General features: G+C 43.5%; 1 protein-coding gene across 3 annotated transcripts; it reads left to right on the plus strand.

The window, feature by feature from the left end:
• Window positions 1-19,656: 19,656 nt before the first annotated feature.
• CDC42EP3 (CDC42 effector protein 3) lies at window positions 19,657-43,849 on the plus strand. Of its 3 annotated transcripts, XM_087436881.1 has the most exons (3): window positions 19,657-19,947; window positions 28,327-28,430; window positions 41,857-43,849. In XM_087436881.1, the coding sequence occupies exon 3, from the start codon at window positions 42,093-42,095 to the stop codon at window positions 42,855-42,857; it is 765 nt and encodes a 254-aa protein (XP_087293007.1). In that variant the 5' UTR covers window positions 19,657-19,947; window positions 28,327-28,430; window positions 41,857-42,092; the 3' UTR covers window positions 42,858-43,849. The 3 variants fall into 3 exon arrangements, with proteins under 3 accessions (XP_087293007.1, XP_004418190.1, XP_087293008.1); XM_004418133.3 differs by lacking the exon at window positions 28,327-28,430; XM_087436882.1 differs by lacking the exon at window positions 28,327-28,430 and having other exon boundaries at window positions 19,657-19,861.
• The last annotated feature ends 28,240 nt before the right edge of the window (window positions 43,850-72,089 follow it).

Raw genomic sequence — 72,089 nt, forward strand, 5'->3', positions numbered from 1 at the left:
CCTTTCAAAATCATTGTCAAAATCATCTTCCATCCCTCACATTATAAATCGCTAACCGTCTAAATCCACATTCTCTAAGTCCCTTTATTTGTTCCCATTTCCTTTGTCAGATTTTACTTCTCATCCTCAGATAACTGATTTCTTCTAATTCCTCTGCTCACATCTTTTTTTGTTCCTAGTTTTCTTCTTTTCCTGCCCTTTTTCTACTCCACATCTGCACATTTTTTTTCAAGCTGCCTGACCTCTCTCTAGAATACCTTCTCACTTCTCATCTGACAAACCAGCTCTCTCAGCTATTAAAATTTAGGGAATTTCCCAACCGCCCCTACACACTCTAGAGTCAACAGTGACAGAATCACTACTGCTCTCAGGAGACAGTTCTACAGGACCCAAAATAAACATTACTTAATTGATCAGGGCCTTGATGATTATGTTGCAATGGCATAATATACACATTACTTCAGCTACCTTATGAACTAGAAGTGTACTCCAGCTGCATTACTAATTAGTTAAACAGTCTTTATGGGACAACCCAAGAATCTAACCACCATTTATAACATTATCCGTTTGGGAAAATGAGGCCTCCATTCTAAATAACCACAAATGAACTTTGGGAACGTGACTGGTTCATACCTGGCATCTGTAGAAATGTCGTAATTTCCCACCCACCTGCAAGCTTCATCTGATGCAGGAAGCAATAGGTTTTCTGTTTCAAAGCCCTGGATAGATCCAGAAGAAACATTACTGCAAACAGGAGGAGGCTCACTTGCTGATGATGACAATAAAACATTTGTTTCTGTGTATTTTCACCTTTTTATCACATCTAATTTTCAAAACTACTTTTAAGATTTTCAGAGCAAATGGCATGGATTTGTGAAAAGAGCAAACTATTTAGAGACAGGTGTCCTCGGTTAAGGCCTGTCTCCACTGTGTATTAGATGGCTAGTCGGCCAAGTCACTTAATCCTTCTGAGCCTCAGTTTCCCTAACAGTAAAGCAATAGTAGTAACAACAACAATATGCTCCCTATCAAATTTCAAGATGCTTCAAGAAGGCATGGCAGTAGGACAAGTTGTGATTGGAAGTGGAACTGCTGGGAGAGGTAAGGACCAGAGTGACCACAGAAATTCAAACAAGCAGGTAGGGCATGACAGCCAAGGGAGTTAACAGATGTCCAGACATAATGCAGGCAAACATCAGGTTAGAAGGCAGAATTGGCAAGATGTCTTCACTGGAGACCCTGGTGAACAAAACTAAGTGGGTGGTATTCACCACGCCGGTATTTCATGAAGGTCTATACCAAAGCCAGGTTCCACCCCTTGGGGAGAGAACCCAGCAATAAAAATTACAGGGAGATAGATTAGATACCCAGAAAGGGAATCCAAGGGAAGCCCCGTTCTATGAAATGAGGGGGTCAGAGTGTTACCTAACCAGGTTCATTTTGCCTACTGCATGATATGCCAATCACCAACACTACGAGTTTGCAGCAGAGAAAGGGTTTATTCACAAGGCAGCAAAGCAAGGAGACAGGAGAACAAATCTCAAATCTGCCTCCCTGAAAATGGGGATTAGGTATATTTATAGGATAAAGGGGCGGGGTTGTCTGAATTGTGGGAATAGGTGATCAGAGGTAAGGAGAAGTGAGGTAATTGATGATCTGTGCAAGCATAGACAAGCCTCATGGTTCTTCATAGGACACATTCACAAAATGGTGGTATTAGCATGATCTGAGGGTGGAGTTTTTGGCTCTCTAATGTCAACAGGTCACTTATCACACACTTGTGCAGCCCCGCTTGGTGGGTTGGTGATCTCAAGAGGCCTGAACTGGACAATGAGTCGACTCTTAGTTGCTGAAAAACAACTCAGGCCTCATTACTGTGGAGACCCAAGTGTCAGAGATGTTATCTAGGAAGAACCTAGTGGGAGTTGGATAATATATTGCCTGTCTACTTGACTTATAAAAACAAGCAGCACAGCTAACATGGGTGGGCGAGCAACTAAAGGCTACACAATTAATAACTGCCTGGGAAATCTTTAGTTACTAGCTACCTAATCATTAATGGCTAACTGTTCATCAGTTTCAAGAGGACACTTGGAAACAGGTAGCAAACTATAGAGACGCTCTAGGGTGGCTTAACCATGATTTAAGACAAATTAAGGATCTTATCCATCTTACCAAATAAAACAAATAAGGATCCATCTTATCAGTCAGCTCAGTCGGCTGGGGCTCTGTGCACTTGGCCAGGCGCTCTCTCCCAGAGTGGGCGAGTCCATCTCACTGCCTTGTGGCTGCAGGCCTCTAGGCACCTGCCAGTTACTCTGTAAATGCTGGGTGCCGGGGCTCCATGGAGGTGAGGCGGATCGGCACACAGCAGGTGCTCAACAAGGGTCAGATGAGTTCATGGACAGAGGACTGAGTAATGAATGCAACAAGTTAAAGTCCACATAGGACAAGTGGGAATTCAGACGCAGTAGCTTTTTGTACAAAGAAGAGTCTGTACTTTTTCTCTCATGCAAAGGAACCTTAAGGATGTTGTCTCATCCTTCATAATTAAGCCTGCAGACATCCATAGTCCTCTGCTCTCTGCACTTTGGAAGACAGAATGCAGCCGTCCGAGTGCATTTTAAGAGCTGCATAGGAAAAGACAAAGGAGCTTAGAAGAATTCAATAAAAGATGAGAAGCCAATTGTCAACAAATTCAGAGCTCCTTTTTGAGGCCAGTCAAAACTAGGAAACAAAAAATGTGTTAGGCAGAGAATTAATCACTTAGTTAATACCCATTTGAAAATGACTAATTCATCAGGCCCAATATGTCCCCTTTGCAATGCATTTAAGGAGTGTAATATAGGATGGACTCCAAGGTGTCACAATCTCGGCTTCCTGGTGATTATGTGAGGAGTGTGAACTAGACTGGTGAGGTCTGCCCTTGAGGCCTGTGGGAGTCAAACCTGTGTGAGAGCCTCCATGGGTCCCCATCTCGGAGAGAGGCATGTGGACCTGTGCTTCCCCGGCACTCATCCCCAGCAGAGGGACCTTCACATTTCCTAATTAGGTTATATTCAATGTTCACAGGCTGGTGATGGATGAGATACTGAAGTGTAATTACAAGTGATATTATTCATGTCCCAGGAATGTGCAGCCAGGGCCGTTCTGCTCGCTCCAGCAGAAAACAATGGTGAAGTTGCCTTTTTATATTTCAGATTCTGGTCCGGATTTATTCCTTCTGTTTGGTCATGAGTGCAGAACAGGTATCTAGAGAGGACAAATAAACATGCTGTAAGTTCCATTTCCTGGTTGTTTGAGGCTCATTAAGTCATCTAAAGACTGGCATCAGCTGCATGTTAGAACGTACAGAAATAGGGCCACCTGGGACAGCCTCTGCATCTGATTCGTGATGTTCAGTTGCCTAGAGGCCCAAGTAACCACAGAAAGGGTAATTAACTTAATCAACAGGTGTTGTGCCAGGCACTGTGCTGAAATAAAAGATGAAGATAAGCTGACTATTCTGAAATAGTTAGCAATCAGGTGAAAAAGCCAGACAAAACATGCCAGCAACTAACGCAAGTCAGATGTAATTCAGTGCTATAATAAAGGGATCAAGTCTTAATGACTCACCAAGCAGGGAAAGATTAACTCTGACTAAAGGGAGGAGGGCTACCAAAGGGGAGTCTTGAAGGATGAGTAAGTGTATATGAAGGAGGAGGGGTATCTTCCAGGAGTTAAGAAATGGGACACAGCCATGGGCAAGGGGCTATAATAACACAGAGGAAGGACAGTTGCCCAGCAGACAGGAGCCCACTTCTTGAGCCTTGAAGGATATGGACGTGGTAGTCAGATGAAGGGCAGGGAGAAGGGCATTCTAGAATGAAAAGGCAGCACTGCACACACAGAGAGGTGTAAGAACACGGCAGTTTTGAATACCATGAGTAACTCAGTATGTTTGGAACCTGAAGATGGCTTAGAAGATGAGGCTAGAGAAGTAGACAAGGGCTAGAGAAGTTTTTTTAGCCAGCTAAGTACTTCATATTCTATCCTGATGGCTGTGAGAAGCCACATGAGGTGGTTCTCTTTGACTTGGTGACCAATTGGATCTGGGGAGAGGGTACAGATGAAGGATCCAGGTGAAACATGATGAGAGCCTAAACCAAAAGTATAATTGACATGTGATCCCATAGATTTTACTAGGTGGGACGGAAAAAGGGAATAATTCTCCTATCTGCTCAGTAATGCTATTTTCCAATGATCACTCTCTACCTTGTCTCATTATTTATGCAAATGATATATTCTCTATTAGATTATCAGTTCCTTGAGAGAAGATGAGAGATTCATGTCTAATTTAACTTTGTGTTACACTTTCTGGCACAGGCCTTGCACATACGAACCATTCTCTAAATATGTGTTGAATGAACAGAAAATACAGAATGTGTGTGTGGGGGGGGTATGTTGGGTTGGGTGAGGTGGTGGTCAGTATTCAGACCAGAGAAAGCCTTTCAACTACCTGCTGTGCAGAGAGGTTACTTTCTGTGTCATCCTGCACTTCCAAGAGACAGTTGTGCCCACCAGAGACCTTCAGAGAAGGCTTCAGAGTGTCCCTCGTGCCCATCATCTTAGAGATGGTGGGCACTAGAGTCTATATAATTTCTAGAAGATTACAAAGACTGCCAGACATACACTTGCCAGTGCAAGGCAAAAGTGATGAGTTTCTTGCCAAAATTTCAAGATCTCCACTCACCTATTTATTGATACCTAAGGGTTCAGGTTCACCAATATCCTCTCAAGTCATCCATTTCCAAACCATGTTCCAAACCCAGCAGTATTTTGTATGCTATATACACGTATATACAGGTATATAGCAATATAGACAATAACTGAATTTAAAGTTGACTTTTGTCATGGAACTTTCACATGTTCATTTTGGTAATGCAAATCAATGTGTAGTACGATGATCAGTCTCATCATCATTATGGAAAAAAAGATAGAGTCCTATACTTTTATATACATATAAACCCCTGTTTTCACTGGCTTAATTGTTTACTTCCAATTTTCTGAGAGGAAATTTTTCAGCTCTTTATTGATAATGAGTTAAAATTTATTCATTTTATTATTTAAAAAGTTAAATTTCCAAGCTCTAAATTATAGAATAATGAGTTAAAGACAGAAAATAGCTTTAAGCAAAATAATGAAGCCCAGATCCTCTTCTCAGCACCTTTTTAAAAGTAAATTTTTTTATTTTAAAATAGTTCTAGGGTTACAGAAAAATCGTGATGATAGTACAGAGAGCTCGCATATACTGTTTCCCTGTTACTAACGTCTTACATCAATGTGGTATATTTGTGACAATTAATGAACCAATATTGATGTATTATATTTAACTAAAGTCTGAATAAAACACTTGATTCAAATTTCTTTTTTGACCTAACATCCTTTTTCTGTTCCAGGATTTCATACAGCATAGCACATTACATTTAGTTGTCGTGTCTCCTTAGGCTCTTCTTCTCTGCAACAGTTTCTAAGACTTTCCTTGTTTTTGATGACCTTGACAGTTTTGAGGAGTACTGGTTAAGTATTTTGTAGAATGTCCCTCAATTAGGAATTGTCTGACGTTTTTCTCATGATTAGACCGTGACTATGAGTTTTGGGAAGGAAAACCACAGAGGTAAAGTGCATTCTCATCACATCACATCATATCAAGGCTGTGTACTAGCAAAAGGATCTATGACTGTTGATGTTGGCCTTGACCATCTGGCTGTGGTAGCATTTGTCAGGTTTCTCCACTGTAAAGTTACTTTTCCCCCACCTTTTAATGTATTTTTTGAAAGAAAGTCACCATAGGCAGCCCACGTTAAGGAGTGGGGAGTTAAATGCTAGCTCTTTGACAGCGAAATGTTTACATAAATTATTTGAAATTCTTCTGCTGGCAGATTTGTCTATTGTCTCTCACTTTATTTATTTATTCAATCATTTATTTATTCAGTATGGGTTCATGGATATTTATTTTATGCTTTGGGTTAAAATCTAATACTACTTTATTTTGTTGCTCAAATTTTTCCAGCTGTGGCCATCAAGAGCTCTTTCAGTTGGCTCCTGTGTTTCTTAAAACACTCCAGTCATTGTGGGGTTCTGTTGAGCACTTCCTTACCTTCTGGAACTACAAGATGCTCCCGGCTCATCTTGTATATTTCCTGCCCCAGTCCTAGAATCAGGCATTTTCCCAAGGAGCCCTGGTTCTTTTATTGGAGAATGGTATTAGAGACCTTGATCTGAGTGTGTTTGATGTTACTGGAGTGTCGTTACTTCTAGGCCCTCTCAGCTGACAGAGAAAGAATATATGTATGTGTTTATTAACCCATGTATATACACATATATCTATAAACATTTCTATATGTAACTATCTGTATCTATATTAAGCTAAATATGAGGTCATACGGACTTCTCCAATTCTAACCCAGTACCACAGGGATCATTCTAGCTTGTCCACTTGCTCGTCTGTATCCTCTCCCCTACAATGAGGAAACTAGCTCCCGCCATCAGCCATCCATTACTTAATTGCTCAGCTCTAGTGTACTGTAGAGTACTTTACATAATTGTTAACCTATAACCTCATAGAAAATAACTTTATAAACTAGAGTGCTTATGTACAATTCCTTTTGCCTTTAATTTTACAGACTCCATTCATTTCCAAATTTACTTAGGTCAGCACTTTTCCCCCACTCCCTTCAGTGAGGTTGTTCATACATTTATAATACAGTTAGATTCTTTTGTCATATTTTGCATGCCATTCTGTGATCCTATAACCTCCTAAATGATTTTTAAAATTTGCATAATTATGGTTCACCCTTTGTGCTACAAAGTTCTGTGGGTTTTGACAAGTACATAGTGTCATGCGTCTACGTTTTTTACAGCATCCTAAAGAACAGTTTCACTACCGTAAATAAATCCCCAGTGGTTTACCTATTCAACTCTTCTTTTCACCCTGGGTCCCTGGCAACCACTAATCTATTTACCATCTCAATAAGAGTTTTGCCTTTTCCAAGATGTCATATAAGTGGAATTATACAGTATGTAATCCTTTAAGACTGGCTTCTTTCACTTAGCAATATGCGTTTAAGATTCATCCATGGCTTTGTGTGATTTGGTGGCTCCTTCTGTTGTATGAATGAACCAAAGTTTGTTTAGCCATTCACCTATTGAAGGTTGCTCCTAGTTTTTGGCAATTATGAATAAAATTGCTATAAACATTCTCATGCTGGTTTTTGTGTGGACATAAGTTTTCAACTCAGTCGGGTAAATACTTAGCGTGATTGCTAAGTCCTATGGTAAGACTATGTTTAACTTTGTAAGAAACTGCCATGCCAAACTGTTTTCCAAAGTGGTTGTTACTGTTTTGAATCCACACCAGCAATAAATGAGAGTTCCTGTTGCTCCGCATCTTTACCAGCAAATGGTATCATCAGTTTTTTGGATTTTAGCCATTCTAATAGGTAAATGATAATATCTCATTGTTGCTTGACTACTTTTAAAAATATTAAAAGTTTTTCAGGAATGGGGAGTAAAACAAAAACTAAACAAGAAATGTGATTCGTTGGCATTGAGAATAGTTTTTAAATAGCTCAGGCTACAGGAGAAAAGGTGCACCTCTTTGGGGTCATATTAGACATGAGATATAGAAACCATCAACTTGTTGCCTACATTTGAGTTTAGCTCCTATGTTTTACATCCTCAAATAAGAGAGCAAAAAAGATGTGTGGGATAATGCTTTACATAAAATAAATAAGAGAGAGAGAGAGAGAAATGAAGAAAGTAACTTCTCAGAACGCAGAAGAATATCAATTCCAAACCAAAATTAAAAACATGCAAAATAAGAGAAGAGACAGCTGTCATCTGGGTAGAGGGAATCCTAGAAACCCTGATGGCTCCTTTGTGTAGGGGTACCTGGGATTTGTTTTAATCAGGTATGGTTAAGACACACACATACAGAAAAGACTGTCATGAAGTCAGAAGTTTTTATACTCATAGATCCTTAAAAACAGGAGGCATGGCACATCATGTAGGACCACATGGGGAAGCATCAGGGTCCGTTAGAAAGAAGCAGCAGCAAGGGGAAAACTTGGGCAAAAGACTATATTGTGGTTTCCATGGAGAAGGCAAGGTAAGCAGGCTTAGGGTTGGCTAGTTTGAATAATTCCAGCAGCCTCTGGATTTTGGGGTGATGGGGCAGCTAGTGTTGTCTGGTATCTGGCCTTCAGCTGCTTAGGGCAGGGAGATAGTGGGTTCCCAAGTGAAAGCCCAGTGAAGGAGGTGGTTGGGGTATGGGCTTTGGATTGGTTGGTTTGCATATAAAAGATATGCTCCCAGGCAAGTTGCTTGCTATCTCTGGGAATTAGGTAACCCTGGGTGTGGCAGTCTCTTCCAGCATCAGCAAGGTCTCAAGATGTCAAAACATCGGAATAAAAAGACATGCTTAATACACTCTACCTTGCGGAGTCTTTATTATTGAGTCTATTTTCACTGGCATTGCCTGAGACTGTCCTCATTGTCTTCCCCCTTGACCTCCCTAGTTCCTGAGGTCTGAGCAGTGTAAGCCTCTCTGGATGCTTGGGGCAACCTTTCCTTCTTCAAATCCTAGTAATATGAGGCTGCTGCTGGTATTGATGTTCCCTGCACACCTGTTTTGTACTTCATGCTTTTCAAAGCATGTCAAGTGCACCTGTTGTGTGGTCCATGTGACCCCCTGGAGGTGGGGGATTCCTCTTTCCCTTTTATTGCCACTTAACATTTCTCAAATCTTTCCACTTGCCTGAGAATCTATTTACATATCTCCCTTATCCATATATTATCTTCTGTTTCTCTTTTTCTTTTCCCAGCTTTGTGTGCTATTGTTTCTCCTGGTTCACTCCTGATGCTTCGTTCATTCAACACACATTTGTTGCATATGGACTCTGTGACAGGAATTGTGCCAGGGCCCAAGGACACAGAGACAAATAAGACTATCCCCGTGGGGTAGGAAAAATAGATCTGAAAGTACTTTTTGAGGTTTGATAATATGCCAGTCACATTCATAAGAACTGTTTCACTTGATCTTCACACGTACTCTCAAGATGCATTCTATGATAACCTCCCCTCACCACCACCATTCTTATAAAGAACTAAGTCTTAGAAAGCTTGAGCAGTGGCCCAATGGCACATGGTTAGCTAGCCAATGGAGAGCTGGGGTTCCAACTCAGGTGTCTGACTCTAGAGCACACGATTTTCACCTTGATGCCATGGTCCTCCCACAGACATAATTCAGAGCACTTTTCCATCCTAATCCTTGCTGGGGTGAGTCTCCTTTGTCAAACAGAAGCAAAATTATTTAGCAAAAAGACCCCAACCTTCTAGACTGGGAGCCTCTGCCACTAGCTAACTGGACAATCTTGAGAAAATCACTAATTTGTCTAGGCTTCTGTTTCCTTTGCTGTAAAATGGGAGGGCAGGGCCAGACGACCTCTAAGGTCACATTAAGCTCTGATGTTCTTTTAATCCATCAGACACGACTGCAGCATTATTTTGGACAACCGTTGCTTTGAGGTTGAGACACAGGAGAAGAAACGCCAGGAAAGGCAAGATGCACACCTGGTGATGAGAAAAATCTCAAAATCTTCTTAGCTGGTGTTTCTCTGTCAAAATATGTCTTTCAGTGTTGCAGACTCAGTGTGTTGAAGTCATTGTGTGCTGGTACCAGGGGTAAAACGGAAGTAAGCCAATGTATTTTAAAAACCAACTTTCATTAACTTGAAAACATATGTAGAATACAAACACCTACTACAACCAACACACTGCCTCCAAGCTCTCTGAACTCACAAGGAAAGTCCTGGGGGTCCATTCCATCCTGGCACCCTCATGGACTGCCCTCTGCTGGCTCCCATGAGGCCACCCACAGCCTAGTGAAATGGCCCCCAACTACCAGCCAACGTGGCTCCATCTTTTTTAAACACAAACCATGTTTTCCAGCCTCTTCACATTCCTCATGCCATTCTCACAGTTGAATTACCCTCCTTCCAGTCCCCATGTTCATATTAGTTTGCTAGGACTTCCATGAGAAAATACCATAGACTGAATGGCTTAAACAACAGAAATTTATTTTCTCATGATTCTGAAGGCTGGAAATCCAAGATCAAGGTGCTGGCAGGGTCGGTTTCTCCCGAGGCCTTTCTTCTTGGCTTACAGATGTCCACCTTCTTGCTGTATCCTCACATGGTCTTTTCTCTGTGTGCACACCTCTCTGGTGTCTCTTCCTCTTCTTTAAGGACACAAGTTGTATTGGATTAGGGTCCACCCATATGACTTTATTTAGCCTTAATTATCTCTTTAAAGGCCCTGTCTCCTAATACAATCACATTCTGAGGCACTGGGGGTTAAGATTTCAACATACGAATTTTGAGGGGACACAATTCAGTCCATAACAACATTTGAATCTTACTCATCCTTCTAATACCTCCTCACATGTGTTTTCCCTTCCAGAAGCTTGGAACTTAACCAGTTGGAATCTCTCCTTCTTTGTAATGCCTTTGCTCCAGTCTACCACTCGACAAAAACTCTAATGGAATGTAAGCTCTTTGAACAACGGAACAATGTCTTGTTTTATAAACTATGCCTTAATTTATTGTATCCCTAATGGTATGTGGCTTAGTGCTTTATTCAAAATAAAAATTCAACAAATATTCAGTAGATAATTGGATAGATAAACCGTGATACATCTGGACAATGGAATATTATTCAGCACTAAAAATAAATGAGCTATCAAGCCATGAAAAGACATGGAGGAAACTTAAATACATATTAATAAGTGAAAGAAGCCAATGTGAAAACGTTACGTGCTGTATGATTCCAACAATACGACAATCTGGAAAAGGCAATACTGTGGAGGCCTTAAAAAGATCGGTGGTTACCAGGGGTAAGAGGGAGAGCGGGGATGAATAGGTGAAGCACAGAGGATTTTTAGGGCAGTGAAACTATTCTGTATGATACTATAATGGTGGATACATATCATTATACATTTGTCCACACCCACAGAATGTACAACACCAAGAGTGAATCCTAATGCAAACTATGGCCTTTGGGTGATAATGATGTGTCAATGTAGGTTCATCAGTTGAAACAAATTACCACTCTGGTGCAGGACGTTGATAGTAAAGGAGGCTATATGTGTGTGTGTGGGCGGGGGGTATATGGGAACTCTCTGTACTTTCTGCTCAATTTTGCTGTGAGTTTAGGATTACTCTAAAAAATAAAGGAAAAAAACCCTCAACAAATATATTTTTTAATTGAATTGAATTTTCTGCACAACGCTCACACATTTGTAAATCTGCGTATGACTTCCATCTTTGGGTTTTCCATAAACCTTGCTTTCCTTTATAGCTAATTAAGTCATTAGCCTGACAAGGGATGATAAACCAATTCAGGAAGAGAATGGTGTCTGAGACTTGACCATTCCTCCATCTTAATCCTAATATTTGGGGATTTCAAGACAGCATGAACCTCAGATTAGGCAGCCCACCTCCCATGCAATATTAACTATTCTCCAAGATGGTATAAAACTTTGATCAGCAAGAAAGCTATGCTAAAAGACTGGGGTTCTAGTTCATTGGTTCTATGGCTCCTGAGTGTATCCTCCTTCCAAGCCCGCCCTCCTTGGAAAAAAACACAGCACTCCCTGAGGATGACAGTGTTCACCCATTGTGACCTAGTGTGTGCTTCTCGAGTCCATTGCTAAAGAAATAAATGTTAGAATTCACTGTAAGTGCTGCTGTTGGCAAAGGACAAGTATCCAGAGGAGCTGGGGCTCTGGGCTAAGAAAGGGACAGCAGAAAGTCACTTGTGGTGGGATAGAGAGGACGAGGATGAGGAGCAGGGAAGAGAAGGTCAGAGGAGGCCGGAGATGAACCTCAGATCCTTCACCACTGTGAAATTCACTAATCAAGTGCTAGATCCTCACTGACACCCTCTATGGAGGCCGTTCACTGGGTTGAGAAGATCTGTACCATGTATAAGCGCACTGAGACCACATGACTCAGCCCTTTACAATGGGAAGTCCAATGGTCACCCTATACTAAGGCCTACTTTAAAAGCCACCTCCTCCATCAGGCCATCCTGACCACCCTAACCCAAAACAATCTCTCCGCTTACTGACCATCTCGCCATCATTTCAACTGTGTTTCCTGGAGCCCATGAGAGTCAGGAAGGAGTTTCAAGAAACTCCTTGGTGAAAGGGTGGAGACTAAGAAGGGAAGGGCACCCCACTACAACTCAGCTAGAACAGCTGCACTTTCACCTGAAATATACATTAGAGTCCTTCTTACAATTCCATTTAAAAAGGAGAAAACTTCAAAACCACTAACGTATAGTCAAGTACCAGTATTACTGGACCATCCATCCCAGATAATCCATATGGTCTCAATTTAGATACATGTTATCCTATTGTCAGGTGACATGTCAGAATATGTGTCCCTATTTGGCATTTGGAAGATATCACGGAGTTGATAACATTTATTGTATATTTCCTTGTAGTCTAGTTACTTATGTGCTTATTCTATCATCTCTACAATTTTAAACTGCTTAATTGTAGGAAGTGTATTCTTTTTTGCATCCTTTAGAGTATCTGTCACAGTGCCTTACACTCTGGTATTCAACAAATATAAGTTGAATGACAATAAGAATGTTAGGTCATATTCACTAGCAAGCAGATTTATGCAGCAGGTTCTAAGAGTTACAACATAATGGAATGAATGTGCAAAATTCTTATCTTGGCTTTCTAGACAGACCCACAATTAGAAACAACTTAAAGATAGTACTTTTTTTTTTTTTTTTTTTTTTTTTTGCTGAGAAAGACTAGCCCTGAGCTAACATCTGTGCCAATGTTCCTCTACTTTATATGTGGGTCTCTGTCACAGCATGGCTGACAAGTGGTATAGATCCCTGTCTGGGATCCAAACCTGCGAACCTGGGCCACTGAAGTGGAACATGCTGAACTTAACTACTACACCTTGGGGCCAGCCCCTTAAAGATAGGACTTGACAAACCAAAAATGAAGTCCTAGACTACTCTAGGAACAGAGATTTTAATATAAGGCACAAAGGAGACAACTAACTTGGAAGAAGCTCAGCTTTCAGCGTTCAGTGCATAAATCACAGCATTTCTGGGCTAAGGTGCAAAGTATAAGGTTACCAAGAGTTGAGTTTTGTGTGGGTGCCTAATTTGTGTCACATGTCCTTCTGCTCAGATCTGACCACTGTCAGAGGCACCTAGACGTCCCCTGGGGGGTAAGATGAAGGCTTTTGGAACACAGTTAACATGTTCAGTCAAGCAGGTTTGGAAAGATGAAAGAAATATAGGTCAGCCCTGGAGAGGTGCCAACATTATTGGCCCAATTCCTTGGCACAGAGTGGGCATCCAATAAATATGTGTTGAATGTGTGAAGTGGCTCCCCTCCCCTCCTGCTCCAACCTGTTCAGTCAGTAGTCAGGCAGCTTAAATCACTCTCAAGGCCACACGCCTACCTATCCATTATCCTTCTTCAGGAAAATACCAAAACCATTGTTTCTAGAACTCTGACGACAAAGGCTAACAAGTGGGCTTCAGAGCATCCACTATGCCAGGTGGGACAGGTGTGCTAGAGAGTCCAGTCCATCAGCAAGATGAGCTGCAGCAAAGGATCCTGGCCCTGAGCCTAAGTGACCTTGGGGCCCTAACAGTAGGAGACTATTGTCAGATGTGGTTTTCAAACATGTCTATGGAATGTTCTCTCTGAAGTAAACAGAAGGACAGTCCTGGGTGTCCCCCACTGCATGCTTCCTGGTTTTCATTGTGGGAGTCCAAATTAAGTGATCTGTAATAAACCCCTCAGAAGATGGTCTGTCCTTTGTGCACAGAGACTTCCGACACCGAGTAACACAAGAAAGGTGACACAAGAAAGGCAGAGACAGTGCAGACATCATGTACTTGGAAGGTTTAAGTATGTTTTGAGCATGTGTTAGGGGGAGCTACATGGGTACATGTCTATTCACACATGTATATGAATACGTGTAGGGGAGCAAGAGAAATGGAGGTATCATTGCAGACATCTCTCTCCCCTCTCTTTCCTCGTCTTATTTCTCGCTAATCCAGAACACTAACTGAAATAATTGTACTTCCTGCCCGTCTTATAATCACTGTTATAGCTCTATAACATTCATTTTGACAGGTACCAAATTGGATGACCAAAGAACCTTTGACAATACAACAGTCTGGATTTTCTACCAGATATACAAATGAAGAAGCTTCAGAGAAAAAATTAGTGGAGACTGAAATCTATATAAGCTGCGTTATCATTATCTGGGTGAACTTGAATGAATCACAGACCTTTCTCTAGTCCATTCATTAAAACATTGATTTATTCAACAAATATTTATCCTGAGCCAGATATCTGTACTAAACACTGAGGATTCATTCATTCATTCAACAACTATTTGTTAAGTCCCTACTATGTGCCAAGCACTGATCAAATTGTTGGGATGCAGCAGTGAATAAAATAGGCTGAGTTTCTGCTCTCAGGGAGAGGACCTTCTAGTGGTATGGGGTGAAGGAGATAACAAACAAATAAATATGCAATGTGTTGGGTGATAAGTGCTATGAAGAATAAAGGGGGTAAAGAGATAAAAAGAGCCCTCGGTGACATTTTAAATAGGATGTCTGGGAAGGCCTCTGGGCAGCTAACACTTAAGCAGAGGCCTGAAAAAAGCTAAGAAGGGAAACATACAGGTATCTGGAGAAAGAGCACATCACAAAGAGTATACAGTCATGTATGGCTTAACGATGGGATAGGTTCTGAGAGATGCACTGTTAGATGATTTCATCATTGTGTGAACATCATAGAGTGTAGATGGTATAGCCTACTACACGCCTAGGCTATATGGTACTAATCTTATGGGACCACCATCATATATGTGGTCATATATGTGACTGAAATCTCATTATGTCGTGCATGACTATAATAGGAATGACTCGTTATATACAGAAGCCTTTTAAGTTGCCTCAAATCCCTCTGGACAGAGGCAAAGTATAAATCAATCATAAGGGGTTTACCTACCCAACATGGACAAACAACCTAAGATGAAGAAGAAATGAGATGAATGTAAAACGGTTGTTTAAAGCATGGAAGGCTATGTAAATATAAGGTAATGCTATTTATTAGTCACTGGTTTCCAACCAACAACCAGGATCTAGTCTGCACCTATACTTGAAGGCCTCATTCACAAATAAAACTGGTGCTGTCTGAGATCAAAAGCTAATTCAAATGCCAGAAGAGTCCTAGGATTTGGTGGTTATTTGGAGCAACTATTGAACCTGCTCAGAACTACGTGCTAGGCCTGCTGTCCGCATGCTCATGTGGTCTCATGTGTACCATTTCCCACTGCATTTGATTAGGTGAAACTGAAGTCTTCTAACCAAGATGTGACCCGAAGTTCTTTATTTATAAGGGAATCACTGGTTAGAAAATTCCTTAGCTTTTGGCAATTGTTCAACCAAATTCATTAGCACAGGTTAACTTTATTTCCAGGACTAGTGAAATTCCAATTGGGTAGCAAAGAGGGGAATCCGCCAGCTACAAGAACATTCTCATTCAAAATGTTCTAACCTTCCAGCTACTCTTACATTTTTCCTTAAATCTAACTTAGGGAGATAATCGAGAACATACACACACGAATTCAGTCTGAATGTGGCATTTTGGAGGAAAACCCCAGCTGAGTACGCACGAGTGTGTTTCCGCTTTGCCAGAAGAGAAATAGTTATGCATTATACATAGACTATAAAGACATTTTTTGTAAGCCTTACTTTAAAATGTTTGAATGTTAGAACTTAAAATGTTCCATGTGTTTAGTATTTCTTGTTCAGCTAAAGAAAAGTGGTTGAAAATTCAGTCTCAGCGTACATGTGGTATGTTTCAGGAATGTTTAATATATTATTCTTTTTGGAGCGATGGAGCTTGTGAACACGGCTTTTACACTCAATATTGGTTGTAGCCAAGGGGTCATTGATTGAATAAATATTTATTGAGTACCTACTATGTGCCCGGCCTTGTTTTAGGTACAGATGATACAACAGCAAAGTGCACACATTAGAGGAAACAGGCCATAGATGAATCTATAAATAAATATAATGTAATGTCAGGTAATGAAGAAATTCTTCCTGCTTTAAGCAGGGAAAGGGAATGTGGGTGGGGCCGCTAGTTTAGAGGGAAGCCTCTCCCCTGAAGTCTTATTTGAATAAAGACCTTAATGGATCCTTTGGGTTATCTGGGGAAGAGATGGCCTAGGCAGATGGAGTGCCCCAGGCACCATTGGAGTTCCTGGGAAAGCCTGAAGGCCCTGTGGCCAGGGCAGAGTGAGAGGAGAGCCAGTAATCCAAAAAGAGATCGTACAGAAAACAATATGTCCTTGGGTTCCCGGTGCCCCTGAAGTGGAAGGACCACCGAGTCCACAGCTCAGTTTCATTTTTTGGAGGTTCAATGATAACGAATTGGAGAGCCTGCTTTCAAACTACAATCTCATTAAGTTTCACCTTACTGCACATAAAAATGGATATTTGTTGATTTATCTCCTGGGCCCATTTACCTACACATTTCTCCTGCCTGAAATGCCCTGCTTGACTCCTCCCCGTATTTAATTTCTCCCCTATTTCAAGGCTTAATTTAAGCTCTGCCTCCCCTAGGGAGCCTCCCCTAACTACTCTGGCTGACACTGAGTAGCTCTTCTGGCTCTGAGAGTGGAGGCTTTTACCTAGACTTCCTCCCCATCAATAGACTGGTGTTCAGGGGAATGCTGAAATTGAATGCAAAAGGATTGTGTGTAATTATCCCAGTGTTTTCCCAACAAGTGTGTTCATACGTCCCACGAGATTTTAAAACGAACCTGTAACATAAAAAGATTGAGAACCACTACTCCTGACCAGTGCTGCTCAGACATCAAATGTGCACACAAACCACCTCCATTTCATTAAAATGAAGATTCCAATTCAGTAGCCCTGGGGTGAGGCTTGGTGCTGCTGGTCCCAGGACAACACTTGGCGCCAAGAGGCTAGACTATTTCCAGCCAGCACTTGCTTGCATACCCTGGCGTGTTGCTCTCTGCCCCTGAAGTAGATTGCAGGTTTCTGGACAGCAAGAGTGCTGCTGACACTTCTTGGCTCTGTTCCCAGAGATGAGACTAATAGAAACATAGCCCACCAATGGGCCTGACAGGTGCTTGCTCTACAGATATTAGCGCATTAATTGAACCTGATTAAAATATCTGCTCTATGCCCACTTTCTTAGTCTCACTTAGGCTTCTAAGGCTACCACCAACTTTTCAAGGCTAAAACTTTCCATAATTCAGAGCAGAATCTCAGAACCCCTAAAATCTTTCTAAAACAAAGCTTTTCTCTCTCTTCCATATTGAAATCAAAATCCACCAAACCTCAAAAGCGATCATAGTTAGTATAGGAAATGCACTTGTTTGGAAAGATAATTCACTAAATAAGGGCATTCTCTCTCACCGGAGATGCTCAGTACCAAGGAGATGATCAGTACAAACAAATAACATGGGGCACCAAAGAAGCCAAGATAAATCAAATCAGCACCACTGGCCCCTACAAGGTGCAGGTTCTGGATAAATCATTCAGAGCCCAGAAGTGAAGTCTCATAAAGAAAGGGCAGAGAGGGAGAGAAAGTCTCTAGAAGGGGAGGAACAGTGTAGAAAAGTGAAAATGGGGTTTTGCAATAAAATTGCTACCTCACGCAACTTGCCACTCTATTTTTTCCACAAGCTGTTACTTACTTAGTTGTGTGGAAATAAAGTGTTTTTTAACAGTAGCTAACAACCCAGCAAATGAAAAAAATTTTACACACAAGACATATGTGTAAAGAATGTCTTGTGTGTGTGTAAAACGAATTTTTATGTGGTATTTAATAAATATATTTACATACTATTTGTACTTATAAAAATACCATATGCAATGAAAGCTATGCATAAATATTTATAAAAATACCTTTATCTAAGTAGGCCAGTAACATTTAATATTTTTCAATAAATTCATACATAAAATATATACATTAGTGCCAAATGGAACATATATTTTGAAATATGAACCCCAAGTAAAACTCGCAGGAATCTGGAGTAAAATCCAGGTATGTGCCAAAGGAAACTTCAGAGCAGTTGTCATTTGAAGAAAGGAAACAATGCCAGCTCTCTTATCTTCATGGATTGTTGTGCTTGTCAGATTTCTAACATCACTTCAGCAGAGTTTTGAGTTTGAATTCCAACCTCCTGGCCATTTGACCTGCCAACTATTATTTTCTTTGAGGCTTTTAACACTCCACCCAAGTACTTTGCTTTCCAGAGCAGTTGTGACCGTTTTCTTTTCACTTCACCTTAACCTCGGCCGTGGTTTACAACGTCGGCTTCTCATGCACCCGCTCTAGGGTTTCAGACAGATCCAAGGGCCTTGCGGTGATGACCTGAAGCTGATACCACGCTGGAAAGTCAAGGTCCCCTGGAGGTCCTCTGCTTTGTGCCAGGATTTCCATCCAACCTGAAAGTCCCAGGGCTGGGGCCAGGCCCCCAGCGCCCGACTCCCCTGGGTTCCAGCCCCCTCCCCAGGCTGACTGTGCCGGCTGGGACCTCACAGCCGGAAAACGCCGCCCTTTCCTGTCGCCTACTCGTTCCCCAGGCCGACGACTCGAGGAGGAAGAGACGCAGACGGATTAAGGAAATTAATTAACCGGGTCCTCGCTCAGCCTCTGGGCGGAGGGGCGGGGTGTGCTCGGTCTCCGGATTGACCGGCGGGCGCAGGTGCCGCCAAGGGCGGAATTTTACGCTCCCGGGCCGGCAGCTGCGCCACTTGTGCCTCATCGCGCGTGGGGGGCAACAGCCACCAGCTTGCCCCAGCTTTAGGCAAGTCTTTTTTAGGCACCCTGCGGGAGAGGAAACACCTCCCCTTGGACTGGCAAAACCTGCAGCGTCGGCTGTTCTTCGCATGCCCACTTGATCAGACGGGAGCCTCCGGCGTCGCCAACGCGCCAAATCCACTCTCCGGGATTTGGCGGCAGCTCCAAGGGGAGCGAGCTGGAAACTGACAGAACACGACCCTCCCCCCCAAGCCAGGGCAACGAGTGGCCCGGGAACCCGAGGCTGGGCAGAGGGGGCGCGGTTAGGTGGCCCCGCTTCCCCGAGAGTCGCCCGCCCGCTGCGCAGGGCTAGGTCGGCTTGTGGGGACCGGGAGAGGTGGGCGAACGAGGTTTAGTGCAGGTGTCCGGGGTGCGGGTGGAGTCCCTTTGTCCTCGGGCACCCAGGCGCCAGCGCACCGAGGTTCCTCTTTGAACAGAGCGTCCCGCGACCTTTCTTTGTGCCGAGGGAGCTGAACACATCTCCAAGGGAAGCCGCATCCCTGGGGGTGGCGCTGGGGAGGTAAGAGTGGGCGCCCATTGTCTTCCGAGGGCCCGCAGGCCCTGTGCCTGGTGACCCCCATACGCCCGCCCCCGGCCAGGGCGCAGGTACCGCGGCAGAGAAGGTCTGCTCGGCCGCCCCAGCCCTCCGCCCCGCCCCGGCCCCGCCCCGCGCGCCGCCAGCCCCGCCCCGCGCCACCCCGCCCTTCACAGGTTCAGTCTGTGCGTCCGGCCGCCGCGCGCTCAGTCTCGCTACCACCTTCCTTCCCGGCCGCCGCCTCATCCTGCGGGGCGCGTAGCGGCGGAACCCGAGCGGGTGGGCGAGCCTGGAGACCCGCGGCGTCGGGCGCCTTCACGCAGTCTCGGAGCGGATAATGCTGTGAGGAGGCGCCGCGCCGGCCGACCAGCTGGATCTGCTCGTAGCGGGTAGGGACTGCGTGCGCCCTCGGGAAGCGTCGGTGCGGGGCGCCCGGCCCGGGGGCTGCGAGCGGCTGGGATCCTCGGGGCTGCTGGTGAGTTGCTGCCTGCCCACGGCTCCTTCTTCTCTGCCTGTGACTCTGTCCCACCGGTGGCCGTGGCCGCTTCCGGCATGCGCGGGGTACTAGGCTTGGAAACGTACAGGGAGTGGGAATACCGAGGGCATCGCCTTCCCAGCTGTTGTCCAAAAGACCAAAGGGGACATAAAGCAAACCGGGAGGGGTTCGAGCGGCACGACAAGGACGCAGAGCTCCACCATTTGTGCCCACCACTTTTCAGGGTGCGGCTGCACGGCTACACTGCACCCTCCTTGACAGCCATTCTGGGCGCCTATTGCATTTTTCCCTCTGAGAACAAGCCGCACATGGCTACCGCTCCCCTCCCGTCGTGGATTGGCAGCAGGGCCGCACATGGGTGCACTGTGCAGATCTGAAGTGACAGTACCAGCTGGGTGCCCTCTCCTCACTTGACGGGGTGCATTGTGGCTGGGGCTCCAACCTGCAGATCTGGCGGTTGAAGTGTGTGTGTGTGTGTGCGCGCGCGCGCGCCGTTGGTTTCTGAACAGCTGAAGGGTTTTCAAGATTTTTTTTTTCTTGAGACAAAGTGTCTTGACACAGACAAGTAGACATGTAAGGACGGATGGCTCTGGCCAGTCACTTTTTCGTTATAAGTTATTACAGTCCATCCCCCCTCGAGTTTGGGAAGCATGTGTTTCATCTTATAAATAGAAAGTAGCATAATTTTTGGCAGGACCTCCTTTATACTGTACAGTCTAGGAGAGGTCAGTTTAAAAATAAATATGCACTTGAATGTTACCGTTACCGAGAGCCAGGCTGTGGCTGGGACAAGCTGCGTGGACAGCAGCATCAAAGCCGGGAGCACAGCTGTGTTGAAAGGAGTAAAAGCCCCAGAGTGCAGCCCAGGCTGACAGTCAAGTAATTACATTTTGTTAAAAAAAAAAAAAGTGAGTGAATTAAAATGAGGGCGGGAATAGCAATGTCAGGAGGGTATTGCAACATGAACCTTTCCAGCCCTTGTGTATTTGGGGGAATCGCTGCTCTGTGTGCTGAGGGTGCAGGGGGTTCTGGGGATGGAGGTGCTGGGTAGGGGGAAGGAACTGATGAATGTGTTAGGGAGACAAAGATTTCCTCCCCGCTCCCAGCTCTTAGACCTCACAATATCCTAGAGTTTCTTGGGGGGCGCTGCCTTTAAAAAAGAACAAAAATTAGGAGAGCAGCAGATGTCCATATTTGAATAGCAAAGCCAATCTTGGGGACTTCTCCTTAACATCACTGGGAGACAAAAGGCTTGCTTTGAAGCTCTGATGATGCCCCAGGGGTATCCCTAAGGCGATTTAAAAGACTCCTATAATGTTCTAACTTAGAAAAGATCTTTCATCGAACAACTAGGAAATGCAGCTTCTTTTCTTTTCCGGTCAGTTCCAGAGGTCTTCTCTTTGATACCACTTGAAATTGGTATGAGCTCTTATTGGCATTTAAGAATAAGCTACACAGGGGTGTGTGTGTGTGTGTGAGACACAAATCCTTTTCAGAATAGATTTAAACACTCAGAGATAAGTTGGCGGTTGTGAAATGTTTAGCATTGTCACATGTGAAATAAATGGTAAAGACTGTATGGTCAAGGAACAGTTGAGAGTTCATTAAGCCTCCCAAAGAATGTAGATTTCCCAATAGGCCTCACTCATTGAATAAAACAGTACCAGCCTCTGGGCTCACAGATAAGAACTTTAGAGAAGAAATTTGGAAGCGTTTCTGGATCCATGACAGTTTCTGTTTCCAGCGGTATCATCTGCAAGAGATTTACATTGTGAATTCCATGACTAGAACGTGGTGCTGTGGCTGTGGCAGCAGCTACAGACATGAAATAAGATGAGTTCCCCCTTCCCACAAAATCTGAGCAGTGAGATTCTGTTTTGTATCTCAGTGGAATATGTAAAGACAGCTAGAGTAATGAGCATTGCACATTTTTTGCTTTTTATTGTAAATTTAAATGTGGTGCAAGATGAGTAAATAGAAAGCCATAAAAATTACTGCAGAAGTGCTCACATGAGCTAGTTTAGCCTATCTGCTCTCCAGTTTTTCCTTTAATGTGTTTTATTTTATGTCCACCATGTTCACAAAAGCTGACATTTTTCACTTCTAAAATTTGTGGTGTTCAATAGCATTAGGGATAAAGTTGTTTTAACCTATATTACCCAAAGATTTTTACCAGGCCATAAATTTTTCAAACTCTTTGCCCAGTAGCCATAACATATATCCACTGGGTGGAATACAATTCATAACCTGAAAAACCTCCAGGAAGACTGCTCTGAATTTTTTTTTAATTATTAAAGTTCCTGCTTTCAGGCTGATTTCATGTAGGCTGCCTAATTTCTTTCTAAGCAGAATTCTGTGGACCTGTTTATTCATTGATTGAATAAGGACTTAAATCTATTTTTAAATGCAGTAGGTTTGCCAGAGAACAAGTATAGTCATTTGAAACCACTAGATTCAGCCAGCCACAAAATCTCCTTTACCAAGTGCTGAAGCCCAAGAATTCTCCTAATATATCGCACTGTTCATGACTTGGGATGGTAAAGGTACTTCCTACATGAAGCCTAAATGCTGAGCACTCTTCTTAGCCCTTTAAATTGATTAACTCATTTATTTGTAACAATTACTCTATGAAGGAGGAACTGTTAATATCCCCATTTTACAGGTGTGGAAACTGAGGACAGACCTGTTAATATAACTTGCCCAAAATTACACAGTAAGGAATGTACCTAAACATACATATGCAGTTTAACAACCCAATATGTACATGTGTGGGTGGCGAATCCTGCATGAAAGTCAGCACCTCTTTAGGTTAAGGAGATAGGAAAACACCCTGAGGCTAAGAAACCTTTCTTAGTCAGGCTGCCTGAGCTCATTTCTTAGCTCTGGCGCTAATACTTGTGTGATTTTTGGCAAATTACTTAGCCTGTGTACCTCAGTTTATCAATTATAAAATGGGGATATTAATATTACTCTGAGGATTAAGTGAGTTAAAAAATATGCAATGCACTTAGAAAGTGCCTGGTCCAGAGTAGGCACAGTAAAAGTTTGATGCTTTCATTGTTGCTTTTGTTTTTTGCTAGGTGCTTAATACTGGTTCTCTCATTTAATATTCATAACTACTCTTTGAGGTAGATAGTATTGTTCTTATTTTCCAGATGAGAACACAGGCTCAGAAAGGTTTAAAGTTGGCCAAAGTCACACAGCTAAGAAAGTAGCAGAATCAGGTTAGAATCCAGGTCTATTTGACCTTGTACTAAATACCATTCCCCCACCATCAGGAAGGAGGGGCAGAGAAGCTATTAAATCTGCCTCTTGTTAGGGTTTTTGGCCTCTGGCAGGGAATTCGTTTTGCAGTACCCTATATCTCACAGTGCCACCGCCCTAAGGAAGATGACAGTAATTACCAGCCTTAAGGAATACCATGTGAATTATTTTGTTATTGAAGACAGTTTAATCCCACAGTATGGCAACTTTCTTCTCCTGCAGCAGATCCAGCATCAAACTGCTAGAAAGAACATGAGCAGTTTAGTTTATACCATAAACAAGGAGATTTGCTAGGTGAAAATGTAGGACTCTGGAAGGAGACAGAAAGCCCTGTGACAGCCAGGAACAAGGAATTTGGGGGGGCTAGGCATGCAGTGGAGCTCAGTGTGGACCTCATCCTTGCTTTGAAGTTCTAGAGGGTCCGGTTGCGAGGTCCAGTAACCAGTCTGGACGGTCACCTCCTTGAGGCCATGACCACATCCACAATGCCTGGCCCTTCAGTCCCCGGCACTCAGTGGACATTGAATACATGTTTTGACATGATGTTGCTCCAAGATGAGCTAAAGCAAGAGGCAGGAGCCACGAGTAAGCAGGATAGGAGGGCTCTGTCCTTGGTGGAAGTCAGGCCCCCTTACAGTTCTGCGCATGGCCTGGGCCCTGCCAGATAAGCTTCTGGTGTGAGAGAGTAAGGAGACCTTTGAGACCTAGAGGGGTGCCCTGGGTTGTAGCTTGTGAGGGGCTGCCTGGCATCCACTGCCTTTGACTCTGTGGGTGTGTGATTAGCTATAGGGAGCTGCTCAGGAGACTCTGCTCAGACATAAGTGGGGCAGAAAGGACGGCTTGAAACAACCCAGGTTGCCTCAAAACCAAGGGTAATTAGCCTTAGAGCTGTCCACCTCCATTTGCAATCTTCCCTTCTCCTGGCCCCACCCTTTAAAAGGCTACAAAACAAAACGATACCCCACAAACCAGAATAAATAATATTATAGGTAGCCAAATAGTGCGACAGCAATAGTCAGGTGTGTTTCTTTCCTTTAAAAGAAATCCCTTCCATGGCCATGATATATTTCTTCAGTGCCCTGTTTCACCAGAGTCTCGTGATAATGGACTGAGTTTGACAGTACCTGTAGTGGAAAGGCGGTTTTTAAAATTAAACCATATAGTTTTATAATACAAACCATGATGTTGATATTAAAAAGTTTATTGTTTCTAAAGAGCCAAGCCAACTGATGAGTTTGAAAGCTGATGAATTCCAAATTAATATTTGCATTATCTTTATTGCTTGTTCAAGTCATCAATTAATAGTAGAATCCTCAAATCCCAAACTTAAAATTTTACAAAACCCAAATTTTCAGTGATTTGGGTTTTATTTGCATATTTGAGAAGGTCATTATTAGCCTCCTAGCCTTTGGTTCTTGGTTAAACCGTGTCGCAGAGATCACACACCTGCATTCAGCTAACACTGCACCATCTAAAGTGTACCCTGAGACATGGAGAGCATCAGAAAAGGGTTCTTCAGGAAACCCATTTGATTAAGGTCCCTTTCTGCAGGACTTTTCAGATCATTTAATACGCCACTGTGTACAGTGAATCTCCACAGCAGGAGAGTGTCCAGAGTTCACAAGTCGTTTTGCCCACAGAGCAGCTGGCAGGACTAATCCAGCGGGAAATACGCTGTGGGAACCATCCAGCCAGAGGCAGAAGCCATACTCTGCAGTCTGCCCTACAGAGCTGAAGGAACCTAAGAGCATTTTAGAGCCACAAGAACACCAGAAGATGCCAGCAAACACCCCATCATTCTGCTATTTGATAAGACTAATGCAGAATAAGTGGAGACAATCAAAGAAGAACTAGAGATCAGAAAACATCGGTTCTGGTCTTAGCTCTGATCCAAACTGTGTAACGGTGACCTCTTAGGGTCTTTTTTTTTTAATCTCTAAAATGAGGCATTTGGTGCTAGATGATTTCAGATAATCTCTAGTTCTAGCATCTAGAATCCATTGAGCCAGGATTAGTGGCACCTATTAGCATAGCTATCTTACTAATAATGTAAAACCCTGGGTTGAAAAACAAACCATTGCAGATTTCCAGCAGGGCAGCATGAGCCAGCATGGAAGGCAGAGAACTTCAAAGTTAGGCCTCTATTTAGACAGCTTACACATTTGGGAATCCGTCATGTTCTGGTGACAACTTGAAGGTCATATTTGTAGACACATCATGCCAATGATAGATCACTGTGTGTTTAGTTGAAAAAGACCTGTTCTGTTCAAATCCATTATAATGATTTAGGCTACACACATTTTTAAACAAGCAAAGGCATTTTTGGTAAAATGTGGCTTTGCCATTTTGAAATGCATTTGATTTCTTTCCTATTTATTTTTTTAACCTTTTTTTTTAGTAAAGGTCAGTTCAGACTTATAACGTTGATTTTAACACAGCAGGACATGAGGCTCTGAGTCCTTGATGGCCAGCTATGTCACAAGGCAAATCCCTGCCCTTCTGGGTAGGCTCTGTCCCCTCATTGGTGAAGAAGTGGGGACAGAGGAAGGATGGGGGTGCAGAGGAAGTGGATGGACCTCCTCCAAGCTCTCTCCTGGCTCTAAACTGCTGTGGTTCTAGTATTCTTTTTCCTTGAATCTGAGGCATTTCCATAGTGTTTTGTACCTTCTCCTATTGTAACATTTACGCATTTAAATTATCATTTATTGACCCTTGTGGCTGTTTAATTAGACTACTGGCTCCGTCAGGGTGGGGACTGAATCTAGTTTATCATGGCATGCATCTTTTTTACAATAGGACTTAATGAAAAAGTGCACAGTCTAATCCTCACCATGTTATCTGATTCTGCCTAGAGCAACATCTTCTCTTAGTGTCATCAAGGCAGAAATCATTTTCACTTACCTAACTTATTTAAGTCTTGCTATAGTAAAATTATTCTTTCCCAGGCTACAGAATATTCAAATTCAAAGGGAGGCACCTCCAGCCCTTTGGTTCTGGCATAGTGACCACCCAAGGTACTCTGAAAATCAAGCCGCCACCAGAGCTTCCTCGGAGTCCTCTTGGCTGGGCAGTTGCCACCTCACCGAAGCTCCCTTGTGCCCAGGTGTGACTGTGGCGACTTGGTGCTGTGTATCCACTTAGAGCACAGGCCGGGCAGCGCAGGTGCTGAAGAGAGTAAGGGTCGGTGTGTTTCCTAGTGCTCGCCTGGACCTCCCCAGCCATGACTGTTTATTGATGTCTTTATTGATCATCTGTCTCTCCACATTGGACTTTAAGCTCCGTGAGCACATCGTTGCTGTAGCCTCAATTCCTAGCATTGTGCCTGGCGTTTAGTAGGCCCTCAGTAGATGTTTGTTGTTGAATAAATGTTGTTGAATGTGAGTGACTAGCCAGGGGCTGGATGGAGGCATGCGGAAGGCTCTCTCCAGTTCCTGCTTCTCATTGAGTGAATCTGCTACATGTCCCACTGCGTGCATGTCAGAGCACCAGACTGGAAGCTTTTCTTGCTCTCAGATGACTTCAGAGGGAAACGACTTCAAAATAATGTTGATTTTTGGCCTTATATAAGTTTATTGTAAGTTTATGCTTATGGGTGGATTTTGTTCTGTCTTCCTCATGAAAAAGCCCTTAAGCCGTGGGCTCACCTGGTGCTCCGCGTGCCAGCCTGGTGGAGTGCCATTGCTGACTTGTTTCAGGGGTGGTGTGTGGAGTAAAACATTGACTTCTTTCCAATTCCAGTTTTTTCCCTCAGAATGGGGCATTAGGCTTGGAACTGGAACAGTTGGGGGTTTTCACCCTATATTTAAAACAATCAGTTTAGGTGGCCAGATCTCAAGATCTAAAAGAAATAGGTTGGAAGAAATCCCCACGGTGAGTTTCCAGCCTGTCTTGTTCCTTATGTAGCTCTAGTTTTTTGGAGTAATTAATAATAATAATCTCCCCTTCCATTGATTGTAAACTCATTGCCCAACAGGACTTGATGTGTGTTGTCTCCTCCTAAGAAGCCACTCCCCATTACTGTCCCCACTCTACAGATGAGAAAACTGAGGCTCCCAGAGAGAGTCACTGGCATTGCTTTGTGCCCTTAATTTAATACCAGGAAGGATGGGAAAAGATGATGAAAATTTTATAAGCTGGCAAAAAGTATTTTGATTCTAAGGATAGTCTTAACTTCATTAAAAAGTATTATATTTTTTTCTTAAAATTCCCTGAAAGCTAGATGTTTCTGCAAACATGTAGAATCACAGAACTCTACCATTTCACAGATGGAAGGGTCCTCATTACAGCCCCACTCTCTCATTCTGATGTGATTTCACGCTAAGAGTTTGAGTGACAGAGCACGAATCTTCCTTGGCCCAATTCTCTTCCAAACTTTTTTCTTTCTTTTTTTTTAGCCAAGGAAAAGAAAGAAAATCTTAACATAAGCCCAATATATTAACAGATAGTAGTAGAATTTCTTTGGTTGAGGAGGAGGGAGGGACAGCTTGGGATATTGGCCCTACTTTCTCTGTCTCTCTTCCCTTCACCAGGGTCTCAGGGGCCTGCTTTGAGACCCCAGGGTTCCAGGGAACACAGTGTGAAGAACCACTGTCCTAAAATACTTTGTCGTATTAAATGTAAATATATCGTAAGCACAAGTCTATGATTATGTCATCTCTTTGTATGTACATGTAGCTTACTTACATGCACATACCAGGGGCTGCTACTTCAAATTAGAAACATGGCATAGAGGATGGCTACCCTAACTTCTGTCCCAGTGCAGGCATGCTTGCTCTCTCCCTCCCTCCTTCCCTCCCTTCCCTCTGGAATCCCTCAGCAAGCTCAGACTCAAGGGAAAACTTCCTGTGATGGGCCTCTCCTATTGGAGCTGATTAACTCAAGTTTTAGACTTCTTCCTCACGTCCGTTCCTACTTGGCCTCCCCGTGAACCTTAATCGCATGCCTAGTTCTTTCCTTGGGACCATACAGATTCCCTCTCACCTGACAGCTTACCAAACACTTAAAATAACCACATGCCCTTAAATTTTTCTTTATCTGACCGATAACGGTTGATTGTAATTTTCCCAACTCAGAGAAGTCTCATTTGTTCTCAAGGCTGGAAGAATTGAACCTGGAGATAAAGGATGCCTGTATGTGTATAGGAGAAGTTAGCCCTGTGTGCCATTGACAGAAGGAATTATCCTCTGATCAAGCTGGAGGTAGGAATCCCTTCTAATTGTGGAGATTGTTCACAGGGCGGACACAAACCATTGTAGCCCCATCTGCAGCCATTTTATTGATGACTGCTATGGACAACGTTTAAGGAGAAAATGGAAGTGGTTATTTTGGCAATTAGAATGTATTTCAATAGATGATCTAGGTTTTCCTTTGGGATAAAGAAAATGCTTTGTGCTTGCATAGCGCTTTGTTGTTATGAAGATTTTCACACTCAGCCCTTAATATCACCTGTGAGATAGGCAGGTTTGGGGTAATTATCTCCATTTACACAGGAAGTAACTGGCACGCATGTGTCTGGAGTTCTACAAGGATCCTACAGGGCTGGCTCAAAGTTTTGGCCCAGTTCTTTCCACCCTCAGGCCTAGACCAGCAGCGAGAGCTCTGTCTGCTGTTTTGTTTGCCCACACGTTCATTCATTTGAGAAGTGTTTTTTTTTTTTTAAGTACCTAGTCACACATTGATATTCAAAACAACCCTTTTTTACTGAATGTCCATTATAATTTCTTCAAGTTCCTTTGTACTTCTTGAGTCAAATAATCCAGGTTCCCCCTTAACCCATTTCCTTTTGAAAAGAAAGGTCAGGAGAGCGAGCTCATTGTTTCTCCAGGGCCTCTTTGTTCAAAATTGTCTTAAATATAACTAGGGAGTCTGCATTCAGGGGAATGTATTGTCCAATTTTTCTTGAGTCTTGCCTCTCTCTCTAAGACTGTTATTTGCACATTGCAGTCATGGATAGAAGTCATTTCCCTGTCAAACAACATGTGGGCAAATATTCTTTGCCTTAATCCCCAAGACCTGTAAGAGCCTGTAGAGTTACTGTGGCTTGCATTGATAGGCTGTTAAATTCTTACCCTGCCTGGATAGGGAAAGGTTAAAATGTCTTACAGATGGAAAAATGAAAGAAGGCATTTGCCACAAGAAAAGAGACTAACTCCTTGTTAAATGATTTTATTTGTTTATTTTTTTTCTGTGGGAGTCATAGAAAGACTCCAGCTCGCATTTTCAGCAGGGCAGGCGGCGTTGAAGAGAAAGGAAGTCAAACTTTCTCATGTGTTCATCCATTCAACATTTATTCAGTACCGACTATGGATTAAATATAGTTGTCTCTCCCGAGAAGAAGGCTGCCTAGTGGGTGATTACAGTCAAGTGTGATAGTTGGTAGGTTTGAGGTAAGCGAGGTACTCTAGGAGCTCCGTGTGAGAGGCTCTGGGAAGCTGGCAGGAGATGCAGCTGCAGGGGTGGGCGGGACCCAGGTTGCTCAAGTGGGCCTCACAAGCTATCTTATCTCCAGGCTGTAAGGGTGGGCGTGCCATCGAAGGCCGAGAGTGACAGGGTTACAAGAGCCTTCCAGATGGCTCACTCTGATATAAATTGGAAGATAAAGTGGAAGGAGATGAGGTTGGAGGTGGGGAGACAGGTGGGGAGGCAAATTGTGCAGGAGAGAGATCCTGAGGGCTAGAAGTAAGGCTGAGGCAGTGGGATGGACTAGAGGAGACATAATGATAGGACTTGATGTGGAGGGTGAGGCAAGGGGAGGAGTTGGGGATGACAACTGGGGTTTGGATTTGGGTGACTTCCTGCCCTTTACCAAGAGGAGAAAGTACAGGAGGCATATGGTCAGGGTAGGCAGGAGGAGGAAAGATAGCAAATTCCATCTGGGACAAGTTGAATGTGAAGTACCAGGGGAAGCAAAGTGGAGAAGTCTAAAAGACAGGAGAGGTTGGGGCCGGCCTGGCGGTGCAAGCGGTTAAGTGCACGTGCTCTGCTGTGGTGGCCCGGGGTTCGCAGGTTCGGATCCCGGTGCGCACCGACGCAGCACTTGGTAAGCTATGCTGTGGCGGCGTCCCATATAAAGTAGAGGAGGATGGGCACGGATGTTAGCTCAGGGTCAGTCTTCCTCAAGAAAAAAGGGGAGTGTTGGCATTGGATGTTAGCTCAGGGCTAGTCCCCCTCACAAAAAAAAAAAGTGAATAAAAAAAAATAAAAGACAGGAAAGGAAAGTCCAGTGCTGCTTTCTGTGAAGGATCAGTGTTTTCATGTTTTGTTTGTTTCAATTTCCAATCCATTGTTTACTGATACTGCTGTGCACAATGAGTAGCTGCCTGGGCCACATCCAGCTCCCTGCAAACCTGATGACACATGGCTCCCACGCTTGTCAATAGTCTGACCAGCTAGAAAAATCCGCAGATCACATGCTTGATTGTTATGTCAAAAAGTTTCTAGAAGCTTACTTTCAATTTCTTTACTCAGCTCGTCATGGACTGGCCCTAGTCCACAGACCCACTTTGAGTAGCACTGGTCTAGACTTAGGTAAGTGTGGGCTGAAGACTCTAATTTGGAAGTTATCATTAGAGGTGGTGGTTGAAGCTATTTGCAGGAGGATTGTTGAAGGTTGAGGGATGGACAGCAACCATCCAATCCTGTGACAATGCCAACATCTAAGGGAGGGGTTCAAACTGTTCCTGTAAAGGGTCAGTATTTTAGGCTTTGATAGCCACATACAGTCTGTCACAACTACTGAACTCTGATCTTGTAGTATGAAAGTAGCTCTGCCAGAGTTTCCACACCTCAGAGAATTGGGGCCAGATAATTCTTTGTTGTGGGGGGTGTCCTGTGCACTATAGAATGTTTAGCAGCATCCCTGACCTCTACCCACTAGATGCCATTAGCACCACCACCCCCAGTCATGAGAATCAAAAATATCTCCAGACATTGCCAAGTGTCACCTGGGAGGCACATTCACCCTCAGTTGAGAACTACTGAGCTGCAGATAATGCATAAATGAATGGGCATAGATGTGTTCCAATAAAACTTTATTTACAAAAACAAGGAGGGGGCCAGATGCAGCCCACCTATTGTACTTTTCAGACCTTGATCTAAGGGATGAGCAGAGGGAAAACTAAAAGGGCTTATTGAATAAAATTTGAGGGCCTTTTGTGTTCACAGCCCAAGAGGAGGCTCTGTAAGTGATCCAGCATAAAGAGAAGATTTTATCAGCAGTAGCTCTTATTTGTAGCACCTTTGCTTACCTTATCCGTATTGAGCTTACCACCTACCTGGAGATATCAGACATAAAATCACAAAACCAGAGAACAGGAAAAAAAAACAAACTATAAGCTCTACGGGAGCCCTAAGAAAACCTCCAAGCAAGGCAGTAATGAGCCTGGATTGCGTGAAGTGGGTTAGAGAATTCCTCCAGGAAGGAAGTGACTGAGGCAGTTCTTGGAGGATGTTGTGAATAGTGGTTGATGGTAAGAAGGTGGGAGGACATTCTATGTAAGGAACACAGAGTTCTTGGTTTCAGCAAGTTAAGAGGGAAGTGAAGTGAAGTGTCAATAGCGAGGGCAGGGAGCTATTGTCCCTGGTGAAAGCCTTGTGGTTGTGCGCAGCCCCACGCACGTGCTTCCTCTGGGAAAAGAAGTAACGGCACTTAATGCTCTTTTCTAAGAACAGGATGTTTGTGTTTCTCCTTGAGACTCAGGGGGCTTTTATTACTTCAAAATTCTAATCCTTTGGCTTTTCATTTACATCAAGTCAAATTTCTTTTGAGATTCTTTTTGACAAAAGCAAAAATATTGATAAGTCCTTTTGAGTTAGAGTTGGAGGGGCTGGTGTCTGGGACCATTTTACTCAGTCTTGGTTCCTGATAAGGTCAGGTTATCTCTTCTGCTTCTCACTAATGTTGAGATCATAGTGTATCATTTCCTCTTGATGTTGTTGGACTTCAAGAGACAGTCTGGAATGGCCATTCCATTCTCAACCCACTTCCATGGCAGTCCTCAGTTATCCAATCAGCAGCGGTTAAGAGCAGAGACTGTGGGGTCTAGCCATGGCTGAATCCTAGCTCCTCTGCATTTTGGCTGACTGACCTAAGACACGGGCTTAATCTAAGACTGTTTCCTAAGAAGTGTGTCCCAATACTTACCTGCCTGGCCTACCACAGGCACTCAAATGTTAGCCATTACTGTTCACATGTGTAAATTCCTTAGGGAATGAGGCATTTCAAATTTGCCTGTCTAGAGGAGCCCCTGTAGACACGGAATGGGGGTTGGCCTTCAGGAGCAAACCCACTCATCTCTCATGATGGAAGGTCTAGCAGGGGTTATGGATTTAAACACGTCTTAACTTGAAGTTCACTGTGTACCACGTGTTGTGGGAGGCAAAAAAAACGAGTAAGACCCATCTCATGCTCACAGAAGAGCTCTCAGCCTAGTCAGGGGGGATATTTATTCATTCAGCAAATATTTGTGTATAGATATTTATATACAAATAGTACAGGGGAGCCTGCCGTGGAAGTGTATTGAGAATGCAATGGCCACTGCCAGGTTCCAAATATACCCAGTGCTGGTGTGATGTGGAGAAGCCATGTTTCAGTCCATCCACTGAGCATGAATGATTGTCAAGAGCCCTAGCAGGATGGGAGAATAGCATGGAAATCCCATACCTGTCCATCACCCCATTAGGGAAATAGAGTATTCAAGGGGCCTAAATTTGAGAATGAGCTATAAAGACAAAGGACAAAGAACTCAGCTCTCTATGGTGGTATGGGTCAAGTGACCATAGTCTGAATTTCTGGACATCTGTCAAACTTGTTATTTTGGATCATTTGATATTACTATTGCTAGAGCTGAAGTTCCATAGAATAATTGCTGGCAAATATTAGTAGTTCTTTTGTGAGTAACTAAGCAACTTCACAAGTTACTTGCTTTGGGGCAGAGTTTAGAAGGAATATCGTGGCTGAATATTGCTGAAGACTTCAGTCATGTTCTCTTGACGTGTTGATATTGTCTTTGCAGCTTTGCAGACCAAGTCAGATCCGTTAGTTATGGGAAGCATGGGAGCAATTCACGGTAATGGTCTTATTTAACTCATACCCACCAAACTAGAGGGTCTGCCTTGGTCCTTCTGACCTAAAGCTGAATCTTATATAAAAATAGTCATGATAAATGAGCCAGGCATTTTGAGAGAACCTGCCCTTCTCCTGCCTCATTAAAACCGCCAGACATCAATGTCCATAATGAATCCTCCCCAATAATTCATTTTAATGGGAAGAAAGGGTCTAATGGCTGTCTTTAAAAGTGCAGACTTGGTACTTTGAGTTGGATATGCTGTCTTCCAATTTTGCTTCTAAGACATCTTTCAAACAGTACAATTAGATCCTATAAATGTGAGGACTATATGCAAACTAGCAGTGAGTCTCCCATATGGTGTTTGTGGGTCTCTCTATAATCAGAGTTGTAAAAGAAAAATAAATATGAGCTGTAGCTAAACCATAAACAAGAGTCCATTTATAAATAATTGAAGATGAGATGTATCATAGACTTTCAGAGTGGGTCTATAAAATATGGTCTGCTCAGTCTGGCTATAAATTCAATTGCGTGACAGCTGGGCGGCTGGGCTGTGTCCTCAGTTCAGATGCTATGGGGAAAGGATAAGATTCTAAAAATAGAAAAGGCATCTTTTTATCTTCTCATGGGTGGAGTAAAACAGACTAAAAATATGAAAAGCATCCCTTCAGGATGCTGTTTACTGGGTGTTCTTTGGTTACATTGACTTTTTTGCTGAGGAAGATTCGCCCTAAGCTAACATCTATTGCCAATCTTCCTCTTTTTGCTTGAGGAAGATTAGCCCTGAGCTAACATATGTGCCAGTCTTCCTCTATCTTATATGTGAATCGCTACCACAGCATGGCTTGATGAATGGTGTAGGTCCACACCCGATATCTGAACTCATGAATCCTGGCCGCCGAAGCAGAGCACGCCAGACTTAACCACTACGCCAGGGTGCCGGCCCCTTTGGTTACATTTACTTTTGTCTTAGATTTTCATTTAAGTTCAATATTGAGTTTCTAATACTATGATTTTTTTCCCTTGAATTTTAAAATTTTGTCTGATTCAGAGAAACCCTCCTATAGAGGTTTGCAAAAGGATTGGCCTGAGTGCCCTCATTATAGTAATATTTTAGTGTTTCTGTTACTAAAGGTTGACTGGTCATTCCTATATTAGTAAAAACACAGCCATCTTCAAATGGATAGTCTTCTAGGGAAGGACTGAGTGTTTTTATAGGCGAATGTGACATGGGGCCATAAGGAAATTAGCAGCGATAGTGGTAGTATTCCCTTCTAGGAGGCTCAGAGGGAAGCGGGACTAAACACCACCTGCCGTGCACCATCACAGAGGCTCAGAGTCAAGGCTGCCACTCCCTGTGAGGTCCTCATCCCATGCCTTGCTCACCACCCCCTCCCCATGGCAACCCATTCCATCTTTCAGGGTACCTGGGTTCTCCCTTGAAGAAGCTAAAATCTGTTTCCCTATAGCTTCTGCTTAGTAACCCTAGGACCTTGAAGAACAAGTTAATCCCTTTTCCATTCTAGTTAAATGAATCCTTTGAATCCCTAAAGCTTTGTTTTCCCTCAGTGTTTGAGTTTTCTTCAAGCTGCTCCACTCCTTCAGCTTCTCACATATCACGACCGAGCTCCTTCATCTTCTGCTTGGACTCCTCAGAACATGGAACGTGTTCCAGGTCACCTGTCCTTTCTAAAGTGTGGAGCCCAGGATCAAATACAGTTTTTTGGGGCAGAGAGAAATGCCCGAAATATGGTTGGGGGTGGCGAGGTGGTCAAGGATTCTTGGTTGAGTCATTATCCCTCCCTGGGCCTGTTGGTTCAGACTCAAGGAGGAATAATTTAATATTTTTGCTTGCAGCCCAGATGGTATGGTAGAGCTGTGTCTGGGTGCTAGGAAGGAGGGCACGCTGAGGTAATGCTGAGGCAAACTGAAAAGCGATCAGATGCTAGGATGTCCTTGAGGGACGTGACAACTAAGCACGGAAGGGGAATTCCAGTGCAGGCTCACTTCCCACAAGTAAGAAGAAAGGAAAAGGCCGCTGTCCCTCAGGACAGTCACACCCCCCTGCCCCTGTCTTTATACATGTGTGTTTTAAATTAACGCTGCAAGAAATTTTTTACCCTCTCTCTCCACTAAGAATTAATCTAAAAACAATTAGTAGACAAACAAAACATTCCTTTCTCAAAATAAATGGAATTTTTAGAAGTCTCCACCTCTTTGTTCTTTTTCAAAGCCCCATGAGTCGCCAAGACAGTCAACTCTACGTAATTCAGGAACTGATTTTTGAGTGTGTCACTTGTTCATAACCCCTTGTTTTTCCCCACCACCTGGTCACTGGTCTGTTTTGGTCTTTGCAGCAGCATTCTGTTTACCAAAAGGATGATAAGGAAATGAAGCAAAGGGCCGCTTCAGGTTTTTCTTCGTTGAATTATGGTTGCTGTGATTTCTCTTATTAACACTGTCACTTATGCTTAAATCAGGCACAAGAAAATAAATTGTCTAGCCTAGTGCAGGAATGACCGCCTGACACTCTTCCTTTCTTGTCAAAACCATGGCTTTAACTTCCTCTCAAGTCCTCTGTGTCTTGGAACCCTTGGATTGCTCACCAGTTCCTGTAAGTGGGGGCCTGTGCATTCACAGCTGGGCTCCATGCCCACACACCTGCCCGACAGTCTCTCTAATCTTGATAGAGGGTGACGAGCAACTGACTGGGGAGTCGAACCCTTTGTTGGAGAATCTATCCTCTTCAGTGCCCAGGAACCAGAAACTTGTTTTCAGAGGCATCTAATTTCCCAGATGAATATTATCTTGAGTGTCATCTAAGTGAAGGAAAGAGGAGCAAACAGTGATCCAAGAACTTAGAGAAAGGGATTATCAATCATGGACAGTTCAGATTTCAGGGTCAAGGGAAGGGTTTTTGAGAAAGAGCTACATATAGGAAGATTACTTGCTCTCTTTTGATTTGAGGAAGATAGTGGGAGTGGAGGAATGATAGCGACACAAGAGAGCTGGAGAGCCAGGAGAGCCCCGGTGTGGGCAGGAGCACCCTCGAAGGGTTCAGTTCCCAAGAGTTCATGATGGTGGTAGAGTCCTATGGATAGACAAAGGCTAGAAATGCTCTTCATTTTGCTGGGAATACCCAGGAGGGCTCGCTCACCACTTCTAGTCTAATAATCACGTCTGGCCTATAAGCCCTTGCGATTTAGCTCTTCCTTTCCTCTTCTCCTACCACAAGAACATCCCACTTCCTTCTGGGCAGAGAGCAGAGCCTCTTGGGTGTCCCCCTGACACAGGCTCCCTGGCTCTGATTCATCCTTCGCCCTGTCTACTGCCATGTGAGGCAGCCTCCTGAAGCCCAAGTGTCCTCTTCTGAAAATGGTGGGGAAGGACAGGATTTTGTGTTGTGGCATTTAGGGCCGTTCTGTCTTAGAATGTTGTCTACCTGCCTCACTAGCCACCTCCAAAACAGGGAGCTGTACCCCGAGGTCCGGCGACTCCACCTACCTGTGCTTCCCTCCACATGGGTGCCCTGCTACCGGCCATTTCTCCAACATCCTTGTGTCTCTTTCCTTTTCTCATTTCCTTCTGACTAAAAACCCTTCTCCTGAGATCTTTCCCATTCCGCAAAATACACACTGGTGCTGCCTCTTCGGTGAATGCCTGATCACTGCAGGAGCAAGTCACCTGTCCCTTTGCTGGGCTCAGGTGAGACAAGCTCAGCCCTCTCGTGAGGTCTTCATATATCCACATACTGCCATCCCAGATTTTGGCTTTTGAACACGTTTTCCCATACTCGTGTTTGCATTATGATCAGTCACTCATAGGTTCAGTAGGCTTTTCAGGACCCATGTATAAAATTGGTTGTGTAAGAAAGTGCGCTCTGAGCCCTTGTCATTTATTTATTTTTTTTTAAATAGCTAATTCATTCACATGGTTCAGAAATCCAAAATCATAAAAGGATATACAGTGAAAAACTTCTCTTCCACCCTTCATCTCCCTGTGGGCTGGCACCGTCATTTCTGTGTATGCTTCCAAAGGTGTTTTATAGACATCCAAGCCAATGCCAGTGTATCTACACACTTTTGCACCTATCTTTTTTTCCTTTGAATGTATATGTCTTTGCAGCTCTTTCTGTATCAGCATAGAAAGAGCTGCTTCATCCTTTCTTAGACCTGTGTAATATTCATTTGTATGGGTGTACCTTCGTTTATATAACCAGTCCTTTATCAGTGGACAGTTAGGACAAAAGGCTGTTATAAACTGTGCTAGGTTGACAGCCTTGTACATGTATTAATTCCATTTATTACATGTATTATATGTAAGTTGGATAAATCTCTGCAAGTGGAATTCTGGAGCCAAAGGCACGTGATTTGCAGTTCTTATAGATATCGGCAAACTGCCTTCCATTGAGGTTGGATCTGCTCATGCTTCCACCAGTCAGTGTACACAAGGCCTGTTCCCCACCCTTATCAGCCCAGTGCGTTATCACACATGTATATCTTAAACAGACTTTGGAATGCACCCCCTTCATCATTTGGGAGCTGACTGGATTCCCGGGGAATGTGCTCATTAAGTGTCAAGACCTCAAACTCTGGAGCATGAGCCCGGCCACTCGGCTTAGTAGCTGTGTGGGCTTGGCAAAGCAACTCGATGTCTATGCCTCAGTGCTTCATTTGTAAAATGGGGATGTTAACAGTAGCAGCCTCGTGGGTTCTTGTGAGTGAGCTAGTACATGTCAAAGGTTGGAACGGTGCCCGGCACCTAGAGACGCTCTCAGTAAATATTTACTGTCATATAAAGTGCTGGTTCCCAGGAGACGCACCCATATGCTCTCCACAACCAGCCACTTTGTTACCAGTGAAGAAACTGCCCATTAGTTTTCTTCGTTAGCAATGGCAGAGAAGACGTTTGAAGAGCAGTCAGCCTGGCAAGGGAAAGGGGCGTGGATGTCCATTGATAAGCCAGGGAGCCCAGAATATTCAGAAAGGAGGGGAGGAAGCGGTCAGTGTAAGAAATCATGGATACTGGATTGTCTCTCCTGGGATCAAGCCCGGTCGCCCCTGAGCTGGAGGAGGAAAGATAACAGATAAGATAGAGGGATGAGATCAGAGCTCTCAGATATCTCCCCAGCATCACATCGCAAACATCAACTCTTCTAAAGTTGTAAAACTGACATTTTTGCCCCAAATTCCTTTTTTTTTTTTTAAACTGCCGATGTATTGGGAGCTCTTAGCACTGGCCCATAGCAGAAATTCAATACAAATTATTGTTTCCAATGTCCTAGAAGCCGACATCCCTGTCATGCAGTAAATACTATGTAAATATTTGTTGAAAGAAAGAAAAATGCCTTTTAAGGTATCTTCTTTCTTCTCCCACTCTCTGGAATCTCGCTGCCTGCGGCTTATCTAGCCTCCACTCATCAACCCTTTCCTTACTTTTTTCTCTATTTTTTTGTCGCTTTCCTCCCACCCTCATGTCCACATCACTGACTTAAAACCCAACTTCTACCAGGCAGAGCGAGCCTCTGGCTGGGAGCCTGTAGTGCGCGTGGTCGTGGCCAGGCAGGGACGGAGGGCTGGGTGTCCTCCCCTGAGAGCAGCAAGCGTCTCCTCCCTTTTCTCCTCCTCCCTTTTCCTCCCCAGGGTCCCCAGTCAGTGTTCAAGTAAAGGGTGAATGTGAGTGAGCCAGTCCAAGGGGCAGAGAACTGCTCTCTGGCTGCATCTTCGTGGTATTTTTATTTTTCTGAATAATTTGAAATGCCCTGCCTCGTTTCTGGCCTTGCATGACCCCGGCTCCACCAGCTGACCACAGGCAGCCCTCTCATGCCCCTGAGTTGCAGTGGACACACTATCTTTCCAGGGCAGCTGCCCTCCCGGCCATGTGTGCCAAGCATACCACTCCAGTGGGCAGCTGACCCTCAGAACTGGCCCCACCTTCTGCGGGCTCGGCGCCCCACCTGCTCCTGCAGGCTGTCGTTGTGCTGTGCCCAGAGGGGCAGGAAGGCAGTGCCAGCCACCCCTGGGTGGCAGGAGCCCTGGGCTGTTGTGCACTCACAGGGGAAGGAAGTTCTGATGTTTTACTAGGAAGACCCAGGGTTTAAACCTTTGTTACTGTTACAAGACCCAAATTAGAGTTAAACCTATGAGAGAAAATGTCCAGACCCACAAGCATGTCTTCCTAGGCTAAGGTTTCCTGTCTTCTCACTCAGTATCAAGCATCTATAACCCATCATCCATGCCTGCCTAACCTGAAGTGGGGGGGCAGACCCGCAGGGCTCCTCCCCGTGGCCACAGCTGCAGTACTTCAGGGAGGTGTCTGAGCCAGGGCCTTAGTCTGGACTAAAGAGAAAGCGAGAGACAGTGAGTGTGTGGTCCTATCTGGCAGCTTCTAGGTTAGCCCACTCTGGGTGCAAACCCCCTCGTGTTGCCTCAGCCTCCTCCCTACACTCAAAGCTGCCTGGGTAGAGGTGAGTCTCTCCAGCCATCATTCTCTGCCTTCTCAGGCCTGGCGCCTTCTCAGGCCTGGGTGCAAGCCACTTCCCAAACAGAGCCAGTTGCTACCTTGCCAGTGGGTGCTGGAGCACAGTTCTTGCCACCTGCCACCGGGAAATGAATTTAAAATTCTTGCTGAAAGGAAAGAAATATGGGGCAGATGCAGACGGCCTCTAGCTGCTACAAAGCAAATGTGGCTCTCTTCAGGCCACCATCTAACCCCACCCTCAGTGTATTTATTTATTTATTTGCTCTGCGGCCAGGGAGAGGTCACAGCAGAACCATTTCAGGAATTCCCTCAGCGGGAAAGGTTTTAGCTTTTCCATGTCAGCTGATGTGACTGAAGAGCTGGAGGATTATTTTCAAGAGATAGATATATTATTTTCTATCTGTAAAATGAGAGCCTGAGAGCCCCAAAACTTTCTTGTCGCTCATCAGTTCTAATCGTGTCATATAGCATGTGCAAGGAGGGTGTGTTAGTTTTCTATGTTGGTAGCAAATTACCACAAACTTAGTGGCTTACAACAATACCCGTTTATTGTCTCACAGTTTCTGTGGGTCAGGAGTCTGGGCATGGTTTAGCTCATGGTCTCATCAGGCTGCAAACCAGCGGTCGGCACTGTAGTCTCATCAGAGGCTCAACTGGGGAAAGATCCACTTCCAGTTCCCTCAGATGGTTGGTAGAATTCTTCTCCATAGGCCCTCTCAGCATAGGCTTACTTTTTCAAAACCAGTAAAGGGAGTCTCCCTCCAGTATGCTAAGATGGAGTCTTTTATAATGTAACCTAATCAAGGAGTGACATTCCATCACCTCTGTCATATTCTGTTGGTTAGAAGCAAATCACAGGTTCCACCCACAAAGGCATTAACACAGGAGGCAGATCATGGGGGCTACTGTGGAATTCTGCACACCGAGGGGGTGCAGGCTTATCAGTAAATGTTTCAAAAGTACTCCCAGGTGAAGACCCAACCGATTACATATGATCACACTTTTTTCTTTGAAAAGAAGCAGTTTTATTCTTTTCCTTCCATCTCAGAATGCCTCCAAATCCTGAAATCCTCTCTTACCACAACTGGATTCCTGCTCCAGCTCTTTCGTTTACCCACTGTATGTTATTGAGAAAGGGTGCTTTTGTTTCTTTGACTCCTGAATCTGTTTTCTCATCTGTAAGAATGCATTTCACTAAGATTTTGTTGGACACCAGCAGGTAATAGTCACTGTTGCTGAGTAAATGATATTTCCAGCCCATCTTTATAGGGCTATTAATTTTATTCCATTAATTTTATTTATATACAGAACTCAACAACAAAATATTATTAATCTTGCTAGTGTGAATGCCAAAGCAAAACAGAAAATATATTTCAAAACAAATCCAGTCATATCTGAGGAGCTGAAATCACTCAGGTCATGTACTGACAGCAGTTCTTAGAGGAAAAGGCCTAAAATTTTAGACATATCCATAAAATTATGTTCATGGCCATGTTTAAAAATTGCTGATGTCATAGGTTTGGGGTTTTTGAATCTGTCTCTCATTCCCTCCTTTTTTTCTTTTTTCCCCTAAAGTAGGATTAAGATTAGTGGACCCTGAAGATTAAAGTTTGTTTTTTTTTTTTTTTGTGAGGAAGATCAGCCCTGAGCTAACATCATGCTAATCCCCCTCTTTTTTTGCTGAGGAAGACCAGCTCCGAGCCAACATCTATTGCCAATCCTCCTCCTTTTTTTTTCCCCCAAAGCCCTAGTAGATAGTTGTATGTCATAGTTGCACATCCCTCCAGTTGCTGTATGTGGGACGCGGCCTCAGCATGGCCGGAGAAGCGGTGTGTCGGTGCGCGCCCAGGATCCAAACCCCGGCCACCAGTAGCAGAGTGTGCACACTTAACCGCTAAGCCATGGGGCCAGCCCCAAGATTAAAGTTTTTATCCTACTTAGTGGAAGGAAGCAGCAAAAATAAAGCTCAGCTTTGGGTGGGATCTGGTCCTGCCTTTATTTGCAGGCTCTTGTGAAAAAGACAGGCCCAAGTGAACCCAGAGGCTCACCTAATTATAACCTGCTTTGGTTTCTTTTCTAGGTTTCTCCATGTTGTGGAAGGGACTGGATGATGTAACCGGCTTTCCAGAAAGCCCCACTTGGCTGTAACTTCAGGAAGGTCTCTTAGATCCCATCTCATTTCAGAGCCACTTCTGAAGCTACTTGAGAAAAATGATGTGACAATTCCTATCAAAAAGGATTTTCGGAAACATAGAACATCTGTGAAGAAAGTGGCCCTTTTTCCCTTTTGCAAAATAGACATTCTCAAATTCCAAAATGCCAGCCAAGACCCCTATTTACCTGAAAGCTGCCAATAACAAGAAAGGAAAGAAATTTAAACTGCGGGACATTTTGTCCCCCGATATGATCAGTCCTCCCCTCGGAGACTTTCGCCACACCATCCACATTGGCAAAGAGGGCCAGCACGATGTCTTTGGAGATATTTCCTTTCTTCAAGGGAACTATGAGCTCTTACCTGGAAACCAGGAGAAAGCACGCATGGGCCAGTTCCCTGGACATAGCGAGTTCTTACGGGCCAACAGCACCTCCGACTCTATGTTCACAGAAACGCCCTCCCCAGTGCTCAAAAATGCCATCTCCCTCCCCACCATCGGAGGGTCCCAAGCACTCATGTTGCCCTTGTTGTCACCAGTGACATTTAATTCCAAACAGGAGTCCTTTGCGCCGGCAAAGCTGCCCAGGCTTAGCTGTGAGCCCGTCATGGAGGAAAAGGCTCCAGAGAAAAGCAGTCTGTTGGAGAATGGGACCGTGCACCAGGGAGACGTCTCATGGGGCTCCAGCGGGTCCGCCTCGCGGTCCAGCCAGGGCAGGGACAGCCACTCCTCCAGCCTCTCCGAACAGTATTCCGACTGGCCGGCCGAGGACATGTTTGACCATCCTGCCCCATGCGAGCTCATCAAGGAAAAGACTAAATCAGAGGAGTCGCTCTCTGATCTTACGGGTTCCCTCCTCTCCCTGCAGCTCGATCTTGGGCCCTCATTTTTGGATGAGGTGCTGAATGTCATGGATAAAAATAAGTAACAGGAAGCCGCCAGTTCCTTTCCTCTGAGGTAGAAGGTATCAAAAAAACTAACCACGGTTGAAGAGAAGAGCTTCACTGGCTACATTTGCAGTTATGTGATGGGTTTTCTAAAATCATATTCCTACAAAATATTTTTTTATCTGTTATGCCCTGTTTGCAAAAACAGTTTAAAAAAAAAAAAACCTGTCCTGGCAAAAAGAGGAAGTGAGTTAGTCAGAACCCATTTTCGGCGGGCATTGCTGCTGTTCAGCTCACATTTTGTTTGCAGACACGTAGGAAATCTGGCTGGGCCAGGATTGGCACTAGATGTGAAGGGCTGCGCGAGTTACATTCAGAAGCTTTACTCCACATTTTCTGAGAAAGAGGAAGTCAAAATTTATTTAACATTTAAGCCTTTTTCTAGACTCTTTTCTATATTATATTGTTTGGGCTCACCATAGCAAATTCTTCAGTGTTAAAACTTCTGTCTGTTTTCACATTTGAACAACTTTATGGGTTTTGGGGGTTTTCTTGTAGCTCTTATATATCCCTCTATATTACTGTGTATCTATATCACGAAATTTTGACTGTCAGCTACATGTTGGTAAGACACAAGCAAAGTATTACTGTAACTAAGTTATTTTTAAAGTTAAAATATATTTTTATGTGCCTTTGGCTTTTTATTGCAGAGTCTACATTTTATAGATATTACATCAAAAGTTGCCATTTGACTTGTTTCCTTTGGGGTTCCATTGTAAGCTGTGTATATGTATGTTTGGAAAAGTGTATTCCTACTTAGCTTTATTTTTTTCCTTCATCTGTTATCATACTTTTCACAGCAGCCAACAATGGATTGTAAAGTGTAAAGGCACAGGTTACCCATGATGCTTCTGCAGAGACTGTGGGTTATACCACGTAATGTGATTTGGAAATGTGGGTATTTTAGTACAGTACATACTTGCATTACATAGGTACTTCATACAACACAATAAAGAGTAAATGTTAAAATGAACTTGCTTGTTTAGAGTAATAAAAACGTTAAGAGAATAGTAATTTTTTTTTAAGTCCAGGGCTAGAAAAATTGCTTCTCTGAAGTGTACATGAGCATTGAAAATAAGGTAAGAGGTCATTTCCAGCCACTCTTTAATTTTGATTATTTCCCAAAGACTTGAGATTACAGAAACATGGCCCCTCAATTTTAGGAAAAATGAACATGTGCGATAAGAATTTGTGTTAAGTCAACATTGATGCCAACCTCTCAACTCATTTCTGTGAATCTCCTCCCTTACTTGAACTCACTCTACAGCAAACTCTTGCGACCCCAATCCCACCCCTATAGGACAGATGTTTCCATGCAGCAGGTGCCATGTAGACAGGATTGAGGCCAAAAAGAGGGCAGCAGAGAGCATTTTCCCCCCAAGGAGCCAGAGATGCCCTGAGGATATTGGTTAAGGAAACAGGAACAGGAAATGTACACACCGATTCCTGTCCCATTGTCAACCACCCCTTCCCTCTCAAAGACAAACACTTGCACACAATAACTTTCAATTCTCCTTGAAATGTATCCCTGAAATGACTTCCTCTCGCAAACACTTCCCTGTTTTCTTAACCAGGTTTGGAGTTGTTGCAATTCTATCACCTGATCATCTGAAATAACCTTTGAAGTGCAGATGAAACACAGATTAGAACAACTAACCAAGCAGAAGAGGAAACAAGTTTCCTGAGAGCATTGAGTGCTTGCCTTAATTCCCAGTTGCATTTCTATCCCACGATTTTCCAGTGTTCTTTCTCTGTGTGACCACACCCCACTCACAGTTCACAGTTCAAATAGACTTCCCAGCCCCTTCTAAACCTTGTGAATGAGAAAGAGTCTGATGTATCCCCTAATTTTTAGCCAGGCTCTTTCAACACTTTTCCTCATCTTAATTATTATTGACCATATTCGTTCTCTCATTTTATTCTTCATCTGCAGCATGACCTCCAGCAAAAGATTAAACTATTAGGTGAAATGATGAGGAATGTCTGTGCATTTCAGCTGCTCCCTCTGTGACAAATAAGGAGAACAGCTCTGCCAGTCTTGGGTTTGTTTGATAGAATCTAAGCAATAATGCATCCTTCCAGTTATCTAGCCATTATACTTTCTCCAGGCCCTTTCACACACAGTCTCTCCCATTAGGTTAGGTATAATTGAGATTATACAAACAAACATGCCCCTATTAGAGATGAAACAAAGCCACATCCAGCTTATGAACGATTTTGTTGAGTCAGTTCTCCTGTGGCCGCCCTTCTAATGCCTGGTTCCTTCTCCAGGGAGCAGGGGCACGACTGGTGGTGGCTTTCTCCTGCAAAAAGGCACTTTTGACTTACACCTGCTGAGAGCTGATTTGATGTTCTCAGCCTTTGAACTTTCTCCCACTTTTAACCTAATTTATCGTGATGCACTTTATTTGCAAACTCAGAATGGCAAGCCAACAACCAGAAAAGAGACTGTGCAATTTGTATAAGTAGAGACCTTTCGTGTTGTAGGCAAGGTTCTTGTGGGCGATCTTTCCCCTGGGCAGTGAGACCTAACAAAGGACAAGATATATTATTTCTGCGTAAAATTATCTGCTTAAAAATATCAAAACTTCAGGTTTTCAAAACTTAGCTCTTCACAAACATAAAGTCATTAATTATCACATTTCAGTGAGTCAATGTCACTGTCAACAAACACAAAAGATTAAACTGGTTGAATAGGCAAGAAAACCCAGGTCTCCAGAATCATAGTCTATTCCTTTCTATGTTACTGAAAGTTACCATTTTTTCTCAAGTCTCCCCACAAAACATTTGAGTCATGGAATGGAGGAAGTCCATGAATTAACTTGACAAGTATTTTAAAACACAAAAAAGTTATATTTTGTACACAAATTATACCTGGGACGTCACGTGTTTATTCTGATGGCACACCATTTCATCCAGCTGGACTTCCATTCGAGAATGTTTAATTTTCACCTTGTTCTTAAAGCAAGTTCTTAAGAAGTAGGCCTAAACATTTCTTTCTTGAGTTGTCAGAGAGTCATTATTCTGTGGTAAAATGCTATAAAGAACGTCACGTGGGAGAATGGGAACTATGCTCATTTTATGAAGTGATGTATATAACACAATGAAATCTGTTTTACAAGTACTGTGTTGCGTTTAATTATCTTCCATTTTTACTTTAAAAATCCGATAGTGAGTTCACTTCCTTTGGCTTCCAAGGGAGGTCAATAATCTTCGTCCTTTGAAGGTCAGCCAAATTTTCTTCATGGAAAGCAGATTGACATGGCTGATAGATAAAAACATCTGCCCAAATCAAAGCCACTGTGCAAAATAGAGTTAATATTCCAGGGATTCATTGTGCAGATAGAGATGTCTGCCATACATCAAAATTAGTGAGGCTGAACAAGTGAAGTGGGTATTATGCTCACCATAAAATGATTGTTGGAGTAAGTCAGAAGGCATGTGTGTGATTCATTGCCAAAAGATTGTTGGGAAAAAAGAGCTTTGAGTTCTGGGGAGGGGGAGACCTGGGATGGCTTCATGGAAAAAGAGGACCCAAATGGGGCCTTGAGTGACTGGTGACATTTTTTTAGGGAGAGGGGCCATACTCAAGAGGAAGAAGATTATGAACAAACAAAAGGATACACTACATCCTGGTAGTATTTCTACTCAAAATAGTCCAGAAACAGGGATTGAAGTAGAAAATGCTTAGTTCCAGGACTAAAAGAATTGGGCCCATGCCTGAGCGGTCTCACTCAGTGGAATAAGAAGTGACTCAAGAATCGAGGCTGCTGAACAGGTGGTTCCCAGGGTTAGAATTTTATACGCAATAAGCCACCATCTTGTGAAAGCTCATGCCCAGTCAATAGTGCCTACGCTGTAACCTGAATGCCGGATTGGGGACACTTCAACAGTGAGGCTGTTGGGTGTTCAGGGAAAGCCATTTATGACGATGGAAGACGTGAAAAGGGCTAAGTATCTCCTGAAATGGCACCAGATGAAACAAGTTCATATGACAGTCCCTGGACTGAACACACAAGCAGCTATCCCACCAGCAGTACCCCCAGGGAGCTTCCTCACAATCCCTCACCACATCTTTTCCCAGGCTGGGCTGTAATTTCTGATTGAGCATCCCCAGGATTAAGGGAGAAAGCACCTCAGGAAACAGAAAGGAAAGTCCAAATGTCACTGAAGAGTCTTAGCTGAGTAGAAAAACCAACTCAGTGGAGTAGAAGCATACAGCCCCTGACGTTCTCTCAAACTCCTTGAATCCCAAACTCAGAAAATTGAAGCCCAGAGAGAGATGAAGTCCTGGACTTCCAGACTCTGGTTTCCTGAGGACCCTGCCTCTTCCCAGGGGTGGCTTCTGAGAAGTCCAACCCTCAGGGAAGACCACATTCACTCCCAGGCTTAGCTCTTTCCCTACTAGGAACTTCAGGAAAAGGGTTGTCTCAGCACAGCACAGAGTCCCCAACATTTACACCACAAATGCCCACAGTGAGAAGTGGAAAGATCCTTGTATTACATTTGAGTCTTGAACAAAGAGACCCTTGAGGTACTGCTTCAATGGAAAATTCCATCTTTAATACAAGTCATAAGAAATATGCGTTAAAACCCCCAAAGTATGTTGTCCCCATACCCATAATCAGCCTTGTTTATAAGTGGAACAGGCAGAACCTAAGAGACCCTGGAAAGATGAACTGCTCAAAACAATTTCTCCTGTATGCAGCTGCCCCAGGGCCAGAAAATTCACTGTTAGAGATGGGTTCCTTTGGATAAGGCATTATGCTAGGCGTGGAGTCCCCTTAGAACACTCCCAGGGTATCAGCATCTTAAAACATCAACAATGGGATGTGAATTTACTTATCAGATGTCTATTCCAGGAGCACAAGACTCTAGCAACTGGACTGGGGCAAGGAAGACACAGCGAGTAAGTGAGACCATGAAAAGCATGAAGAGTGAGTTCACTTAATGCATAATTTTGCCTGGAACCCAAAAAAGAAGGGGTGAGGAGACAGGCTTTTCCAAAACATTTACCTGTCACCAAATGTGGCCTTCACCAGAGGAGATAATATAAGTTACAGTTGGCTGGTCTCCCTGGTGCTGGAGGAGTAAATGCAACTGTTAGAATTAAACCTAATTTTGAATCAACACAAATTAGATAGTACAGGAGAAGATTAATACAAAGCTTTCAATGACTGACATGGTTCTGCTCACCCTACAGGGCACAAAGGATTAATGCCTTGACGCCAAATGTTGATATTTCTAAATCACTGTCTAATCTTCCCTCTGCCTTTCCCCTCCCACCCCTTAACAATGGCACCTTAGTGACATGGTTTCCTTGAAGAGATTATGATTTTATCCTGAAGTTTCCTTTATAACAGTTTTTATGCATTCTAAGGTAAACCATTAGCAATGCCCCAGAAACACATGAAACTTTGAAAAGCCTGAAACAACATTAAAATTACATATTGAATTTTTCAGAGTAAGCAGTAATGTTCAAACATAACTCGTAAAGTAAGGAGAGACATCGTTAAAAGTGAGAGAACAAAATTGCTAATTATCTTCTAATCCCTACTCTCGTTGCATGAAAATGAAGTTGGGATAGGACTAGAAACAAGACGCAAAACATTTCTGGCGCCCTTGCCTCAGATTTTTCACCATAAATGGCAAGAAGGAAAAACAGACAAATGCAATCTTAGATGTTAGATTAGCACCCAATAAAGTTCTGCCATCCTTGTAGCAGACCAGGGCTCCTGTGGCCAAATAAAGTACTGTTTGTGAAGATTCACTCTGCAGTAACCTCTTCTTTTTTAAAAAAAAACAAAGTGGTAGCTTCACTGTTGATTAAAATCGCTAAATCTCAACATAGTTGGCTCTCTGGACTTCATAAGCACATTGAAAATTGATCAGGTGCTTTAGGTAATTGAGAGAAAAGGTTATAAGTGTCACGATAGGAGAACCCAGCAGAGAGTCAGACCCTCTTGTAAGAGGAGGAGAAGCAGGGTCTTTCTACCCGAGACCCCACTCCCGGGAGATTGCTCTAACCAGAAGTGAACAAAGTATTACAAGTGAAATGGCTTCCAGGAGTGAGGTGCCCACCCCTCCAACAGGCTTGAAACAGGAATGCATAGAAGACAGTCTCCTTTCTTCCTCCCCCTAATCGTCAAGCATTTCCTGCCCAGGAAGACTCCGCAGCTTCCCAGCCCTCGGCCCCGCCCTTTAGGTCCTAGGAGAAGGCCACAGGAGAGGATGGAGCCAGCTGTCTAGAGGATGGTTTGGAGGGTGTTATCCTGCCTGGACATGCCCAAGAAAAAATCTTTGGGTCTCTTGTCCTTCCAACAAGGGATCCTCTCGTAAGCTGACTCCACTATAAAAACACCAAATGATAGTGTATGAGCAATATACCTGTGGTAGGCTGAATAATGCCCCCCAAAGATCCCAGGTCCTAATCCCTGGAAACTGAAAGTGTTACCATATTTGGAAATAGGATCTTTACAGATACGATTAAGTTAAGGATGTTGAGAAGGGAGTTATCCTGGATTATCCAGGTGGTCCCTAAATGCAATAGTAATTGTTCTCATAAAAGAGAGGCAAAGGAAAATTTGACACACAGAAGAGGAGGAAACAATGTGACGACAGAAGCAGAGATTCATGCGATGTGGCCACAAGTCAAGGAATGCTGGTAGGTGCCAAGCTAGAAGAGGCGAGGGACAGATTCTCCCTCAGAGCTTAGAGCTTCCAGAGGGAGTTCAGTCCTGTTGACGGCTGATTTCAGCCCAGTGATACTGAGTTTGGACTTCTGGCCTCTAGAACGGTGAGAGAATAAATTTCTGTTTTAAGCCACCAAATTTGTAGTAATTTGTTAAAGCAGCCATAGGAAACTAGTACAATACCCAAGCACTGGAGAGAATGCAGAACAATGGAGTATGTTAAGGACAGAGAATGCTATGAAGTGAATTGTGTTCCCCCAAAGTAATGGGTTGAAGACTTAACCCCAGGGTGACTGTATTTGGAGACAGGGCCTTTAAAAAGGTAATTACGGTTCAATGAGGTCATAAGGGTAGACCCTAATCCACTAGGATTGGTGGCCTTATAAGAAGAAGATGAGAGACAGTGCTCACTCTTTCTCTCTCTCTCTCTCTCTCTCTCCCCCTACTCCCCCGCTTTCTCCCTCTCTCCCTCTCCATACATGTACACAGAGGAAAGGCCATGTAAGGACACAGCAAGAAGGTGCCATCTGCAAGCGAAGGAGAGAGGCCTCAGGAGAAACCAGCCCCACTGGCATTCTGATCTTGGATTTCTAGCCTCCAGAACTGTGACCAAATAAATTTCTGTTGTTTCAGTCTTCCAGTCTGTGGTATTTTGCTATGGCAGCCCAAGCAGGCTAATACAGAGAGTTAACAAAAAAGATCCCAGTTAAAAGTTAGGTTCTTTATGGAGATAAGGCCAGGATGACCCACCTCCCTGGACCTCAGTCTCCACGGTAAGACGAGGAGTTTACACTGATTCAGTGTTGCTCTGGCTGGTTGAGAGAAAGGGGAGAACATTCCAGGCAGGAGATCAGCAGGAGCAAGTCTAGCCCTGCATTAACACTTCCAGAAAGCATCCCACTACAAGTGCATGAGAGAAAGCGGCTTTCATGTGCCACGTGCTCAGATGGGGTAACACAGTGTCTAATCAGACGCAGGTGCGATGCCTTGGCCCGTGGGGGCTAAGTCGGCTACCTTCAGGAGGGTCACTGTCACTCACAATTGATTGCTGCTGGTGTAACACAAGTCGAGTGTGTGCATGGTGGGAGATGGAGAGAAATAAATGATTTAAAACATGTTTTGAGGCTTGTTTCCAGCCCCAGACAGCATTTGATGTGGGCAGGGGCCAGATTATTCCTGTCATCCAGATAACAACAAAGGGAAGCAGAGAAGACTGCAGAGGGGTGCTCGGTTGTTGCTAGGGAGATATTCCTCAGTAGCTCTTTGCCTCAGAAGTGTTCCTTCCCACATAAATGCCAGGCAAAGTTAAATAGGCCTTCCCAGTATGCGGAGGGCAAATCAAAGAAGAGGCTGGAGAGTTCACTGAGACCCAGGAGTGATGTAAGTCATGTTGTAAATACCCTTCAGGAAGCTGACTGGCTAAGACACAGCCAGTGTGCTGGAGGGGGAGCCCTGTGGGGCAGTGCCTCCCACATCACGGCACATGAAGGAAATGGAGACATTTGAAGGACACCTGGGAAATGAAAGTCCTGTTACATCTGAGGCAGGCCCCACCTGCTTGCCACAGGTGCTACAGGTGCAATGCCTCAGCACTCTTGTAGCACATTTGACGCCCAACAGTTGCATTGTGGGAAGTCCCACTGTTTATGGGACCACCCTTAGTTCTTCATAGGACTCAGAGTCCTGTGACCTGTGCGTGGCCCCAGCAGGTGAAGGAGAAAGTGTGGCCCTAGAGGGGATACCGAATGTCGCACCAGGTGAGGCCTGACTGCCGTGTGGCAGTGGTGGCGACAGCAGCAGGGGCACTGAAAACCCTTCACCTGGAACAGTGGACAGGGAGCAAACCCAGGACAGGGACCCCGGGAGGCCCAGGAGCCACCAGTGAGTTTAGAAAGAGATCTAAATAGCTAAAGTCTTCAGTCTAACAGGAGTAGCAGAACTGAGACTTTGCCTCTGACTATCCATGGCTAAAACAGTCTATCAACGTCATCAATGGATTACTGGAGAATATGGGGTGGAGAACATGCTCAAGTCTCTCCCACTGAAAAGCAAACAGCCCCGCATCCAACCTGTGATCTACTCTCACAATGTTGAATGACGAGTTTACACCAATGTCTCCATTTCCTCACCTCAGGCTCTCTGAAGCCGCTGTCCTCTGGCTTCCACCACCACGACTCTAACGAAGCTGAACTCAACAAAGTCACCAATGGTTGTTCATAAAGTCACAGACATTTCCTATCCCAGCTCCCTTCCCTCTGCAGAATTTGACTCTACCAGGCACTGCTTGTTCTCTCAAACTCTTCTCCCTCCCTAACCACTCCACTCTAGATCCTCTTCCTGTACCTGCCCTGTCACTACTGTGCACCTGGGGGTTATCCTTGTCCTTCTCTCAGTCCCTCTGGTTGCATAGCTTCAACTACCAGCTACTGATGACTCCCAGATCCGTATTTCCTGTCTAGACTCAACACTTGAGCTTCATACCTGAGTATCCAACTGAGCACTACTCATCTCCACTTGCTTGTCCTGCACAAACCCCAAATTTGCCATATTCCAAACTGAGCTCACCATCACCAACAATATGCTTCCATCCTCTTTCTCCTATCCTAGTGAATGACTCCACCAGCCAGCCAGATGCTCAAGACAAAACCTGGGCGGTGACTCCTCCCTCCCTACAGCCCTCTCCCTTTAACTCCTTGATATCTTTCATATCCAACCTCTTTTCTGCATTCCCACTGCCACTAACTTTGTTCAGATGCTCATCATTCCTTGCTTCTATTACAGCAACAGCTTCCTAACTATTTCCCTGTCTTCAGTATGACCCTTGCCAATGTTCTTGTTTTGTTTTGTTGGTGGTGGGTTTTTAAAATGTTTTTTAATATTTAAAAAAATATTTTAAACTTCTCTAAATGAATATCTAAACCTGTAAAGTCCCAAGTTAACAACCTTCAGAGAATCCCTCTTACCATGTAAAGCCCAAACTCCCAGGCAGACATGCAAAGACCTCCATGAACTCATAAAATGTGTTAGCTTCAGAACCTGGGCATAAAATCCAAATTTCATGAATCAAAGTTTAATGCTTACCCCCACAACACCCTAATCCATATGCAAGGAGGTGAAATTGGATTTATGCTGCTGAGGGTTAAGTTTAGAAGATAAACATCCTCACTTCTAGGTGGGTATTTATTCAGAACTTCTTCCTTTAAAATTCAACTTTCTTAAAACTTAGATAACTTCTCTCTCCTCCCTTCCTAGCAGCTGGTGGGGTAAATGGGTCTGGGGTCTCCTTATGATTTGTAAAGCAGCATTTTCTTTCTTCCCTCTAGTAGAAGCCAAGTAGAACCAAGTCGAGTCCAGGAGAGAGTAGCTAAGGATGTCATCTCACCTTCTTCTGGTCTTGGGATTAGAGGAGGCAAAGGGTCCTTACGGCTCACCCAGGCTTGTCCAGGTGGGTGGACCAGAATAGTCACCCACATAAGGTGTGAAAGCTAAAGCTCTGGCTGGTAATAGCTTGTCCCTTTCCTGGGGACTCTAAGTGGTAACAGGGAATAGGACAGGAATGCAGTTTTAAGATCCTGCCTATCTTCTCTTTGTAGATGTGACTAACCAATAGGTCTTCAAACTGCCACCAAGTAGGCAGTAACCTCTGGGCCACCCAACATTATATAAGCCTTCTCTCAAACTCCAAAGGAGATCTGATTCATAATCTATAGCTCTGCTAGAATTTTCCTGGGGGATGTAGAAGGGGAGAGGAAGAGAGGCTATGATTACTCATACATTAATCTTTTTATATTACATAATACATTTGTCTATAATCACATGTATTTGTCTATAATCACATGAGGTCTTTGACTTCAGCCCTCATTTTGTCTCACACTATTGCATGCAAAAGCCGCTGACTCCAATCTTGCCCACTCTACGTTACAGCCCTGACTGAAATCCTCACTAGGTCCCGATAGCTAAGAGACAAATTTCAAAACTTCAAAGTGGCAGTCAAGGCCCTTCCCCTTCAGGCTCCGAATGAGGCACCCAGCCTCATTGACACCATTGGCTTCTGCCACTTTGATTATTGCTAAACTCCCCAAATACCAAACTTTACAGCCTCTATGTCTTTGCAGGAGCTCCTCCTCTGTTCCCAACCCACTGACGCCTCCTCTGTGATGCCTGCACTAGAAGTCCCGACAATCAGTTGTTCCTTTTGGCCCCATCACACTTTGCACAGTCCTCTATTCAACGCGCCTTTCATGATATTACCATTAAGTCCATCCTGCTGATGGCACCGTCCTCAGACCTGACTCCCAGCCAGGCACAGTAGCTGTTGTTGAATGAAGGAAAAGATGAAAGAACGAATAAAAGGATAAAAAGTAGACACTGAAATCAACGCTCACCAAAGATGAATTTTTTCCATTAGTCCACAAGATATAAAGTCCACAGGAAGTTAAGACATCTCAGGAGTCTTAACTGGATGAAAGAAATGCCATAAATTCTCAAAAAGAATTTTTGAGAAAAAGAAAACAAGGCATAATGCATGTCTCTAATGTATTAAAAGCACGTAGAGACTAAATAGGACTAAAATCTTTTTCTGAAAAAATATGCTTGCAAATGTTTGCATGGATCTGGATTGTTTTTCCATATTTACACATTTTCATTATTTACCTTATAGAAGAACATAGCCCTATAGAAATTTATTATTGTTTGCTACAATAAGATAGAGCCATTAAAGCAAGCTTTTAAAATGTTGTTGGTTTAAAGAAGGACAAGAATGTGATCTGGAGCCTTAGGGCACTTAGAGTCCTGAACAAGCCTAAATATTTTTAATCAGTGTTAGTGCTTTATGAAATTTTTAATCTGCCACTTAAGAGACACTAATGTACAAGCTGGCAAAAAAGAAAAAAAAAATCTGTCACCTTTACCATACATTATCTAAATGTGCTAAATTAAATGCATTTCAAATGCCCTACCCTCCTGCTGCATGAACATATAATAAGACAGGAAGTCAGCAGCAACGAATTTTATGTCCTAATTGGTGGCATTGGCTATTTTTAGGACAGCCAAATAGTGTCAGGAATAAAGACCTATAAATTATCCATAATAACGAAGAGGAACAAAGTGTAAAAATTGACTGTATTATCTCCTGGTGGAAAACAAGAAAATGGATCTTAGGCTACCCAAATGTTTTTAAACGATATAAAATGTGATTTTAGTTCAATAGCTTTCTATAATGAAAATATAGACACAGAGCCATGAATTACAAATAGCACCCCATTATCTCATTCAACATTGCAGCTGTCATAAGTCACAGGACACTCGATCCACGGGCAAGTAAAGATTTACGGAGCCAAGTTCTAACCACAGACAGGAACACACAACAGAGCATCTAAAAGAATTTCCGCTTGTGCCATCCTGGGCATCTTGGCATTCTTAGCATACTATGACCTGAATATCCAGACGCTAGATCTGAGAATGAGGGTAAGTCATCCTGGACTCTCTGTCCTGTTTCAAATACAGGGCCCTTTATTTCATGAGTTTCATAGTTCCTAAAGCAAGGAACAAATTCTATGTAAACATGCTGCCTATATATTAAAGCGTTATGTTCATCAGTTGTTTGTATGCCTGTATGGTATGGTGTGTGTGTGTGTAGAGTGTGTGTATGTAGATGTGTGTGTACAAGTGTGTGTGATGGCCAGGACTGGAGGGATAGAGGCTTATGATGATTGAGTCCTCATCTCAATCACCCCTAAAGTCCAGCCACAACCCTGTCCTCTCATGATTTGGTTATGAGAGACAACAAATTTCCCCTTTGCCTAAGCAAGTTTCGGTTACTCTTGGATGATGTGAATCATCCCCACTTGGCTTATTCCATGGAAACTTTACCATCTGCCGTTCACCAGATGTGTGGTTTTGGCATCACAGAAAGTAACTTCCAAAGAATAAAGCTCATTCAAGGGTACTTCTTTCATCTAGAAGACCAGATGAACCAACCAGGTCAAGAAAAGAATTACTTTAAATGACTCGGCATGGTTTTTGCATTTATTTTTTATAGTTAATACATTGTGCTTAATTAGGGGAAAAGAAGAAAAGGAAAAGCCCAAGCTGATATCACTGGGCTAAGAGACATTATGGATTATCTTGTAACAAGTGGCCTGTACTCAGTTTTGTAGCAAAATATAATTTTAGGAAAACCTAGTTTAAAAAGGACCAGAATTCCCTGGGTTTTTTTAGTCTTTTTGATTTTTGTTTTCTTCTTAGTTCTTCCTTGGAATTCACCACGTAGGTATTTGGTGAGTAAACGGCAGATATGGCTGCACATTGGGAAAATGGTCCCAGTTCTCTCTATACTGTTCTGTCTTAGTCATCTTGGGCTACTGTAACAAAATACCATAGACTGGGTGGCTTAAACAACAGAAATTAATTTTCTCACAGTTCTGGAGGCTGGAAGTCTGAGACCAGGAGGTCAGCATGGTTGGGTTCTAGTGAGACTCTCTTCCTGGCCTGCCTCCTCACTGTGTCCTCACGTGGCCGGGAGAGAGACAGAAAGCAAGCTCTCTGGTATCTCTTCTTATAAGGGCACTAACCCATCATGAGCACCCCACCCTCATGACCTCATTTAAAGCTAATTGTCTCCCAAAGGCCCCATCTCTAAATACCATCACATTGGGTGTTAGAGCTTCAACATATGAACTTGGTGGAGATACAATTCAGTCCATTGCATCCCCGTAGCAGATTACTGATTTTTAGAGATTAAGCTATTAGTTGTCCTAAAAGTTGAGAAGAATCAACTCTCCAAACATATTTTCATCTGTTGTTCAGGCACCAGAGTATGAGGGAATAAGTGAGGCCTCTTGGTGCCAGAGATCCAGGTTTGAGCCCTACCTAGACTATTTGTTCAAGTAGATCACTTAAGTTTTTTGAGCCTTAGTTTCCTCTTCTGTACAATTGAGGTAGTAAGATCATCTGCTTCACAAGGATGAACAGGATAATATATGTGAAAGAACAGATGTGAAATGTTGTTAATCACTCAGCTTTAAAAGATCTTCTATAGTGAATTACCACCTTAATTTTGAAATGCCCCAAAGGCACCAATCATTCACATTTTAGTGTGAATTAATCAATCTGTTTCTTTGGAGATTAGCCATGAGGAAATAGACATTCTGAAGAGGTGGGGCTAGGGATCATTTTGGAAGGTGGGGTACGCACAGTAAAAGGAAAGAAGACTTGGATGGTATTACAAAAGAAGATTAAATCAGACATGTAGGGAGTAGGACAAAGGGATCTGTCAGCAGCGAGGATAAGGGTAGTCTGGAGCAAAGGGTCCCAAAAGGATATAGGAAAAAAAGAAGTTGGAAGCCATCAAAAGTCAGCTTCATGGTTTTCTAAAAATCAGCTATGGAGACTGGGCTCCTGGCTCTTCAAAAATCCTGTTATGCTCCCATCCTTCCCCCTGTGACACAAAGGAAGACAGGAATCCCTGTCACGTCTTCTAATAGTGCATCTGGGGCAGGAGAAGGGGAGCAGAGATTAGAGGGTCCTATTTGGCTGAGACCCATCACCACCACAGCCACATCTGACCCAGAAAATTTGCAAGCCATGCTTAGGGCCAGCTGCAGTCTGCCAAGCTATGCAGCAGATGCTGCCGACCTGGGGTTTTCTGTGAGGCAGCGTTGTAACTCTTTGCCAGGAAGTGCCTTCAGAAGGCAAAGAAACAGAGACCAGACACCTAACTTCATAAAAACTAACAAGTGTCTAATCCTCCTAGCGGCTTGCTTGTACAGCTGTAGCAGTTGCTTGTGACATCTTTACTCACACACTCACCGACCGTTAACACTCATAGAAGAACATTCTTTCATAAAGGGACAGAGGGAAGCAAACACCACCAGGGATTCTTTCCAAAAGTGATTTGAGAATGCCCTTCTTCTCAAGATTACTTGATCCAACTACATTCATCTTACTAATATTCTTCCGTCAGAGACTATGAATTTCAAATGACAAAACTCTATTTTCCGGAATCTTCCACATTGTAACTGCCTATTAATTACCTCCGCTTGTCAGCTGGCCCCACACACAGGGCTTAAATGTTTAGTCTGCAGTTTGTATAATCATTCTCCTGCTTCATAATTACTCTCCAGAATTACTTAGCTCTGCAGGCACCCCCACAAAGTCTGTGCTTTTCATTTTCATATAATAGTGCATTAACAGGTCTGTATTCATTGCTTAGGGGTTGAAATGAATCTTTATGTAATAGTTGTCCTTTGAGAAAATTCCCAGTTTTACACCTACTTCTTGGGCTTTTGGGTTGGAGGCCAGGTGAGTGGGTTCTGGGGGCAGTGAATTTGAGAAGCCCTCTCTGTTTCCACTGTGGGCACTGAGGAGTTTTCACATATCCTTAGGCTAGAGGACTTCGCCACTCCATTTTCTAAACTGGCCCTGTCCAAGCTGGAAAAGTAATGAGTTTTAAGGAGTCCCCACATGGCCTTGCACACTCACCTGCAATGCCTAGATTTGTGTCAGACTTGGAACAATGGAGCCAGGAAAGATGGGCCTATCCAATGGGAATGGACGCTCAGCTTCAAGGTAAAAGCAGAAAAGGAAAGAAGGCCAAGATGACTCAGTAGGAAAAGTGGATTCAGAGCTGGTTACCATTTCAGAGCAAGGCCATCATGGTGCGTGGTGAGCCTCCTATCCCCAACAGTCAGGGCTCTCCATAGTCCAACACACTGACTACTTCCAGCACTATCTCCAGTTATTCAGCCTCTGAAACTTCATTTTAGCCAGACTGGCTTTTTTGTCCCATTCTCGTGGACAAGGATCTTCCACCACATCTGTGATTCTGCTCATGCCTTCCGCTGCCTGGAATGCCCTTTTTCAATACTCAGTTCAAATCTACCTCCTCTAGAGAGATTTCCTTTCCTGCCAACCCCAAATAATCTCTTGCCTCTCCGACACAACTCCATACACTCCGTTTATAAGTCAGTCATCTCTGCCTCTCCTGTATTGTTATCCTCAAGTGTCCTTCGCATCTTTTATGGTTACTTAAGTTGACATTGTTGATGTATTTTCTTTGCACAAATAAGTTCCTTGAAGACAAGGATCTTTTTATATTATCCTCACATCTCTCACAGCATCAACAACAATACTCAATAAATGTCTTTATTGGATTTAGTTCTTTGCTGCATCACACTCAGAGTTTACAGATTCTTTGCCTTCTTAGCAAAAGCCAGAGCAAGAATCAGTGGAATAGTGATTCAGCTGCATTAGTTGAGTTCATTTATTAATTGATACTGATTTTAGGAGTTGAATTTGCTTTCTTACTCCTGCATTTTTACTGTATGCCTGCTACCAGAATGTGCATAGTAAATTGTGTGTGTGTGTGCGTTTTGCTAGACTGAGAACCAACTTACTCTCTACTCTCTGTGAAAAGGGGAATTAGTCATGGTTACTGAAAAGAGGAGAACATATTCAAAGTAAATATCAGTGCAAGAGATTGCTTTTCATTAAAAATCTGAACACCCACATGAAACTGAATTTGTAAATATTTACTGTAACCTTATGGTAAAAAATATTGGCTTCGCAAGCTATATTGCTGCCAAGATATTTCTTTCCCGCATGCCTGCCCAGTGTCCTGGCCTATAGCTCTCAACATACCCTATATCTTAACCTCAAAGAAATGGTAAAGCTTTAAGTGTACTTATGTGTAGTGTGGAGGAATAAAAAGAAGAAAGAAAGAGAAAGAGAGAATAAAATAAAATAAAATAGAAACTCGAAAAAGAATTAAAAAGGCAACATAACTAACGATGAAAGTACTATTTCATAGTACGAAGTCTACTATATGAGTTAAGCAAAACCAACCTAACAAGTATAAAACTTTTGTGTGTGTGTGTGTGTGTGTGTGTGTGTGTGAGAGGAGATCAGCCCTGTGCTAACATCTGCCAATCCTCCTCTTTTTTTGCTGAGGAAGACTGGCCCTGGGCTAACATCCATGCCCATCTTCCTCCACTTTATACGGGACGCCACCACAGCATGGCTTGCCAAGCAGTGCGTCGGTGCGCGCCCAGGATCCGAACCGGCGGACCCTGGGCTGCCGCAGCGGAGCACACGCACTTAACCGCTTGCACCACAAGGCCGGCCCCTACAAAACCTTTATAAAGAGCCTGGACAAAGATGACTAATCCCCAAAGCTGACAGTTTCACAGCTTACACAGGCTTCACTCTGCTCACTATTGTGGAGAATGCCCACCGTCCACACCACAATTCAGGGCCACATACACTCATTCTTATGACCTCACGGGGAAGATCATGACAAAACGGAAATTCCCATTGAGGCCATACTACCCAGAAGCTAGTGCTGGCTTCTGTCCGCTGGTTCCTGAGCCCATGTGAATAATCTTTATTTTCATGTTGAACCAACTTGGGTTCAGAACTAGGCACTTTTTTGAGTTCCCCAAAGAAATCCACTACCAAAACCATACAAGCAGTATCACCTTTACTGAAAATGTTATGGAAGAGTAAGGGAGAGCTAGTAGGTTACACTGCATACCTCACAGCAACAATTTACCCCATTAAGTCCTTTTGTTCTAGGAAGGCCTTTCCTTGGCCACTTGACCACTGTGAATTATTCTCTCTGCTCCTCTTCCTGCAGAGTCCACCTCCTATTGCAGGCACCTCTAGCACAAGGGTTAAACCAAAGAAGGGCTTGAAGAGGAGTCACCCACCCCTCTCCTCAACCCTCCCAGGGTGATTAGTCTGCGTGAACTTAAATGGTCTCTATCAGATGGGATTTCAGGTCATGGGGAACTATTTGAGGCCTTAATCTTTCTGCAAAAAAATCAGACTGCCTAGATTCTTCTGCCCATCCTTCCACTAGGTAGCCTCAATAAGACTTAAAACCAGCTGAGCCCAGCCTCTAGAATAAGGCAGAGAGAGGCAAGTACCAGAGAGCTACATAATTTGCAGACTCAGTGTAAAGAGAAAATGTGGGGGCCCCTGTTCAGAAATTATTAGGAATTTCAAGACAGCAACCACAGAGCCTTAAACCAAGAGCAGACTCTCCAGAGCGTGGAGCCCTGTTGGACTATACAGGTCGCATGCCCATGAAGCTGGCCTTGATACAAAAAGTCACAGGAATTGCAGCCATTTATATGAAATGTGTGCCATTCGTGGTCAATTACTGTGCAGCATAATTACAATTGTGCATTTCATAATTATGTATGTGAAAATACGTAATTGTTACATAAACACTGCTTTGTAATAATACAATGCAAGGTATTGTTTTTACTAGGTGCAGGATTTACTTTGCTGAATGGCATATTGATTACAGAACCAAATCCCTGGTCGTATGCGGACAGTCTTCAGAGCGGCCCTGGGGCAAATCTTCCATTCACAGATTTTAATTTGAAGAGGCTACAGGTGCTGTGTCTCAAAAAGGCATTGCCTTAAACAAGGCCAACCAAGACCAGCAATAGTAGATTTAGGAGCTGAAAATAAGTCTCATTCCTTCCATTTCATTCAGGACAAACTAAAAAATTGAAATTTTACTGTAGGTCACATTAAGAGAGGTGGTTCCTAGACTTTGGGATTTTATGGACCAGCGAATTTCCAAGAAATTTAGGAGATGGGCATAAACTTGACACATTTTAATTTTGCCATATAAGGACATCAAAAAGAAACCATCAATTCATAAAAGAAAGGACGTTTATACCACAAAGATACACAAGAACATGATTTCAAAAAAAGACAATTTTTTAAATTAAATGAATTTAGTGTTACAAACAACTCACACCATTGCCATTTTCGCTCACTTAGCCAGAGACAAGTGGAAACTTTTCTCTGTCATCAGCATGGTCGGAGGACTGACATTTATGGACTATGGGTCTAAGGGTCAGTGGCTACAGGAATGTTTATAAAAAGGATTGAAGTATCATTTTGCTTTAACATGAATGGTTCCTTAAGACTCACAGCCAATTCTTTGCTTTGGAGGAACAATTCATTTTGATACTGTCATCCAGATATCAGATACTCCCTCCCTCTGTCCCCAGCTCCATTCCTTAGAGACTTGGTTAAACCTGGCTCAAACCCCAAATCCATGTCTCTGGACCCTTAGAAACCCTTCTCATGCTCTCTAAGAATACCTGTGCTTTTCTTTTCTCTTTGCCTCACCAAATATTTTTATTTTGGCACAAATAGTCTGATGTGCCCTTCAGTGCTCCAGTATTCATGTGGAATGTCTCTGGTTCAAGTCCATCAATCGCTTCCATTAAGAAAATCCCAAAAAGCATCTATTCAGTTCATGCTCTTCAGGATTTAGTCAACTTCACTGAGGTGTGTTGGGCATGTGATCTTCAGCCATTGGCTTCAATCCACCTCCCTTCTCCCCTTCCTCATCCTTTATCTCCCTGGGATGTCAGATAAATCCCCTTCCTCTTGCACAACAGTTCTGTCTCAAGGCAGATCCTTTGAGTACTTAGCAGCACTTAGTGTCTATCACAGTGGGGCTTCCAAACCAATGGAATTCCCTCTCTAAAGGAATTCTGGTGGATTTAGTGTTTTTCCCACTCATTTTATATCAGTAACTAATTCTACACACTTACTGAAACTTTCTCTGGTTACTTTAGCTTTCAATAATCTCCTCCTCCTCTGAATTTATACACTGCTAAGGAGCTGTATGTACCATATCATATAATCCACTGTCCTGCGTACTTTGTTAGTGTTTCATGTCTGTTTGTCTTGCATCTCAATTAGGTTGTAACGTATCTGTGAGTCAGGACAGTAATTCTTACACCTCTAATCATTCATTCAGCAAACAAGCCTTTGAGTGTCTCCAATGTGCCAGGCGCACTTAATATACATGGCAGCACCTGCCCTTGAGGAGCTCATGGCTTAGGAAGGAGCAGAAGCAGATATGTAAACAAATGAATTACAATACACTGTGGGAAGTGCTATCATAGAGATGTGGACACAGTGTATGGGAGCCCAGAAGAGGAAAAATTAACTCTACCCAGGAGAGTTAGACACGGCCTCTGCAGGATGCGTAAGAGTTCCTAGGGGAGGGGCATTTCAGACAGGAAGACTAAAATATGCAAAGGCACAGAGGTAGGAAGAGGCAAGTTATGTCTGGAAAACTAAAAAGTTCAGTGTGACCAGGTCATGGAGCTTGTAGAATGGATGGAAAAGAAGTACAGAGAGGTTGTCAATACAGACTATAAAAAAGCCTTCTGAATTTCTCATACCTCCTGGCCTATTGCTGGATATATAGTCTGTGCTTAATAAATAATATAGTGTACATTTGTAGAGCCCTTTATCATCTTCAAAGAACTTTTACCTTCATGATCTTTGGTCTCACAACAACCCTGTAGATAAATGATATCTTTCCCCAATTTGCAGATGATAAACTTGAGGCTTAGAGAGTTTTAGTGATGCACTTCAAGTCATTCAGCTAATATCCGGTGAGACTCTAATCTAGCTAGCTCTCCTAATTCTAAATCCAAAACTCTCCACGACCCAGATCTTAGATGAGCAGGCCCATGGCTATCACTGTCACAAAGGCTTGTAGAGTGATATGTGGTACAATTTAATGGAAAGAGAATGAGCTTTAGAGCCATAGTATCCAAGTTCAAGTCCTGGTTCTATCACTTATGACCTGTGTGACCTTAGGAAAGTGACAAAATCTCTCAGCCTCTGTTTTGTCATCTATCAATGACGTTACATGAGAAGACTTCTTCACAGAACTGTTGATGAGCTCAAAGCATACAATCCCTCCATAAATTGGAAGTCACTATATGAATGTTACAAAACTATTTTTAAGTGACTATTTAACAGACAGAGGAAAAGTTAATTGCATATTACCTTTCAAAAAAATAAATATAGACTTATTTTAAGTTATACCAAATATTTTTATTTTGGCACAAGTAGTCTGATGTGCCCTTCAGGCTATTCATTCTCCCTTATTTTTCCTGGACTGTACTTTACAGACTCAGCTTTATTTCTAAAATGAATTATAAACTCACTTATGAATCATTTGCTGTCCTCATTTCCCACCACAATGTCTATTTTTGAGGGGTGGAGGGGGAGAGTTGACAGCGATCACAAGCTTCTGTAAGAATTTGTTATTTGTTCAGATAAAATGACTCCTTTCTCTATGAGCTTCACTTTGAAAGAAATTGGTTAAGAAATGCTATTTTCCAAGATCTTTGTGCCGTTAAACTACTGTCACTAGGGTGCAGGGTGGGCAAAGGGGACACAAGGAAATGCCATGCAAATGTCAGTCAGATCTGTCAACACCCACCCCAGTGATTTTGCAGACCCATTAGTCAACTTTTCCTCTAAGTGTCTGCATTCAGAAAAACCAAGCAATCTACTTAAAACTAAAAATTACTTCTAAGACCAAAACAATAGTAAAATAATGAGACAGACACAGAGGTGAAAATTGGGACCCCCCACTCCCCCAATGATATACCAAAAATCACACGGTCTAATTTCATCCCTTCCCTTCTGGGCACCCCCTCTCCCCCCAAACAACCAAGCCCTTCAATCAATTAGTGCCATCTAGCATGGAAAAGGAAAAAAAAAAATCACAGCCAATATTTTCCACTGAGCCAGCCACCCCTTTTTTTTTCTTCCCTGAGGTTAATAGTGAAAGCTCTGTTTGTTTCACAATGCATTAATTCTTACTGCTTGCAAGAAATTATTTTTGGAGGTATCATATTTTAATATAAGTTTCCATTAATCTTTCCACATGATTCCCATGCTTTTAAGAACTGCCCTCCCAACCAGGCTCACTCAACAATGCCCACACTTCATACCCTCTGAGCCCTGAGACAGGCCAAACACTCTGTTCATCGCCTGGAACACAGCCGTGGGTGCTGGTGGGGAAGGAGGGAACATTTGCAACCACGCTCAAGTGTCATGGTGGTTTTCAGCTGGCAAAAGCATCCGAACATAAGTTGTTGCACTTTTCATGCTCATGAAGGGATTTTCCAAAAATCTAAGCTATGTTTTGAAATCGGTATTATTATAGGGTATAGCTCCCTCCACTCCTGTTCTTTCTCCAGCTCTCTGCTTCCCAAATTATTCAAGGGAGAACTTGTGGCAAACACAGCCAAAGGAAAGACTGGCTCTTTTTGCCAAGGATTAAAACAAGAGGGTGATTAAAAGAAAAGTTGCGTTATATTCTTTCACATTTTGAGTAGCCTAATTATGCCCAATCTTGTTTACTGACTGTGTTTTCCATTCAAAATGCCAGAATTAGAAAGGATGACTACAAATGTAAGAAAGTGTCTTAGGACAGGAAGGCCCCACACACACTACAGCATCCAGTATGAATGGCCACTGACTAGTACCTTTCCTCTCTCCTTCCAAATTCCAAGGCCTATTGTTACATTAAAAATACACTCTTTCTTTTTTACTTTTTTTCAGTTTTCTACATACCACACTTCTATCTCTTGCATTGGGACCTTATAAATAGAATGACCAGTGTTTGAATTCCCTCTTGTCATCTTATCAGGTTACTTAGAGTCTCTGGGCCTCAGTTTCCTCTCCTGTAAACTGAAGATAAAGACACCAAGCTGATAGGTTGTGTTACTATGATGAGGAAAGAGAATCACGTTGACTGGCACATGATAAGTGTTCAATAAATGACAGATATTGTTACTATTACCATTATTACTGGTGTGGTAGAGTGTTACATGGTGGCCTGCCCAATGAATGACACCTCCTGGGATCCACCCCCTTGTAAAGTCCCATCCCACGTTGAATCTGAGCTTGATCCTGTGACTTGATTTGGCCAATGAGGCTTTAGCAAATGTGATACAAACACTTGATCAGCACTTACACAATGAGTTTTGCTTTCTTGGAAAGCTCCCTCTTGGAGCTTTCATGTGAAAGCTGTCATGTTAGGAGGAAGGCTAGGCTATCCCACTGGGGAGAGGCCATGTGAAGACACCCTGGAGAATGAGACACCACGTGCAGAGAGAGGCCAAGTGGAGGAGAACTGAGGTGCCCCAGCTGAGCTCCCGTCGAATGTGGCCACCACCGCTGAGAGCAGAGCTACCCATAGAATTGTGAGAAATAACAAATCATTGTCGATAAATAACGGAAACACATGCGAAGGAATAAGAAAACACATTTAGAAGATGCGTTTTACTCAACTGATGAGGACAACACGGCATGGACTTTGACTGCACAGGACTGCCATGGGTTAAATCAATTACAAACGATATGACTGTCGGCAAATTAATTCTCATCTCTAAGCCTCAGTTTTATCACCTATGCGTGAAAATAATAGTAGTTACTTCATAGGGCTGTTGCGAGGATTAATCAAGATAATCCACATAAAACATTTAGTTCAGCGCCAGGCACACAGTTAGCATTTAAAAAGTGTAAGCGATATTATCTTTGTTTTCCTTGAGGTGGAAATAGAAACACCAATTTTGCTCAAAATACTGGGATATCTTATTAATAATGAGTTGGCAGAGGGCACTGCCCAACTTTGTGACCTAAGAACACATTGAGCGGCTAAAGAAGCCAGCCACTGATATCCAGGGCATCTCTGCTATGCCAGCTGAGTTAAATGACCTACAATTTGTGTACATTCTCTTTTCCTCTACTTTAAAGAAAATATTGACTTGGAGGGTTCACAGGTGCTTTAGACCAGGGCCTTTATGCAACCACCTGTCCTTGTTTTCCTTTTACACAGGGAAAAAGAGGTAAAGCTAACCCCAGCCAACCTGATCTAGCTCCGGGAATCTAACCCAGGAAAGAAAGAACATGCATCGCCTTTTTACCAGAAATGAGAAGAGTTCATCAGAGCAAACACATCAAGACCAAGTTCAGGGCTGGCCCTGTGACTTAGTGGTTAAGTGCATGCGTGCTGCTGGCAGCCCGGGTTCGGATCCCGGGTGCGCACCGACGCACCGCTTCTCCGGCCGTGCTGAGGCCGCGTCCCACGAATAGCAACTAGAAGGACGTGCAGCTATGACATACAACTATCTACTGGGGCTTTGGGGGAAAAATAAATTAATTAATTTAAAAAAAAGTGGCATAAATAGCCCTTCTGTAAAAAAAAAAAAAAAGGCCAAGTTCAGGGAGATTTAACTCCCCACACACCAGTAGGGCAGGCAGCCCAGTCTCAGCCCTAACCAAAGGCCAAGATTTTACAAAAATCCAAGCATTCCTGGAAGCACCAAGCCAACAGGAAGAAGTGGAGAGTCTGTGTTAAATGAGAGACAGAGGCCTCTAGCAAATGCAGTCAGCACACATTAGGCACCTAAGAGACGTTATTTTCAAAGAATTCATGCCTGAGCAGGGGTAGTCATAAACCTCCAACATCTGTTCCACGACCCATAACCCTGCACATCTTTAGAGGAAAGCATAGTACTACCTTTGCTGGCAGCACCAGCCTGCTGATAAGGAAAGACTGAATGTTTTTCAGGTGAAAGACATACTTCTGAGTGATTTGGAAACTTTTTGTAGGGGATTGGTGAAATGGGTTTTCCCAGAATCCTGGAACCAGAAGGGATTATTGAGTTGATATCCACAGCACTTATTATCTTGCTCCGAATCCTTAAATGCCTTAGAATTTAATAGTGGCGAGTCCTCCCCCTGTGTAATTCCCTCTCATCTTATGACAATTGGGCGGTTTGCTGGACCCCGTGGACTCTTGGCCGACCCCGTGTTTTCCTGGGGCAGCTCCTCCATCCTCCCCTCTGCTTGGTGGCATCTGTCCTCCTGCCCTTGCTCACTCCTCCAAGGGGACCCCTTCTTTTGTCTGCAGATCAGCTCAGATGAACTTTCTGAAAGCCCAATCAACTTCCTTAGAGGCAGAGATTGCCCAGGGAACCTTGCTCTATTCATTTCACAAAATTGCCCAAAACACTCTCAATATAGCAAGTGAAAGAGGGAGATGTAGCTGGGCCAGAAAACCAAAAATTACAGAAAGACTGGTGCCACCAAGAAGCCAAGACTCCATGAAAAGGGCCAGATGATGTGACCATGCAAAGGACAGGGGAAAAGCCTAAGAGAAGCAAAAGAAAAGAGTGGTCAGCCAATGGCAAGGTAGCAGAAGCAGGAAGGAGAGGCCACTGCAGGTTGAACGAGGGCAGGGCCCTCGGTTCTGCCCACTTCCTCCTCCAAGTCCCTGGCAGCCAAGTCTCTGCCAGCTTCACTCTCAGCATTCACACCCAGGCCACCAACCCTTTGCTACCAGTCATAAGAGGATATTAGCTGAAGCCTCTTTGGATTAAAAGCCAGGCTACAGGTATGTGACTCCCAGATGTAGAACTCATGGTAGGAATGTCAACTTGGATCATTTAAAAAATGATCCTACCCAGGAAGGAGTGCTTTCTGGAAGGGGCATAGTGACCCCAGCAGAAAAGGTTAGATGCTGTAGTTAGAGGGACCTTGCCGGAGAATATCTTGAGAAGCCACCACCAAAGGAGACAGTGCCAGATCACATGAAGTTCACCAAGCAAGAACTGTCCTGGTCCCTCCTCTTCCTCTTCCTCTTCTGCCATTCAAGGCAGCCCAGTGAGTTAAAGGGGAATTGTAGACAAGCTCTGTTGGAAACAGAGAAGAAGGCAGGCAGCCTCTCCTCCCCACTTCATACATGTTCCCGGGCTAAAGCTGACCTGTGCAGAGGATGGCAGAGCTTCCACTCTCGTTGTGACTATCACACTTCTGTCTGGACATTTTAATTACAATTGAGATGTATTTTTGTGGCTAGATATAATTCGAGGGCTTTTTAATTACTATCCAATAACAACCAAAAAAATGATGACTTCTATGTGAGACTGTATCCAAAGGTGGGAGTCAGGAGAAAAGAGCCAAGATGGAGTTTGCTGGAGCAGTCATGGAAAAAATATTCATGATCACACCAGATCAGACTCCACTTGTTTGATATATGGGTTAGACGCTTATTGGTACAGGCAATCTTTGGTTAGCTTCTCTCAGAGTTAGCTGGCCGGGGAGAGAAGAATGGAAGGGCAGCCCAAGCTGGAAGACCAGGTTGACAAGGTTCCATGACTTCTGTGATTGCCGAGATGGAGTGACCAGGTCTTTGCCTGCCTCACCTCTGTTCCCTCCTTTCCCCAGCATCACCAGCCCCATTGACCCCCTGCATTGCTAACCACCCACAGTGCCTGAGATCAGAAGATTTCAAGCTTTCCTAAAGCCTTTCTTCAAAAGCAATTACTGGATTTTAGAGAATTAATACAAGCATCCCTCTCTTACCTGCTCATGGTCAGAACCAATAGAAAGAGATAAACTTGGGAGTCAGGCAGATGGAGACCAAAACATCACTTTTATTACCAATAAAGCTGTTGGAGACTGTGGCTTAGATGCAAGGGCCAAATGAATATGCCAGCATCACACTCCCAGGTTAAGCCTATCCATGGCAGCACTGGAAAGGCCTCAAGTCTCCCATGAGGGAGTCTGCTCTGGTAAACCCCAGCACAGAGGAGCCGAGGGGATGGGGAACACGGTCTCCGAGGCATGCTGGTTCCAGAGCTAGAGGGGCTCAGAGAGGGCTGAGCCCCTCATTCTCAGGGTTGTTCCCAAGTTCCCCAATCAGACAAGTCACCCCTCCTCCTCTGGGGAGGAGACTGAGGGGGCAGAAGTAGTAGAACAGCCAAGAGGAGCAGTGAGTCATCTGCACCTGCGGCCCTACAAGTCTTACTGTTAAACAGATCAGAGCTGGGCCCCTCTGCTGGAAGAGGCCAGGGAAGTGATGGCACGCACACTCTGCTCCCTCCCCACAGTGTGGAAGAGCCAGCACAGGAGATTCAACTGAGCACCTTTGGAAAACACCATCTGAGCCTCCAGGTAACGGCCGCTTTGCATGAACACAGAACACGCTGCTTCTGTGGCTTGACACCCAGCTCCTTGAGGTTTATGGGTGCCCTCTGCCACCTCCAGCCCAGCACCCCTGCTGTCCATCAGCTCCGATGCACAACCTGGCATAGTCGGCAGACATCTCTCTGCCTGAGGAAACCAGGACGGGAAGGGGTGAGGCCAGCCCCCTCCCTCTGTCTCGGCCTGATTCAGAAGCAGGGTTTGCCTGCCAGCCCTGACCCCTCTCTGGTCATAACATAAATGTGGCCCTCCTTCAGAATCTAAAACCAGCCAGTTGTGCCTTGCTTTGAGCTGGATCCGTAATAGCCATTCATCTAGTTGCTTGGTTAGAACAATTCCTGGGAGAGGCCAAAAGGAATGATGATGTTTACTGACTGGGGAGGAAGACTTGAGGGCAGAGTTGTGTGGGTTCATATTACTGGATATTTACTTCCAGGTCCCTTTAATTAGTAATTTTTAACTTTAGGAGAGGGGAGTGGGCAAGAGGAGAGTCATAAATCCTTTGGATAAGTTAATGAAAGCTAGAGGAACTCTCCCTCCAAAAATGCACACACACACAATGTATATGTATATAAATAGGTACATAAATACATATATAACTGTGTATATATATGTGTGAATATATATACATAGACAGTATTTTATATATAAAGTATTGTTTATATTTGTATACTATATATTTTATAAAAAGCATGTGTGTATATATAAAGTATACAGACTTCTTTGAAACCTATGTACATATATTCCAAAATAAGAACCCCTGCTTTAAATCATGCAAGTTTTAGAAATATATAGGTATACTTTGGTACAAAAGAGGGATTTCAATTGAACTAGAAAAAAAAAACATTTTTTTAATAAATTGATATCCTATGCTCTTTAAAAACTGAAGTACAGATAAAGATAACTGAAACTATTAAAAGATATGCAGACTGAATTATATCAGCAAAGAGATTGTTACTGTAATTAAACTCATATTTAAGTCTGAGCTTCCTGGCAGCCAAGACACATAGACAAACACCAAGAAAAGCAACCAGTTATTGAGAACTATGCATTGTTTTCTAAGAACCATGAAGGATACAAAAGATGCATAGAACATGGTCCTTCTCCTTAAGGAGGAAAGAGTAATTTTCATTAAAAAAAATTTAGAGGCTGAAGGCAAGGGCAGGGATATGTGATGAGTTCCAGGTTCTTGCTATAAATGGAGGTTAGGTTCTATAAGAGACAGTTAGTACAGTGTGATACAGAAAGAGATACTGCTACTTATAGGGAAATGCATCTAAAATTCATGAAAAATAGGCTTGGGAAAAATCCAGTTAGTAAAGGAAGGGGGTGCCATAATGAGCCCTTCTTTCAACAGATTAATGGAGGGCCTCCAGAAAGAGTTTTCATCCTCAGGAGCCCTCTGGGAGACAGTTGAGTGCTTGTGGTCAATTTTTCTCTTCTCGAGTATTTCTTAAGAGTACAAAGAGAGCATCACAGCCAAATCACTCTTTCCTTAGAACCATCAATTCCAGAATAACTGCTAGATTTCACATTTCCCTCAGGACCCTAAAAAAATGCAGTTTCAGTCCAGCTGCTCTCTTACATGCTTCAAGGGAATCCTCGGGAATACGCTTGCATGAAAAGTGGTTCCATCTACTAATTCCGTGAGATTCAGCTGCTGCTGAGAAGAGTATTTCCCTCCACCTTCTCTGAAAGCCAGTGAGAACTGATCTGCTTCTCCCAGTGACCTGAATTAGCACCTCCCCTTCTCCACCCTGAGTTCTCATTTAAAAACCACTTAGGACTAGCTCGTATCCACTACACTACTGGTTCTCAAACTTCAGCACATGTCAGATTCCCCTGGAGGGCTTGTTAAAATGCATAGCACTGGGCCCCCACCCCTGGAGATACTGATTCAGTAGTTGTGGGCTGGATCCTGAGAATTTGCATTGATAACAAGTTCCCAGGTGATGCTGATGTTGTTGGTTCTGGAACCACGTTTTCAGAACCACTGCTTATGCTCCCTAAGCCAGCATTTGAAAACCTTCTGGGCTCTATCACCTGGATACTCTGCTTCAGTTGGTCAGTGAAGCCTAATCATCAGTGATTTTTCAAATATTCCCCAGGTAATTGCTAATGTGCAACTGGGATGAGAGTCCCTACTTTGCTTGAAACCACTGGTTCTCAAGGTTGCCTGCACATTAGAATCACTTGGGGAATGTTCAAAACTACTGATGCCTGGAGTCCCAGCCTCCAATGTTCTGATTTAATTGATACAACCTTTAAAAATCCCTGGGCATTGGGTTTTTAAAGATTCTACAAGTGATTCCAATGTGCAGCAACAGTTTGAAAATCACTGCTTTAAATTCTTTTCTCTTACAGAAGCCGTTAGTTTGTTGATGATCAATTGCCTGGGTCCTCAGGGCACTTCACTCGTCCTCACTCAAACATGATGTTGATCAAGTTAGCCCAGGCCAGAGATTAGCTGCTGATACTAGAAGCTGCCTTCTAGTAGACGTTTTATTAGGGCACTGATTTTTTTTAACAAGTCAGTTTTATCACTAAAGGGTCCGCTACACTATTTCTGGTTCAGTTACTAACTCGATTTTGGCAGACCATCAGTGGTCTCTCTTGTATTCTCCAAATTTGGAATAGTTTGCATTACAAAAGGACTCTCTGTTTCACAAAGGAATTCTTGCAAGT

This window comes from Ceratotherium simum, chromosome 11, assembly GCF_057802395.1.
Source record: "Ceratotherium simum simum isolate JZ-2026a chromosome 11, ASM5780239v1, whole genome shotgun sequence".
In the NCBI taxonomy this organism is placed as follows: Eukaryota; Metazoa; Chordata; class Mammalia; order Perissodactyla; family Rhinocerotidae; genus Ceratotherium; species Ceratotherium simum.

What these genes read in the sequence shown, in the direction of transcription:
- CDC42EP3 (XM_087436881.1), top strand. Translation starts at nt 42,093, where the DNA reads ATGCCAGCCAAGACCCCTATTTACCTGAAAGCTGCCAATAACAAGAAA.